The sequence below is a fragment of the Lotus japonicus genome, chromosome 1, assembly GCF_012489685.1.
Source record: "Lotus japonicus ecotype B-129 chromosome 1, LjGifu_v1.2".
In the NCBI taxonomy this organism is placed as follows: domain Eukaryota; kingdom Viridiplantae; phylum Streptophyta; class Magnoliopsida; order Fabales; family Fabaceae; genus Lotus; species Lotus japonicus.
In genome coordinates, this window is record NC_080041.1 from 35,654,186 (window position 1) to 35,726,274 (window position 72,089).

General features: G+C 38.5%; 5 protein-coding genes and 1 long non-coding RNA gene across 7 annotated transcripts; 3 read left to right on the plus strand and 3 right to left on the minus strand.

Annotated features, from left to right (window-relative positions):
- Positions 1–22,685: 22,685 nt before the first annotated feature.
- On the plus strand, positions 22,686–24,332 carry LOC130731820 (uncharacterized). Of its 2 annotated transcripts, XM_057584032.1 has the most exons (2): positions 22,686–23,452; positions 23,615–24,332. In XM_057584032.1, exons 1-2 carry the CDS (start codon positions 22,882–22,884, stop codon positions 24,184–24,186), a joined length of 1,143 nt encoding a protein of 380 aa, XP_057440015.1. In that variant the 5' UTR covers positions 22,686–22,881; the 3' UTR covers positions 24,187–24,332. The 2 variants fall into 2 exon arrangements, with proteins under 2 accessions (XP_057440015.1, XP_057440014.1); XM_057584031.1 differs by having other exon boundaries at positions 22,686–24,332.
- Positions 24,333–29,809: 5,477 nt separating this feature from the next.
- LOC130734080 (uncharacterized) lies at positions 29,810–30,786 on the minus strand. Its single transcript, XM_057586383.1, has 2 exons — positions 30,357–30,786; positions 29,810–30,303 (listed from the first exon to the last, which is right to left on the minus strand). The coding sequence occupies exons 1-2, from the start codon at positions 30,784–30,786 to the stop codon at positions 29,810–29,812; spliced, it is 924 nt and encodes a 307-aa protein (XP_057442366.1).
- A 5,334-nt stretch (positions 30,787–36,120) lies between these two features.
- On the plus strand, positions 36,121–36,480 carry LOC130734086 (uncharacterized). The gene has a single exon (XM_057586390.1). It carries the CDS (start codon positions 36,121–36,123, stop codon positions 36,478–36,480), a length of 360 nt encoding a protein of 119 aa, XP_057442373.1.
- A 1,120-nt stretch (positions 36,481–37,600) lies between these two features.
- On the plus strand, positions 37,601–42,137 carry LOC130734545 (rac-like GTP-binding protein ARAC8). Its single transcript, XM_057587007.1, has 8 exons — positions 37,601–37,909; positions 38,329–38,416; positions 38,558–38,667; positions 38,758–38,821; positions 39,915–39,979; positions 40,059–40,124; positions 40,939–41,036; positions 41,783–42,137. Exons 1-8 carry the CDS (start codon positions 37,805–37,807, stop codon positions 41,820–41,822), a joined length of 636 nt encoding a protein of 211 aa, XP_057442990.1. The 5' UTR covers positions 37,601–37,804; the 3' UTR covers positions 41,823–42,137.
- Positions 42,138–45,892: 3,755 nt separating this feature from the next.
- LOC130734546 (uncharacterized) lies at positions 45,893–53,631 on the minus strand. Its single transcript, XM_057587008.1, has 3 exons — positions 53,234–53,631; positions 50,547–50,918; positions 45,893–50,458 (listed from the first exon to the last, which is right to left on the minus strand). The coding sequence occupies exons 1-3, from the start codon at positions 53,327–53,329 to the stop codon at positions 46,100–46,102; spliced, it is 4,827 nt and encodes a 1,608-aa protein (XP_057442991.1). The 5' UTR covers positions 53,330–53,631; the 3' UTR covers positions 45,893–46,099.
- Positions 53,632–63,761: 10,130 nt separating this feature from the next.
- LOC130731821 (uncharacterized) lies at positions 63,762–65,294 on the minus strand. Its single transcript, XR_009016835.1, has 3 exons — positions 64,773–65,294; positions 64,117–64,342; positions 63,762–64,021 (listed from the first exon to the last, which is right to left on the minus strand). It is a non-coding gene; the product is annotated as an uncharacterized LOC130731821 (long non-coding RNA).
- Between the last annotated feature and the right edge of the window lie 6,795 nt (positions 65,295–72,089).

Genomic DNA, 72,089 nt, shown 5'->3' on the forward strand with positions numbered 1-72,089 from the left:
TCGCGACCGCTTATCTCGATTACCAAGTTGGTCAGCTTAGTTATTTGGGCCGTCACCTGAGTCAACAACCTGTCACGCTCTCCGTACGCCTCGAGTGTAGCCAGGCGATAACTCTCAGCCTTCCGGCAGAGCTCTTCAACTTCAGCTGCAGAGACCGAATCCTGGGATAACTGGGCAAAGAGGCATCCCGCGCGTAGGAGACTCGAGATGGCTTCTTCTGCCACGCCATCAAGGTCGGAATTCTCAGCTCCTCTCATGTTATCAAAGAAGGGATCAGACAGCACAAAGTCGACGGGAGTAGGTTGGTGGTTTGGAGGAGGGCTCTCTTCCTTGACAGCGTTCAAATGGCTGACAGCAGGAGAACAGGGGCGAGGAAAAGGCGAGACAACAGGGGCTTGATCCTTGTCGTTACGAACCGTTTCATGGATTGGGGAGGCCCTGGGAGAGCTTACCTCAACTTGTTGGGATGTATGGTCAGAAGGGGATGTTGTTTGAGTAGGATCAGGAGCAGCGTTCTCAGAGACGCCTTGACCAATAGGGGTCTCCTTAAGAAGGGGTGAGGTTTCCACATCCCCGCCCTTGGGGTTCGGTTCGCTCTCGCCCGCCACGCCCTGACGAGGAACAGATGACTTGTCGGTTTTGACCCCCTTGGCCTTCTTCTTTTTCTTCTTTAGCAGAGGGATAGCAGCAATAGTTCCTCCGTCTGTGCCAAGATCGGCTTCTTTGGATTTGTGGGAGTCTTCCACTAAGGAGAGAAGAATGGTGTTGTTGGTAGAGCCCGACGCCGGCTCGTCAGTCTCAGGAGGAATGACGACATCAGGCGTTGGCTCGCTAGACCCAGTAGCTGCAATGCATGGCGTTGCCCCGCCTGCCTCAGGAGAGGGAGGTTTGACTATGGATCCTGGCGCGAGCTCAATCGATGCGGACCCGCGTACCCGTTTCTTTGGGGAGGGGCGGTGGTCCTGATGTCGACATCCACAACAGTGTGTTTCCTCTTACTTCCGCTGGTATTGAAGACGGGAAGAAATTCAAAAGTTTTGGCGGCCAGGGCGCGCTCCAGTTCGGTTTTAGTAAAATTCATTCCTCCCAGGAGTGAACCAAGGCTGTTCTTGCGAGCGGCCTTGAGCAATTGGGAACACTCAAGGACCGGAAGCCCAGCGAAAAAGCTAAGGACGATTTTATCTCCATCACTCAGTGACGCATCTGATGGCGGCGGAACATCGCGGGGGCTCTTGGTCCAGTAGAAGGGAAACATGGCAGTCCCGTCCCGAAGGGTGAAAGCTTCAGGATAAGTGGGATTCATGGTTATACGGAAGTACCGGCGCCCAGGTCCCATCTTGACGTTGCTCTTGTAGGGGTGGAGAGGCTGGCGGCCTGTGCGTGATTTCAGGGAAACCCACCCTGGGGTTTTGGTTTTTAAAGACTTCGGCTCCACGGCGTAGAAGTAAAAGAAGTGGGCAGTTTTTGGTTCAAGGCCAACGACATCACAGAGAATCTCAAAACAACGAACGAAGGCCCAGGCGTTCTGATGTAGTTGGCAGGGGGCCACATTGATTTCCCTCATAACTTGGCGAAGGAAAGGGGAGAAGGGTAGTTTGATTCCCAGGTCTACGAATAGATATTCATAGACATAAAAGAAGTGGGGTCTCTCCACACCATTGTCAACCGCACGGTGCTGCCAGGGTCGGCGAATCGATAGACATCTCCCGGTGACAAGAACGTCTTCTAGAGATTTCTCGTAGCAAAACCCACCAGCCTGGCGGGCCATCTCAGTAACAGACTCATCGGAGGACAATTCAGAGGTTTGGCAAATGGCCTTTTGAATCGGGGTTTTATCCGCGGACTCTGGAAGGGTGGCAAACACCCGGCGCCAGAAGGCGGTGATTTCCCCCTCGCCTAGGGGAAGTCCTTCGGAGGGAGGAAGGCCAACTAGAGGCAGAGGCACAGGAGCTATGCTTCGGGATCGAGAAGATTTTTTAGTACGACGTGGGGAAGTCATTCTTGCCAAAGGAGAATAGTGGAGTGAAGATGGGATAGGGTGCTACGATGTCAATTTTGGCAGGTTATGAGGATTTCAGAAGTGGTGAATGATGAAATAAGGGGATTTAAAAGTTAAAGTGAGTAGCGGTTGGGAAATTGTGTCCCATCGTGGTAAGGTGAAATGATTACACTAGGAGAACGTGACGCGGTTTTTGGGGGAATGGGAAAGGCACAATAAGTGAAAGTTGCAAACGCTGAAGTTCATTTGTTTAACTTCAAATTGACAGGCTTTATTGTGATTTGAAGGGACATGTCGGAGATAGCAGTTAAGATTTTGTAGATTCGTTGGACTTTGTGTTATCCTAATGCGTTACATGTGGCTTACACGCGTCAATTCATCATGGTCCAAGACGATCATTGCTGGAACGGGGCGAGGGATCCAAGCGCTGACGCCACGAGCCAACTTGTGGACTTGTGGGATCGAGGGAATTCGCTAGGAAAATAAAAGAATTAGTCTTAGGCTCTAATTATCAAGCCATGTTGGCAATTGTTTTAAGTCATTAGATTTCGGCTCTAGGTAGCTTACTCATGACCGCCGCTTTGTACTTTTTCTTAAAAGACACACTCAGCTCTCATGCTTCGAGCTCGGTGTCTTGTGGACTTGTGGACTGGGCGAGACCCTGAGGTCCCTCGGCCAGGCGCGCCAGCCCGGGGCGACGTACGAGCCAGGAAATTGGGCCTCCTCCCGGGAGGCCCAACTGGCCCATTAAAGGCAGTCATTAGGAGAATTAGCAAAGGAATAAGAAACAAAATCCTTTAAAGGCACGAGGTCTTCTAAACTGTAACGATTGGTGGAGCCACAAACCCCCAAATCAATCTAGTTCTGTCAGTTAGGGAAAACGGGACAATGTAGCTCTCCTCAGATCTTGAGTGAAGACCAATATTGAAAAAATCTGCGAGCAAAAAGTTGGGGTCACTATAGTCAGAATCAGAAGAGTCGGTATCCCACATTAGGGATCCCAATATTTTGGATAAATATTCATTGTATGTGTACTTGGGTCTGTAAACCTGTTATGGACCTAGATCTGACAAAGACTAGAGATCCTTTTAGAAACCTTAGCAGATCATAAAAGAAAGAGAGAATAAAGGAATAAATATGTTATGTCATAGAATGAGGTAAAAGATGAAGTACAATAAATGACCTCCCTTTTATAGTGAGGGTGGTCTGAAACCCTAGTCTATTTGGTTCATTTGGCCTCTTAATTCTCGGCCCAATTCCCTTTACAAGTATGTAATCCTAAGTCTAGTGTCTGATGGGCGGCCTTTTCCATTCATGGGGGTGGGCGCCCGGTACGAGTAACTCGTTCAACTTTGGGGTCGCCTGGTTACTCTTTATGCCTCGCCTATCACCGTCCTCTTAGGTAGCCTTAGGACCTTAGTCTAGGCGGGTCCTATATGGATAGGGCTCGCCCAGTCCACAAGACATGATGCTTGAAGTATGAAAGTTGAGATGTCTTTATGTTCTTGACTGTCTTCATCGTCCATCGAAAGTGTTCTTTGGTCCAGATCTTTGGACAAGTCTTATATGGACAGGACTCGCTCAGCCCACAAGACATCGTGCTTGAAGTATGAAAGTTGATATTTCTTTATATACTTGAACCGGGTGTTTAAGTTATTTTTCTAGCTTATTTTTATGCATTTTAATATATTATTTATGATATTTTAGTCATTTTAGGGTACTTTAGGATTATTTCATGCATTTTATTATTTTTATGTGTTTTTAGTATTTTTCTATAATTTTGATAATTTTTAATTATATTTTATTAGGATTTTCGAATTAATAAAGGGAAGCTGATTCAGTGCTCATGATACATGGAAATTATGGTGCACCTCTAAGGAATCAATGGCTGTTGTATCGTCCTTGCCACATGGCTCATTCACGCTGGAGGTCCGCTATAAGACCGTGGTACGCAAAACACCAGAATCCACCCCTTAAAGCTTTGTCCAATGGAAACGTGACACGTGGCGCAGTTGATATGCTTTATTTAACCTTATTTGTGGTCACGTGATGGAAAACAGAAGGTGGGTGGCGGCTGCAATATATATATAGGAATTGGGTGAATGAAAGGATGGTACCGGTACGTGAACAGAACAAGAATTGGGAGAAGTGCAGAAACGGTCTGACACAGGATTCAATATTTTAGGTTTTTCTTGTACTTCTTGTAATTTCTTTTTGATGATGTCAGGCTAAACTCTTTGTGTGTTTGGGTGATTGATCTAGTTTTTCTTTAAACTATGTTTTGAACCAAGTTTCAGTTATGATTATGATTTCTATTTTAGTTCTTGAATTTCTCCTCTGTTTTAATTGATACTTTCTATTGCAATAGTTTGTCATACTATTTTCTATGCAATTGGAAAATTGGTAGAATTTAGGGATTTGGGGAGAAGTTGAGCAAGGGTCTTTGCACCTTAGGGATAAGGGTAACAAATTGCTTGTGTTTGCCTGAACTAAATTGAACTTTTATCTCTGATTAATTAGGATTACGTACTAAGGAATTAGCTATCACTAATTAATTGGAAAAGACACTTATGCAAGGAATTGATAAGTGGACAATTAGGCTTAGCACCTTGAAACTTAATTTGATTCATAATTATAACTGATTGGGGAGATACATAGGGAGAAAGTTAATGAAATCAGTATCCATAACGCGCTTTTAAATTGAATACACTTCAACCGTGTTATTTGCTTTCTTTAATTTTATTGCAGTTAAGTTACTTACGAACAACCAATCATATCTTTATTTATTTATTTTTTTTCACGTCCTTTCATTCCGAATTCAGTTATTATAGAGTATAAACGTACACAATCATTGTGATTCGATCTTTTTATTACTTCGGGCAATCTGTACCCTTGCAGTTCGCTATCAGCTCCCATAAGCTGACTCGTCGTAAGAATCCTCGATTACAATCACCTCAACAGTGGTAGTCAGTGTGGAGGTGCTCCTCCCCCGGTGCCCATGAAAAATGGTGGAAGGTTGACGCTCACAATCATACTACGAAGTCGTCCCTCTACTAAGTATTTGTGCTCGTCGTGAATATCCTAGACCACTCTACTGTGTAGGCCGCCCTCCTGGTGGCGTGGTCTCCCACCCAAGACTTCAGGCTCATCTCGATCGATGGACTCATAGCGAATTCGCTCTGTGTGGCGAATCATTGACCACCAATCCTCCATAGTCTGGCAGTTTGCCAACCACCCAAACTCGAACATACAAACAAGGCATGCAAGGGTTAACTTCCCAGAATAATGCATAATACACAAACATACAAATAATGTTGAAGTCGTGATTGGTTATATTTTGATGATTTAATATTTTAAATTAATTACTACTTATCACCATGTTTCCCTCAGTTTCTCATATCTTATTATTCGCTAGTTTGCTAACCTTAATACAACCCAAGATATGGCATTTCATGGAGGAAGTTCAATGATCAATGTGTATTATTTATCTCTTTAAGAAATACATAGTTGCAGGGGCGGACCCACAACCAAGTCAGGGGGTTCTGAAAAAAAAATCTACTTACCCCCTGTAATGTCTTTTTTTTAACCCCCTGAGAAATTTAATTTGCACCCAGACCCCCACTTACTCCTTTCTCCAGTGTATTTCTACTTAGTATTTCCCCCTAAGTATGAGAGCCCCTCTCACTTTCTCTCAATCACTGCCACAGTGATTGGTAAGAACAACAACAATCAGAGTTTTAACACTCAAGGAACACATAACACAACCTTGCCTTATAGAATCAAATCAATGAGCAAGGTTTGTTCACAACGACACAAGGACTAACACAAATAACAATCCTAAAACACTTGATCTTTTCTCTCAAAGCTTCAGTAGTCCTCACGTTTTAGGTCTTCATATTTATATGCTCCAACAGTCACACTAGGGTTTCTAGAGGCGGAAGCAAGTAGTCCAACAGCAGCACATCAAACACTACAACAAAACAGGCCTTTAGCGGCGGTTGTAAGTAGGACCGGCGGCGGTTAAAATCGCCGCTAAATCTGAGTGCCGGCGGTTGGCCAACCGCCGCTAAGTTGAGCGTCGCCAGGGGATATAGCGGCGGTTGGTAGAACCGTCACACAAACCGCCCCAAATTATTTTACGGTGCTTCCAACCGCCGCTAAGGTCTCCACATAAAACGCATCCAATCTAAGGGTTTCGCGGCGGTTGTAACCGCCGCTAATAATGTTGTGAGCTTAACGACAGTTTTAACCGCCGCTGTATCTCCATAAAATTGAAAAAAAAATTAAAATTGCAATCTTTTAGCCTGCTTTCTAATTTTGCTTACATAATAAATTGATCCATACAGAAAAAAAAATGTGTACCACAAGAAATCCATTCAAACAAACCTAAATACTTGCAGAAGTATTGTGTAGTAGAACACTAAGTATAAAATAAATCAAACCCACATATGACATCCAGCACATACACATTATTCAAAGTTTACAGACACAATTTAACAGTGCTATGAAACTTGAAGAGAAATGACTAGTTCCAGTTTTCAGACCTTCTATCAGTCATGTTGTTATCCTCAACTTTTCATGAACAAATAAAAGGAGCATACTAGTGCTATAGAACAAATAATAAATGAAGTCTTACCATCTATTCTGACACTTTCCTATGTATATAACATATTAACAAGGTATAGGTCATAGCATTTATAGACTCTTTTGTCAGGAACAACATCACAGATTCAAAGAGAAAGAACTCAAATTCAAACATATAAAAAAGAAAGACAGCACATTTAACCACTTCTCAAAATATGAATGAAGTGTTCTTCACTCTTGTTGACAATCAAGAAGTAAATCATCTAACACAACATCTCAAACATAGTGAAATGAACATGTCCCTAAAACAGAAAAGGAAGTGAGAAATTGAGGCAAAAACAAAAAACAAAAGAGCATATAGCATAGCACCATACCCATAATCCATTTTCATGTGATGGACATTGAAGAAAAACACAATACATGGCATGAAAGTAGACTCAACTAGTCCACTAAGATTTCCCTCATTAGACAAGGTATAAACCCAAAACACCTCACATATATAAACAGAACACAACAAAGGCTAGACCGCTAGAGTAACAAAGTTTAGAAAATATAACCCATTACCATAGATAAAGAGAAGCTCAAACCACAATTAGTCTATTTATGAAATTAAATATAGTAAATTCTGCAGTGGTCCTACCCAACACAACAAAAGCACATCAGCAGGGACATACACATACAAGACTTAGATCCAATGAAACTACCATTAGTATATTTTCATTTTCCCATTAAATCAAACACCTAGCATTCACCATATCAACCACAAGAAAATACTCACCAAAAGTACTTGAAACCAGTAAAAGAATTAAAATAATATCAGAAACATAAAGCAGAAATCAGAAGAAATAACCAAAGACAAGGAACAAGAAGTAAATTCAGAAAATTTCAAACCCATAACTGATCAACCAATTCCAGAGAAAAAATACTCCATTCTAAGGTCTGCAATTGAGCTAGATAGCCACAAACCTTACACTAGAAACCCACAGCGGCTCCAAAAGATACTCCAGAAGCTGCTAACAAGGACCCAAAGCTGAAAGAGAGTGAACACTTATCAAAAACCCTAACCAAAGTACCAGATGGTATCCTTCTAATTGCAGGATAGAGAAACCAAAACATTGGACTTGCATTAGGAAATTCAACAAAGAACCATAACCTTATGGTTTCAAGCTGAGAGATAATGAAAATCTAGTCTTCTAATCGTGTGACATCCTTCTAAATTCATCAGAGAGTAATGAAAATCTAGTCTCATCCACCAGAGAGGAGAGAGTTGGGGATAGATTCAATAGAAGAGTTGGGAAACAAAGTTTTCATAGAACAGATGTGAAACCAACCATAGAGATGATGCGAGACAGAGCGTGGCGATGTGCGTCGACAAACGAAAGGCAGATGAACCCGAGGGAGGAGGATCGAGTTCGAATTGGTTGTAGGTTCTGCCGTGGCTACTGATGGGTCGACGATGAGGACAGGGACTCGAACCACAGCGGCCATGGTGGCATGGGTCGGTGAAAGAGAGCGCGATGGGGTGAGAGAGGACGGCGTGGTGAGCGACACAGAGAGTGAGGTATGAGGGTTTTGGTGAAAGAATGGAATAGAGGGAACTGCAATTCTCTTCGTGCGTGTTTGGGGATTTTGGATTAAAAAACAGATATCGGCGGTTTGAACCGCCGCAAACCTAAGAAAACACATACCGGCGGTTTCAACCGCCGTTAACTAAAAACTTTTACCGGCGGACAAGGCCAACCGTCGTGAACTATCATGTTTTAAATAGGAGCGACGACGGTTGATGCAACCGCCGCTAAAAAGTGGCCGCAAAATCCATTATTTGTTGTAGTGAAAACTCAATCTTCAGGATCTTGATTGTGTTACAAAATAAATCTACCATTAAACACAATAGAGACCAGTCTTCATTCAGGGATTGTCTCAACAAATAAACCAGCCCACAATAAATGAACCACGATACAACTACTTGAACCGCAAGTAACCACAAATCAAATATTCACCAGATTTTCCAGAGCACACATAAGCACTCCAAGTAATGGACTAATATCATGTGCTACACAAAGGCAGATGGCACAACATCTTCTTTGACATCAGGTTGTTTTCTACAAAATGCAAGACAACCACCAGAGTTGTGGATTTAGCCCAAATGAGAGCTTGGATGAACCCAAGTGTTTGTATGGGAGCTGATGTACTATGGTAATTCTGTTACTGGTTTACTCCTCTGGCAAAACTTTGGATCTCTCTTCTTTTGTAGTCAGCACCTCTCATGGCTATGAGTCTTTGTTGGTAGAATTATGGTACTCCTAAGGCTTGCAAAATGGTCCTTATATCATGTGTTGGTTAACTCATCTTATAATGCAGCTAGGAAAATAAAGAATTATGTGTGGCCCTAGCACTTTGAAATGGGGTAGAGTTTTCTTCTTTGTTGTGCCTAGAGTGACGGTAGAAGGATGTCTTAAGGTCTCGCTGTCAGCACTTTCTCTTTGTACTAGTTTGTTGATGTTTATTACACTGGGGGCCTAGCTTCTCTTTTTCTGGTTATGTTGTATTGTGCTACTGGCTTTCAAGGGGGTTTGGGTTGTATTGGACGCTGGCTATTGTTTCTGGGTTTTAATTGTTTCATTGGCTTGGTTGTTTGTATTTATTTTGTAAGGGTTGTTGGCACCCCTAATGCCAACCTCCTTCTTTGATCTTTCTTTCATTATATTTATATACTCATTATTTGCCTTCTAAAAAAAACTAATTATGTATTCAATTATTTAACAAGAACTGGTTCCAATTCAAAATAGTTTTATTTGACATTTGAGTCCAAGTTCATTGAATACAGCTTATGAAAAGTAAAACTCAACAAACCATTTATATGCTGTTGCTAGTGCTGAATAAATATTAAAGCCTTAAGCCTTATTATCTTATCTTGAGACTTTGTGAGTGGGTCTCGTGGATGTGTATGCTTGAAGGCTGAAGTTTCTGCCTATTGAAACAGAGTCTACAACCTCAGCTTTATTTTTGTTCTATCATTGGTTTTGGTTGAGTTGTGGAAAATAGTTCTTGTACAGGTTTATGTGTTTCTATTATGGTCTATTGTAGTGGGATTGATTAATTTAATTTCACTTTTGCTGACCAAAAAAAATGTGCATGTAGTCTTCTTTTAATTATATTTTTATCGATTTGCTCATTTAAAAATTTGAACTCCCTGATCTTGGGGTTCGGGATCCGCCACTGCATAGTTGAGTATATGAAATTTGGATCAAAGTTGTTCACATATAGAACTAAATAGTATACAAGTTGGATATAGTGTAAGTTAATTTTCATCTTGTTTATGCAGATATATTTTTTTTATGTTTCATGGCATTGTCAAAAAATGGAAAACAATGTTATTCTTCAAATGACACTATTTAACTCATTATATTAACTGTTTTCTTTATTATATTTATTCTACATATACTTTTGAAATATAATATCTTTATCAGGTTCATCCAAACTTATATGGGGACTATCAAATACATTTTACTACACAATGGACCGTAAGACTCATAAATAAATGGATTGTATTTATTTTCTTTATTACTTAATGTGATTACGCTTATTTGGATAAATAAAAGCTGGCAGATGGCTATCAAAAAACTTTTATTTATCCATCTGCCATGTATGCCCATGTTTTATGCAATTCCATCAAGGATTTGGCTTAGGACCTTTCATTCTTTCTAGCTTTATCATTGGATTAGAAGATAAATTTTATTATATGTTAAAGTCAAACATGTAACTAAGTTTTAAATTACAAGATTGTATTCAATCGAAAATGATTTCACTTTCATGAAAGTTAAAAGCCTCTAAATGTTATTGTAAGGCCAAGTTTTTAAACTTATGCCAAGTAAATAGAATCCTATTCACGATTAGGGTTGATGTATCGTGAAGGGAAACCTGAACAAGAGTTTACCAAATGAAATAAATTTATGAAGGAGAAAGTTCAGGAAAAGTCAAAGGATTGTATCGAAGTCGATAAAAGTTATAGCACGATCGTTACACGCTTAAACCTAGGTCAGAAACCCTAGTATATAGCTAGTTTTCACTTTTAGGCACGATGGAAGTTAATTCCAAAAATCTTTAGAGAAATGTTAGAACTTCTCTTTTTCCATATATCAAAATCATTTCGAGGCGAAACTCTAGGATCTACGAACGTCCGATTCCAATCATCGGAAGTTTGCCGAAACTGAAACCCTGGTATTTCAAAACCCTAGAATCACCCGACAATGAAGACTTTTTCTATTCAGAGCATTAAATGAAGATTCTACACGCGTACACCCATTTCTCTTGATGTTTCTCATCTTTCTTCAGAAGGAAGTTTTCTATTCCGACAATCGATGCAAAAAGCAACTTATCGGGTAAAATAGTTTTATACCGACTATGCTTTAGTTGCTAAAAATACAAGGAGACCTCATTTTAGTTTTGGAATTCTTTCGCCAAAACATATCTTAGAATTCACGGAGAATAACGCCGGAAAAATCAGATTCGCGAAACTTTCATTTTACCGCGCTTTGCCAACCTCTATATATAGCAAGAAAGGTGAGAAAAATTGCAAAAACTCCTCCATTTTCTCTCCAAGGCCGCGAGCTCCATAGAAGGAAGAGGAAGAAGAGCTTTTCTTCAATTCTTGCTTGATCGTCGATCAATCAGTTGATACTTCAAGGTTTCGAGGTATAGTCGCTAATCCTTACCTCTGATCGCTTTTTCCATAGCTTTTCTGTAGACTTTTCTGAGCTGATAGTTTTGAGGTTTTTGCAAAACTATCCTGAATATTTCATTTTTGATTCTAAACATCTTCCCTACATGCCCAAGATCACTTCTGCCGGATTAGATTTTCCGTTATGTCGCCGAAATTCCACCGGAATCAATTTTAGCCTTAAATACCCATTTTTGGAGTAAAGCTTCAACCTTTAGGCTGAAAACTATCGCCTTAGCTTAGTGCTAGTAGGATTAGTTGTCATAAACGGCGTTGGTGACGTCCCTGTCAAATTTGGTTGCTAAAAATCATGACCAAAATACCCCTGCGACAGTTTTTTATCCGATAATTTTTCCGAGTTCAGAATACCCTTAGTTACGGCTAATGATAGCATAGGAACCAAGTTTGATCGAAGAAAAATCGAATCCCACAATTGTGAAAAGTGGCCGAGCCCTATAGGGGAGGAGGAGGAAAATTCCTTTTTCGAAAACTTGTCCTTTCGCGCTAGATTATCGTACCTCGGAGTATGTAATACTTCGAGTAACCCTAGTGTCTACTGTTTGCTGAGTTTCCGATAGATTCTGATTGATTTCTGTGGTTTTGTTCTAAAGGTGCATTTGAAGAGTTTCCCGAGGAACAAGGCTTTGCTTGTGAGGAAGCGTTAGAAGATCATTCTGGAGAACCTACAGGTGAGGGCTTCTCACTGAATCTCTAGATAATGCTTAGGGTCGATGCTTTCGACATTGTTTACTGTTTATGCAATTGTTTGTGTTTGATTGGAAAAACGTTTTCTGAGGCTTCGGCTGACAATGTAGATGATGCATCTACTGAATTTTTTTGATGATTGACTTACATGCTACGTGCTATGTGGGTTATTTAGGATGTGTGGTGCATGCCTTATATGCTAAGTGCTATGTGGTTATTGCTTAATATGTTGATATATGACATGTTAATTGATTGTGCTGAGTAATTATGCTTTTGCAATGAAATCTGAGTTTCTGAATAGTGAGGATAGCGGGCAGGTCATGCCGATTTTATTTTGAGAGTTTTGAGAAAGTTTGATAGGACGAATGAGATTCGGGCCTTGTTATGGTTTTTCATGGATCGAGACATTCTCTGGTGTCATTTGGGGATTAAGAGATCCCGAGAACTGATAGGATTTGCGATAAGACTAAAAGAATACTATTTTGTAAAGAAAACTCATAAGACATTAAACAACCTCCAAATATTCAAATAAGGATAATAAACTCGAAAGGAAGCTTCGGATGCAAACCTTAGTTTTGGAAAATGAGAAGTGTCGTCGGATCCAAGTGTTGAGGAGATTGGTAAGTTCTGAGTATGTTGATACTCCTTCGCTCGTTGAGCAGTTTGTTTAGCCATCCAAGGGATGAGCCGAGAAGCTTCACTGAGGCGTGAGACCTTGTGAATGCATGATACTCCACTGAGGCGTGAGACCTTGTGGAAAGCATGGATCTTCACTGAGGCGTGAGACCTCGTGAACAGCATGAAACTTCACTGAGGCGTGAGACCTTGTGAATGCGGGATACTCTTGTGCTGTTGGAGCAGCTGTGTTGTTGGGCTATCCTGGGGATAAGTCCGGGAAACCGTTAGTTTCCGAGAGTGTGATACTCTGTGCTCGTTGAGCAGTTGTGACCATCGGATTGAGATGAGTCGGATGATTTGGAGATCATCGTGGGTTATGTGTTGTTGTGAAGAAGTGTCTTTTGTCGCAGAATCGACTTTACCTTAGGGTAAGCTTTTAGAGACTTTAATTTACCTAGAACACGTTGCGACGTGTCGAGTGAGATTCAGAGACGTTGTTTGACTAATCATCCTGCATTCATGCAACATTAATGAGGTATTAACACAGGACGTACTCTGGATCTCGTCGGTTTCCAAAATGGTCATAAGACCCGGAATGCCGTGTAAGAGCGTTTGTAGACGACTCTTGTAGCAGACCGAAATGGCAGACCTACGGGTTACGGCTGATCTGGCTACCTTTGTGTGGTGTAAGAGGCACGCGGGCAGAAATGGTCCCACCGTTGCTGGTGCTAGGATTGATCCGTTTGATGCCCATCCGTTCCGGATTGCATGTTGGTTGACTGGGTTAACCTGCATATCATTTCATGCAACATGCATACTGACTTAGTTGCTGAGTGTGATTGCTACTTGTTAATTCTATTTGGAACATGTTAAGTGTTATTATTGTCGTTTATGTTATTGTGGAATATGCAACCCTAGGATGTTATCCCTAGCTATAAGCCTAAGTGGCTATTCTCTTACCTATATCTATTGGTGCTATTATTTACGTAATTCTTTGGAGTTGACCCTCGCGTCTTCTGTGTGTGTTTTGGCGGACAAACGCCCATTGTCAGATGTCTTTGGCGGGCTAGTTCATGATGGTTCACCCTTCGGGAGGAACTAGGGGAGAAGCTGGAACAGGAGCGCGTCGCGGTAGCGAGAGGAGGACGGAGGATGTACATAGACTAGGTCGTTCTGGATTTCGAATTCGGACGACGATCATGCTAGCATGTAGGTCTTAGTGCTAGTGTGAGCTCCTAGAGATGGGATTAGTGTAGGTGTAGAGTTTAGCTCTGAACATCATTTGCTTCCTTTGGGACAGGGTAGTTTCCCACCTATAGCTTTTTGTGTGGTTTCTTTACGGGAATCACAGAGAGTTGGTTGGACTTAGGAGGTCTTGTTTCAGGCCGATGGGCCAGCTTATTCTCAGTTTTGAGGGATGGTGCTGCGGGCACTTACCTTTAGATTTGGTTTGTACATATTGCCTACGGGCGCTACTCTTCTATTACCCGTCACTGGAGGTTTACTCGTGACGTGGCTAGCTACTTACAGCGGGGGCTGTTATATATATTGTATATTAGTTCTGTTGATTTCGCTTTTGGGTTTTATTTAATTCAGTCTTGTCTTAGTTATTATCAAAAAAAAAATATTCACGTTTTTTCCGCATTAAGTTTACTTTTGGTTACTAAAGTGACGCCACCGAAATCGGGGTGTTACAATTGTAAACAAAACATATTTAAGATTGTTATTATACAATTACTTAGCCAAGAGGATACTTTAGAAAATTTCAATCAAGAGGTAATGTTCTACGTTATTATGTTGTGTACCATTTTACCTGGTTAGACTAGGGGGCATGCCCTTCAGTTAAGGTATCCCGAGTTCAACCCAAACTTCATCGAGACACACAATTCTAATTTCTTCTAAGCTATAGACGTAAGTGGTTATGTACACCCACTTGGTCAAGCTAGAGGACATGCAGGGACGGATGCATGTTGGAGTGCATGAGGGCATATGCCCTCACTTGGCTTTTGAAAAAATCATTAAAAAAAAATTTGAGTAGAAAAAGTATGTGGTTTTTTATGGTTTATTTGGTAAATAATGCCCTCACTTATGTCTCACATTGTTAAATGCCCTCACTTGAGTAGTAAAAGTCTGGTTTTTGATTACCTCTTTGGTGAAAAATGCTTTCACTTGTGTCCGCTTTGGCAAAAAAATCCATAACTTTTAATAGTATATATTAAATTTTTTTTACGAATTTAGTCAAACCCAGATTCATATTTTCCTACAGATTAATCAAGGGTTGCACATCACCTTACCAATTGGAAACGGTCAAGGAGGACAACATGAGACAATAAAGAAGAAATGAATCTCAAAAGCATAAGAGTCAGGAGCTGCATAGAGCAAAGATTCATGGGACAAAATGGAAAAATAGTACCTGCCGGTCATAAACATGTTATGCGACAGCTTGGATGCTTAAAAGAAGAAAATGACAACAACATAACAAGACAAAGCAACGGAGAAATTGGCCGATTTGAGGAAGCCCAATTGATAAGATAAAAAGGAGCCTAGAGGAAATGAGAAGACATATTCACATGTAAACTGCAAAGGGCCATAGTAACCGTGGTTAAGGGCTCGTTTGGCACGTCGTATTAGGCATGATAGTATAAACTTATACAATACATTATGAGTTTATCCATTGTTTGGTGATGACATTGTATTGTATAAGTTTATCCATCAAAATCCCCTTAAACGTCAAAATGACGTATTATTTAATCCATCATGTGAGTGATGGATAAGGCATGATAAGGTTGTGACGTATAAGTCACCATCACCACCACTCTCTATTGCTGCCAACTTACACCACCATTGGCACCACCACCGCCACCACCCGATCACCGCCACCACCGCCCTACCGTCACCCCTGGTGTTGCCACCACCACCACCACCGCCACCCTACCGCCACCACCACCATAACCCTATTGCCACCACCACCATAATCGCCGTCACCACTCTATTGCCACCTCCGACACCACAACCACCACCCTATCGCCACCACCACCACCATTGCCTCCACCCTCCACCGTCGCCGCCACCGCCTTACCACCACCACCACACCCTATCGTCGCCAACACCAAAACCACCATCGCTACCACCACCGCCACTACCCGATCACCACCACCGCCACCGCCGGTGTTGCCGCCACCACCACCACCACTGCCGCCGCCCTACCGCCACCACCGACACCACAACCACCACCCTATCGCCACCACCACCATAATCGTCGTCACCACCCTATTGCCACCACCGCCACCACAACCACCACCCTATCGCCACCACCACCACCATTGCCTCCACCCTCCACTGTAGCCGCCACCGCCTTACCGCCACCGCCTTACCACCACCACCACCACCCTATCATCGCCACCACCACAACCACCATCGCCGCCACCACCACCACCAACCTATCTCCACTGTCACCACCACCGCCACCAACACCAACCTACCACCATTGCCACCACCACCACCAACCTACCACTACTTCCATCACCACCGCCACCACTGTTATAATCACCTCCATATTTGATTTTTATTATATATCATTATTCAATACTTCATTAAACATAAAATTGCATTAATTTAAACGATATGGTAAATTATACAGAGTATGTCCAAACGCTGGATAGTATAAGAAAGTTATCAGGGCTTATACTATCAGGCCTAATACTATCTGGTCTTATACTATCAGGCCTTATACTATACGTCGCACCAAACGGGCCCTAAGAGTTCTCCTTCACTGAGCCAATCAACGTGCATCGTAACATTTTCCATAACATAATGTTTTATAAATAGGATCTGAATAGCGCTGTATAATTTTTTGTTTTATTATATGTTGTACTTTTTTTCGAAAGCAAAAGTTCGATTGCATTCAATAGGAGCTGAGAAACAAATTCTCTCGACAAAGAATTTAGTACAATGCAAACAATAAGCGCAAAGAACACAAAGCAATTATACGCAACAACGAGATCAAAAAATGCAAAACGCAAAACCGAACCAAAATCCCATACAAAATCCAAACAAGCTCCAAAACGCAAAATCAAACAAAATCCCAACAAAAGACCTAAACTTATAGCCTTAAGTTTAGGCGCAACAACAACAACTCCATGGCCAACTCCAATAATAACGACCACTAAAGGACCACACGCATGCTCTACCTCGAATGACCAGTCTCCCCTACAACGAGATCAGACCAAGAAATGTTGCTATGACAACTTAGAAACCTATGGCCGGAGCGCCACTCAAAGACCCCAAACCATGCATCTTCTTGTGCAGCAGAGTCAAATGAACCTTGGAATTCCACCATCGCCGCTTCCATCTTTGAACTAACCACTAACACCAACAGTACCATCCTCATCCTCTTTTTCCATCATGTGTACCTTCAATCAAATTGAAACAAGAAACCCAAATTAAAAACACAATAAAACAAAAACCGAAATCAAGAGAGAGAGGTGTAGGATTAATCATGTGTATTTCAGTGGGCTATATGGATGTTGTGCGAGGAAGAGGGATGACAACGACGACGACAAGTATGAGGGATACTCCACAAATTTATGTGTGGGAAGTTTGCCAGCAGAAAGAGACGACGAAGGAGATCCACCATGTCCAGGCAAACCACCACGCCCAGGAGAAGCGATCTCCAAAGTGGAAATAAGAACAGAGGATGAACCTGGGAAGTAGACGAGCGCGTGGCGACGGAAAGGAACGAACTTGGCTCATCGCGCCAAGACGAACAACTGGCGGAAGGAGCAGCAATCACCGTGAGTAGAGGCGTTGGGCAGTGGAGGTGGCGACTGGGTTGAAGGATGACAACGCTATAGTTGAAGGATCGCGAACAAGACCAAAGAAGTGAAAGAGAGTAAAGCGACGGCGACTGGAGGGGGCGCGCAATGAAGCAGTAGAGGCGGCGTAAGTTGCACGACAGCAGATGAAGTTGAGCGATGGAGGTGGAAACAAGAGTTAAATCCATATGTCATTGGAAGTGAATGAAGGATATACTACAAAAGATCACTAATTACCAGAATAATGTTACTCACACACCTCTCTTTTGAGGTGTGGGAGGTGGAATGATGAGAGAGATAGGAAGAAAAGAAAAAGTAAGGGAGAGAAAGTATGAGATGTGATAGATGGTAAGAGGAGAGAGATAGAAATAAAAAAATGTGGAAATGAAGTGTTTTAAAAATGAGGTGTGTATATATCATTACTCCTAATTACCAACAACATAACGATCAAAAGCCATTGGTATATATTCTACTTTTAATAATATTCTTTAATGAGTTTAATTTCTGTGCACCGACGGTGTAAAGTTTTTTTACACCGTCAACCAATCAGATTTTAAAGATGTGAAAAAATTTCAAGGATGTGAAAAAATCTCTCATTTTATTTAATTTCATTAATTGACGTGACACATCCTTAAAATCTGATTAGTTGACGGTGTAAGGTGCATCAAACTTTTTCTCTTCTTTATTTATCAATTTGTTAGTTTTTAGAGATAATATCAGTCTGATTGATTTTACTAGTTATTGAGTTGCTTAAAAAAAGCTACACGTTAAAAAAATGATTGATAAATTACTTAAAATACGAGTAATGACTAATGAGTATGTATGTAAATACTAAGAGTAATATACTCAAGGAATATAAGTACTTTTATTAGAATTGCTGTCATACAGGTCTTGAATGAACGATGAATATAGTTTGCAGCGGTTTGGACCACCTAGCACACTTATCATGGCCTTACGCCACACATGGCTAATAAATGCACCAACTTCACACCGAATCCTTAATTTTTTTTGTACACCAAATCCTTTATTAACCGTGAAGAAAATAAAATAATTTTATATAATTCAATTGGTATGGTTTATTTCAATTTTTAACTGTTTTATTACATTGTATAATTTCTTTGATTTAAGTATTACTTTTTCAGATAACGAGGAATGCATCCTCCCTTAGTAACGTGGTTTGGGTGGAGGATGGTCCTCCGGATTTGTGGCCCTTTCTGAACACGGATGTTTTGGTGTGTATGTCAGTTTGATTTAATTAATAAAAGTTCATTTCAAAAAAAAAATCTTACAATAATACTGTAAACATTTTAGTGCATATTTGAATATATGGTAATACTAAAACTATGATAAAGAGAAGCAATTTTTCTTAATTTTTATGATTGTCCATCATAATTTTAGATTTACCGGTATTTTTTTAGCGTGTATCCAATAAACACACACTTTTTTTTTAACACACGCTATAACTTTTTGCAAGAAAAATTATTAGTTGATTGAATAAAAGTTTAATAGCATCATTAGCTGTCATTGATAATTTGAAGGACTTGAAAGTTAAAAATATATAAATAAAATAAAGGTAAAAAGGAAAACACTGTTCAAGGCCATAGTTAATAAATGCACACAAGTTGTGTGATGTACGATTTTGCTATAAAAATCACTATAAGAGTATGTTTGTAGATTTTTAAAAGCTTAGAAACTTCCAATTTGACTATAAATTTATATGGAATGCATCAAAAGAAAGTGAATTTGAGGACAATTTTGTAGCAGGTGTGATTCTGCTCGTGTGGAAAGAAGGGGTTCAAATTGTTTTTGGTTTTGCTGCATAATGTTGTTTCAGCTGCAACATGGTTTCTGCTACTGGTTTCTTGGTTTTTCTTATTTAGACAGGTTTGGTTTATGAATTTGGTGGATTTGATTAAAAGGCACACTAAATGAATGTGGTACTATTTTTCTTTCACTAGGGTTTTTCCCATTGATTTTTTCCTAGTAAAGTTTTAATGATGTTCATTCTCTATGTGTGTCCTTTCTAAAGGATGATGTTTTGCGATTCTTTTGCTGCACTTGATGTATTTGATGGCATCCCGGCCCTTATTCTTTTGAAGGTTGTATTCAAGTTTCCTTTCATTAATCAATAACGATGATTTTTGTTGTTAAAAAAAAAAGAAAATAAGGTAGTGTTTGATAGATATATTAGCATGAGATAGAATTAGTTTATCTTATGTTTGTTATACTAAGATAAAATGAAATGAGGTATGAGGTCATATGAACAGTACAATTTGGTTCGTGTAAAATGTGGAACTAAGAGCAACTCCAACGCTGGTTTCTTAACCCAGCTGGAGTTGCTAAGATCCGTTTCTTATTTTGTGGCTGCATTGGAGTTTGCTTACTTGGCACTTTTGGTTTCTTAGCAACAGTGCAGAGTTCCTTCCACAAGGAACTCTGCTTTTTGGTTTCTTAGATTAAAAAAATGATATTTTCTCTCACTTTGCATCAACGGATTTCAGAGGGAAAGAAACAGAATGAACATCAACACACAGCTAATGAAATGTTCAGAGGGAAAGAAACAGAATGTGGAATCAACACACACAGCATGAACATATACCACAATTCCATAAATTTTATTCAACAAAATAAGAAAATAATTACAAAGCTAATGAAATGTTGTGAAGATGAATTTTTTACATAGAAAAAATAAAAACCAAAAAACACAGCAGCTGAAAGGGTCGGTGGAGCTCCGATCCGGTTGTTTTTTGCTCCAATCTGGAAGGGAAATGAGAGAAGTTCAATAGAAGAGTACAGGAACTGACGAAAATCAACAAAATCAACATAAACTTGCCTCAAATCGGCTTGCATGTGTGAAAAGAAAGCTCTTTTGAGAGATATCAGGCCTTGAGCGCATGGAAGAGGGGCGGTGGAGGCTGATTCGTGGGTGGATCGTGGCGTGGTAGGAGACAGTGAGTGGGTGACCGAGAAAGGAGGAAGGAGACAGTGAGTGGGTGAGCGAGAAAGGAGGAAGGAGGCGGCTAGGTGGAGAGGGAGAGAGCTTGAGGAAGAGAGCGTGGAAGGGAGGCTGCTAGGGTTAGGAGGAAGGGGATGGGTGAGGAGGCTGCTGGGTTAGGAGGAAGAGAGCGTGGAAGGGAGTGGAAGGGGGAGGCTGCTGGGTTAGGAGGAAGAGAGCGTGGAAGGGATTGGAAGGGAGGCTGCTAGGGTTAGAATGAAGGGGATGGGAGAAAAGAAAATGTATTTATAGTGGGTGACCGGCTGAGCCGGTCATCCCACCGTTGTAGACCGGCTGGAGCCGGTTTTATGCCCGTTTGAGCTTTTTTTTTTTGAATTTTTTTGAATTGACCGGTTTGACCGGTTTTCTTACCGTTTTTCAATTCTCAGCATCTTTACCTTATATATAGTCTCAGCAATAACAAGAACAACAACAAGTATTGTATTCATTGGCCCAAACCAGTATTTAACCTTCAATTCCCAGCTTCTTTACTCTCACAATTTCTCTCTTGTCCAAAAATTCTCAAATTTCTCAAAATGTCTAATCCTTATGAGCAATATTATCCACTGCTCGACAATGAAACACCTCATACCAGTGAAGGTTTGCAACCTTCGCCTATGTTTCCGCCACAAAACCAACCTCCGCAGATGATTCACCCGCAAAGCCAACCTATGATGGTGTTCCAACAACAAAACCAACATTCGCAGATGATTCGCCCGCAAAGCCAACCTATGCCGATGTTCCAACAACAAAACCCACATCCGCAAATGTATCAACCACAAAGCCAACATCCGCAGATGTGTCACCCTCAAAACGAACCTCCTCACACCGGTGGTAATGTTCAAAATCCTTCGTATCAAATGTTTCCACAATCGTTCTACCATCAAAACCAACCTCAGGGTCAAATGGGACCATATCCACCACAAATGCCTTATCCAAACAATCCACAATATTGCATGTATCCACCACAATACCAAGCACCTCCTACCGGTAGCAGCAGTAGTTCAAAAGTCTCAAGTACACAATGTGAGGCTATGCCCGATGAGCCTGAATTTTCTACTCAACGGGGTCTAGATGATATTGATCTTGAAGAATCCGGAAAGAAACGCACCAAATGGAGTGGTAAAGATAATATACTTCTTCTTCAATCATGGCTCAACGTTTCTACCGATCGGGTCGTGGGAAATGAGCAAAAGTCAGATTTGTTCTGGAATAAGATTCGAGCCCAATATGAGGAGTACCGCGACGATGCCTCTCCTTCGAGGACATGGTTATCCCTGAAATCTCATTTTAATAAATTGAATGCTGATCTTCAAAAATTTGTCGGTTGCCACACTAAAGTCGTCAATCATTGGAAAAGTGGACACTCAGATAAGGACATCATGGCTACGGCGCATCAATTATATCATGTAGATACGGGTAAAGATTTCAAACATGAGAATGAATGGCGGTTGGTGAAGGATGAACCAAAGTGGAAGGGAACATTTATGACAACCAGTTCAACGAGGCAGAAGAAGTCAGGAGATGGGGTGTATGCAACATCGTCTGACCGGAGTGCATCAATTGAGGGCGACGAATATGAGGCCACACAACCAGCAACCCGCCCGTTGGGAAAAAAGAACCAGAAAAGGAAGGCCAAAGTAGGAGACACAGCTTCAAGTGATCTCGATTATGTTCCTAACTCCTAGATGATAGCCATCGGGAAAGCTAAACTGGGATTCCTTGCGAGTTTTGAGAAGCTCAAGACTGAAGAACTGGAGGTGAAAAAGGAAAAAAACAAACTTCAAAAGGCGCGGTTATTGAAGGAATACAAAGATATCCTTATGGAGGACACATCACAAATGAACGAGGTGCAGTTAGCAACGCATCAGCGCCTAGTTGAATTCGCCATGAAAGAACTAGGAATGTCTTAATTCTTGTTGTTGTCTTTCTTAGCGTGTGCCAATGTTGTGATTTTAGCATTTCTACTTATTGATTCTGCATTAGTGTTGTAATTTTAGCATTTCTACTTATGTGTATTGCATCAGTGTTGTAATTTTAGCATTTCTACTTATGTGTATTGCATCAGTGTTGTAATTTTAGCATTTCTACTTATGTATTCTGCATTAATGTTGTACTTTCAGTATTCGAATTTTTCTTAATGTGTACTGCGTTTCTACTTATGTGTTCTATATAGTCGTTGGGGAATATAGTCGTTCGAGAATATAGCCGTTGGGGAATATAGCCGTTGGAGAATATAGTCGTTGGGGAATATAGCCGTTGGGGAATATAGCCGTTGTAGAATATAGCCGTTGGGGAATATAGCCGTTGGAGAATATAGCCGTTGTTGTTTCTCTTATTTATACATGTCATATTTCATTCATCTCAACATTCAAGAGTTGTTTTGTCCTCTCATATTGTCTTCCTCCTATCCAATTACACTGATAGTTTCTCATTGTGTCATAGAATGGATCCAAACAATATGGCCGACTTGGACATTTACGACGTTGTCATTGACGAACTTATCAATGACACGACTATAGAAGATATGATGCAGGAGGAGATGGAGTTTTATCAACGACGTGCCAACACCGTTAGGCCCAAGCGAACAAGAAAGGTGATAGAGAGAGATCGTGAAGCTGGGAACGAGCGCTTGTGGAATGACTACTTCTCCGAAAATCCTGTGTACACGGAAGAGCTTTTCCGACGAAGGTTTCGAATGCGAAAGCATGTGTTCCTCAGAATTGTAGGGGCCCTTGGGTCTCATGACCCGTACTTTTTAATGTCTGTCGATGCAGTTGGAAGACAAGGCCTGTCACCATTACAAAAGTGCACCGCCGCTATTCGTATGTTGGCGTACGGATCACCTGCTGACAGTGTTGACGAGTACGTTCGAATTGGTGAAAGTACTGCAATTGAGTGCTTAAAGAATTTTGTGGAAGGTGTGTGTGCAGTATTTGGTGAAACATACTTGAGGCGCCCGAACCAGGAAGACATTACCCGCTTACTTCAATGGGGCGAGTCTCGTGGATTTCCAGGTATGTTGGGTTCTATTGATTGTATGCATTGGGAATGGAAGAATTGTCCAGTTGCGTGGAAAGGTCAATTCAGCCGAGGTGATCATGGAAAGCCCACAATCATGCTTGAAGCAGTGGCATCACAAGACTTGTGGATTTGGCATGCATTTTTTGGCATTGCAGGTTCTAACAATGACATTAATGTGCTAAATCAATCTCCGGTTTTCAATGAGGTTTTGAGTGGAAATGCTCCCATGGTGAACTTTAGCGTGAATGGAACAATGTATAACATGGGATACTATCTAGCAGACGGTATATATCCCCCGTGGGCTACATTTGTGAAGACCATCCCAATGCCGCAAGGAGAAAAAAGGCAAAAATTTGCGAAAAGACAAGAAGGAGCAAGAAAGGACGTTGAACGTGCATTCGGCGTTCTCCAATCTCGGTTTGCAATAGTTCGTGGTCCATCACGCTTTTGGCATCCGAATGAGATGAAGTCAATAATGTATGCTTGCATCATATTGCACAACATGTGTGTTGAAGATGAGCGCAACACGTACCGAGGTAATTTTGTTTATGATCAGGTCAATAATGACATATTGGATGCTGAAGTAGTAAGTGGTCCTATTCCCGCTTTTAGAAATATCTTGGAAAGAAGAGCACATCAAATTGATAGGTCAATTCATCACCAGCTTCAAGCAGACTTGGTGGAGCATATTTGGCAGCTTCCCGAAAACGAGAATAATGAAAATTAACCTTCAAGTGTTATTATGTATTTCATTTCAAATGTATTGTTGCTTATTTTTCATTGTCATGTATTTTCTTTCGTCTTTATTTCTATCATTCAATAAAATTGTTTTTGCTAGAAATAACACAATGTACTTTTTTATTTTTGTTTCAAGTTAACATGCTGATATTTAAATTTAATTGTTTTAAATATTAAGTAAAATTAAATTTAAATTAAATTCGTATTAATTTTAATTAAATTATTTTTAAGTTGAAGTATTGATTTAGTATTAAATTTTAAATCTAAATTGAGTGAAAATAAATATTATTAATTTATGTTGTATGGTGGGACACGGGTGGGACCCTTCAAATAGTAATTTAAGAAACCATGGGTTGGAGCAAAATCTGCTTCAGTTTCTTAGGAGTTTCTTAAGTCTGATGTGGCAGACAGGGCCCACAGGAATAGTGCTGAATAGTGCTGAATAGTGTGTTAAGAAACCAGATAAGAAATTGTGGGTTGGAGTTGCTCTAAGGACAACAAATAGGACGCTCTATTAAAAACTTTACGCTCACACAAATAGTTTTAGTTTTCATTTAAAAATCTTAGCAATACAATAATAATAAAAACTTAAAAATAAATTATACAAAGAAATATCTTTATGAATTAAAATGATTTTTAAAATTGTTATTCATTTAACTGTATTAAAAAAATTGTTTTTTATTGTTATAATTCTGCATACTATCATAAAACGATAATATTTTATTTTATGTAAAGTTAGTGTCATATTTTATTATAAATTAAAAAATAAAATAAAATACTAGCGAACATTTACCTTTTTTTTTTAAGTGCGAACTGTTTTTTTGGTACAGCGACTAAAAGAAACAAAACTAAGGCCTCACAAAGGAGACACCCGCTGCATCCGCAAGGAGAAGCAAACCCAAGGCTGCCACTGGCTGCTCAACCAACACCAAGGCTTCATTCTGACTCGCGCCATGCTTAGCTAGAAAATCTGCGCATGCATTCCCTTCACGCAAAGTATGACGGAGCTTCACCATCCAAGTCCTAGATATGAGATCCTTAATATCCCAAATCAAAGACGCATAAAGATGTCTGGAAGGAGGCACAGACAAAATAAGGTTCACAGCATCTAAAGAGTCAGATTGACACTCAACAACTCGATACCCTCGCTCCCACTCAAGAGTTAAGCCCTGATGGATTCCCAGTAATTCAAGATGAAGAATACACGCATCATCTCGATAGCCAAAGAAACCACCCATCCACTGCCCCTCAGTACTGCGGAAACAACCACCTAATCCACCACGACTAGGCACATCCCGGACGCTGCCATCCACATTAAGAACGACACTACCCGGAAGCGTTGGCAACCACTGAACCAATCTAGGCGATCCCTGGTGACCTGTCTCCAGCCCTGTAAACGCGCTTACCAACTCCATGGCCAAGCTAGAGATGTTCGAATCAAGGACCCGACAAGGAAGCCACTGCATTTCCATACACCAGGTGTTGCGTCTCCTCCAAATCCACCAAAGAGTAGCCACCGCCGTAGGATCCGAGTTCTGCAACAAGGTACGAAGCCACACCTTGGAATCCATAACCGAGAACACGTTCCCCACCGTATCAAAGCCCAAACGCCTCCAAACGTCTTGAACCCGAGAGCAGTCTCTAAGACAGTGCAGCACTGTCTCATCCCCGGTATTACACAGCCGACACACCGCATCAGGCGACATTCCCCGCCGGAATCTGCACTCATTCGTAGGTAAAGCATTATGACACGCTAACCAGATGACGATAATACACTTAAGCGGAGCTTTGAGACGCCAAATCCAACCCCAACTCGACCCTGAATCCAAGGAGCCATGCCCTAGAATACCTTTGCTCTCTAGAAGCCAGTTATAGCCCGAGCTGGTAGAGTAATTCCCCGAGATGTGGCCCTTCCACCGCACCCCATCACACACACGCGCGGTGAGCCTAGCCGGAAACTGACGGATTAAGCTCCCTACGTGACCCGGAACCTGAGTCCACAACCACTCTAGCCTCCAAACCCCATTATCCCAGATATCCCTGATTCGAAGCTCGATATCATGAATATCCACAAACGGGACTAATTGACACAGCGGAACAGGGGAACGCCAGGGACGGTACCAAAGCGATGACTGGCCATCCCCAACTTGGAACTCAAAACCCGAGTGGAATATATCACGCGTCTTCAAGAAAGCACGCCACACCGGGGACCCTGGTTTAGCCTCGGAAGATAAGAAACACCCTCCTGGAAAATACTTTGCTTTCATCAGACTCACCCACGGTTTCTCACAATCAGACACCAACTGCCACACCTGCTTCCCCAAGAGCGCAACATTGTGATCCCTCGCCTTCCTGAGACCAAGACCCCCACACTTCTTTGGCTGAGCAATTCGATCCCAACCCACCAAGTTTATCCCACGACCATGCCTATCCTTCCACACAAAATTCTTCACCACAGCATCCAATCTATCACAAATACCTTGCGGCACCCACACTTGGCTCATGCAATAGGCCGGCATAGCGGACACTACCGATTGCGCAAGGGTTAAGCGCCCCGCTCTATTCAGAAGCTTACTCTTCCAGCTAGCAAGTCTGCCATTTATCCTATCAAAAATATACTCAAAGTCCCTAGCGGTAACCCGACGTTGGAAGATGGGGAAGCCAAGGTACCGACCAATATCCGACGTAAACTGGATACCGGCAATGGCAGCTATACGGTTCTTCTTCTGCAAGCTCATGCCATTACAACCCAGAATTTTGGACTTAGCCTCATTCACCTTCATTCCAGAAGCACGACAAAAGGTGTCTAAGAGGGTCTTCAAGAATCTCACTTGATTATTCCTAGCTTTCACGAAGAGGAGAACGTCATCCGCAAAAAATAAATGGGATAATCCTGGACCATTCCGCACAGTACAGATAGGATCCCATCTCCCCTGAAGGACTGCGGAAGATATTGCCGAGCTCAGCCTCTCCATACAAAGGACAAACAGGTAGGGAGACAACGGGTCACCTTGCCTCAGACCCCTCTTGGCGGCGAAAGTCTCACTACGCTCCCCATTCCAGAGAATAGACAATTGAGAAGCTGACACACACCTCATAATCAAATTAATACAAGCCTCAGGGAAACCAAAAGCCACCAAAGTCGCCTCAAGAAACCGCCAGTCAACCCGGTCATAAGCCTTCTCAAGATCAAGTTTAAAAACCAAATTACCCCCTTTTTTCCTAGCTTTCCGCTGATGATAGACAATCTCCTGAAGGGCAATCGCATTATCACTAGTGCTCCTCCCTGGGATAAAGCTACTCTGCATGGGGCTAATGATATCATTAAGAATGGGTCGGATCCTGTTCACCAGAATTTTAGTAATCAACTTGTAGAGGACATTGCACAAGCTGATGGGCCTAAAATCCTTATACGAAGCCGGACAGTCACACTTAGGGATAAGAACCACAAGAGTCTCCCCTAGCGCCGGATCCACCTGCTGCGTTTCAAACACCTTTTTGATGTACAAGAAGACATCGTCCCCGACGACATCCCAATAAGACTTATAGAAAGCAGCATGAAACCCATCGGGACCAGGAGCTTTATAGGAGCCCATTTGCTGCAGCGCCGCAAAGACCTCATCCTTAGAAACCTCCTGAACAAGAAGAGGGACATGCTCAGACGGAATGACTGGCAAATCCGGTGTGGGAAGACAAGTAGCGTCCACATCTACAGTACCTGCAAAAAGAGATTTAAAAAAGTCAATAGCTCCTTGTTGGAGCCTATCAGCATCATCACACCGCGACCCATATGGAAGGATGAGACTTGTGATACGGTTCCTCTTCCTTCTGATAACAGTTTGAGCATGGAAGAAAGCTGTGTTTCTATCACCATATTTGACCCACTTCTCCCGGGATTTTTGGAACCAAAGCATCTCTTCCTGGGCTAGAATGTCACTATGCTCCTTCTTTAACCCCTCAAGCTGGAGAAAAAGAGCAACAGAGTCTACGGTCTCAAGCTTAGTTTGAACAGTAGCAATGCAATTCTCCACATGCTTTTTCCTCCGATAAATATTCCCAAACGTTTTCCGATTGAAGTCCACAGAATCTTCTCGGACCTCATGGAGAGCAGTAGGAACACACGGCCTTCCCTTAGCCCAGGCATCAACCACTACTTTTTTGTACTGAGGGTGCATCATCCAAGCCGCTTCAAATCTGAAAGGACGCTGGCCACGACTCTCCACTTTCTTCCCACAACGAAGAATAATAGGGCTGTGATCCGAGTGAAGCCTAGGCAGGACTTCCAACCCCCCCTCAGGAAAGGTAGTCCGCCACAGCAAGGACGCCAAAGCCCTATCAAGACGCTTGTGAATGGGCAACCTTCCCGCACACCGTCTGAACCAAGAGAACTGAAGACCCGACGCACCTATGTCCACTAAATCGCAGCTGTTAATGTTGTCCAAGAACATCCGAGCCCGAGAAGACGAGAATACCCCACCTCTTTGCTCAGAAGCACCAGTTGTGTCATTAAAATCCCCAAGAAGAGCCCACGACTCCTGGATACTCCCCGCGATAGCACGAAGGTGATCCCACAATAACCGCCGCTGGAGAGGAATAGGACTAGCGTAAACCCCCGAACAAACCCAGCTAGAGTGACCAGAAGCAATCTTAAGGGAAATAACCTGTGGATGGGAGCTAAGGATAGAAATAGAGTCTTTCACGTCAGAGCGAGCAAGAGCCCAAATCCCCCCTGCTTGACCATTAGCTTCCTCTATCCCAATCGGGCAGTAACCCAACTTGAGCCAAAAGGATTGCAGCCGGTGAAACTGTACATGCGTTTCCAAAATGAAACAAACCTCCGGATTATGTTTCTTCAACATCTCCTTCATATATCTCTTGGATACTGCATTAGCAGCCCCGCAAACATTCCAAGAAAAAACAGCAAAATCTGGTTGTACTAACATTAAAAAAGTCGATAGAGAGGGGAACCAGAGAGACGCACAACAGCTAACCCGTTGACCCATCCAGACCAGCACTCCTAGTAGTGCCCTTGTCCAGCACCACGTCCATAGATGAGGACGTCCCCGGCTGACCACCAACACCCTGAACGCCAGGTGGTCTAGCCTCCCTTGCACTTGCCATGCTCTCGGCTTTAAACACGACATCGGAGTCCCCCTTTGTCATGAGGGGAGCTTGCTCAGCAATCTGAGGCTTGACACCATGCAACCTCAAATATTCCCTCACCTTAGCCGCAGTATCTTTCTCAGGAAGATCCACGTTACTTGTTTTTCCCATATGAAAATTTGCAACTGGTTCCACAAAGTTGGAGTTTTGAGTCTTTGCTTTCCCATTGGCTTCCATGGTGGGCCCTTCCTTCCTTTTTTTAATCCACATCTTCTCTCCAAAATTCTTTTCCAAGTGGTGGACCCCACTAAGATTTGAATTTTCACCCACTTTCACGTGCATCTCCTCTTTCTTCTTCATAATTGGTGTGGGCCCCGACGGCTTTGTCTTTTTTAAAGCCTTGTCTCCTCCAAGTGATGCACCAGCTTTGGGATCCATTAATTCCTTCTTCAAACCTTTTTCCTCAATCATTAATTTCCCATGATTTTTAGGATTCCGTTTTTTCTTGGTCACCACCAACCAATCACCAAGAATTTCGTGATCTCCCTCCTTGGTAACGGCATCACACTGATTGCGGAGCCCACATTTAAATTGCCTTGAATTTTCCCTGCGGACTCTTCGCCCATGTTCCCCACGGAATCTTCTCCCATGATCACGTCCGTTTTAGAAACCTCCGCGGCAGCACGTTCTCTCTCCTCCATCCCCGTAACCGTCACCCCGTTGGCCACAGGATTCTGAATCTGACCTACTTGCGTAGTAGCCACCACCGGCTGTGGCGGCATGAAGGCCAATGGTGCCGCCTTACACTCCCTGGCTCGGTGGCCATAGCACCCACAGCTCGTGCAGATAACATGTAATCCCTCATACTCGATCCTATGCCAATGACCTTCGATACAAACTTTGCCAATAACTGGAAGGGTGAGGTCAAGCTCCACACAGATTCGAGCAAACTTTCCTCTCTCTGCCCGAAGAGTATTAGAATCAACTCTAACAGGCCTCCCAACTGCAGAAGCCACACCAAGGAGGTAACTCTCATCATAGAAAACAACGTTCAACCAGGGATACGAATCCACGCTAGCGTCTTCGTAACCCTAGCCAAAGGGGAGAGAAACTCTTTGCTCCATGTAGCTACTGCCAGATAGTGATCAAAGATCATCCATGGACCTCCCTCCATAACCTTGGCTCTGTCAGCAGCAATGTCAAATTTGACCATATAGAACCCATTATCGATATCCAGTAAATCAAAATCTCCAACCAGCCTCCATACCGACGCAAGCCGGGCTTTCATGGTCCTAAAACCCAAGCGTTTTCCTAGAAGGGAAATCACCAAGGCCTCTCGCCACGGTGAGCACATCTCCTGAATAACGGCAGGGTCTGTAACAACCTTTGGCAGCATTCTATTTCCATTCTCGTGCTCTATTCTCATCTTCCCCTGGTCAATGAGGCTGACCACTTCTTTCACCGGCGGAGCCGTCTTCCCACCCATCAACTTGTCACGGAAAGAGATCTGAGCACCCCCCTCAGGGCCGCCTCCCCAAGGGGACAAGGGGATGGGTGCCGCCGTGAGTGCTCTCCATCACCCTCAGAAAAAACCTCCATCTTTTTATAGAACAAAGTATTATGTGCGAACTGTTATGTTCAATTCACTCTTCAATTCACTCTTTTATACTCAATCAAAAACTAAATAAGAAGAGTATCTATGTAATTAAACTTATGGTCATAAAGTTGTTTTTTTTTTTTTTGTTTTTTTAGTTATAAGTGGAAGATCGTTTTTTTTTAATTACAAAACACATTATACAAATATATCACTGTTTTGTTCAATTCTATTATATTCTTAGTTTTTCAAGGTATCCCCACAACTTGTAGCTATAAACTAATCTCTCAAGACTTAGCTTAGAGATCATCTTAAGTGAGTATTGCTCTCCCAACCGATGTTTTCCTATACGCACTGCACGGGGATTGAAGCCTTTTCAATTCTATCATACTTTGTTACAATATGTTATGTTCCGTTACCAAATATGTGTGGCTAGTAGGAATCAGTTCTCCTTGCTTTTCACCAAGAATTTAATTTCTCACCAGGTCAAATTTTGGAGTTGTCTTAATAACTCTAATTTTTTTTTTTTGTTAAATCACTCTAGTTCTATGTAGACCAATAATATTTAAGTAAGTGAACTGAAAATCTCTCTTATCATTAGTCCACCTTTTTTATAGGCAAATGTTAGTTGTTAGTAAATTAATCCTACTTAGAGTTCGAACCCTGAACTCTTCACCCCAACCAACCCTTATGTCCCTAACTCTTACCACTTGAGCTATCCTTCGGGGACATCATTAGTCCACCTATAACTAGGGTGATTTAACCCAAACTTTCCTAGGGTTCTTTAGACAAGCAGGTCAAATTTTTGTTTAATTTAGTCATATGTTTGAAAAACTTGATACTAAATAGGATAAGATTTTTTTCCTAACGAGTGTAAATCGGTTCGGAAACTTGTGACAGTCCACTAGATCGACACCTTATTGGTAATAATAGGATGAAATTGAAATAATATAAATTAAATAAAATGATTAAGATTAAGTAATTATATAGTGACAATAGAAAAATAATTCTTTCAACCACTAGAACCAAAGCGGATGGTGGGTTGGGCATGGAAGACATGGCGGATCACAACACGACTCTTTTAGGCAAAGCGGTGTGGCAGCTCCTGCGGAATTCCAATAAGCTTTGGGTCAAAGTGCTTAGGCACAAATATCTCCAGGGTCACTCCATCCTTAGTGCTCCTTGGCGGCCTAACGCTTCAGCGGTGTGGAAAGGTATTTTGCTTGCGCGTGACCAGCTTCGTGGAGGATTCAGATTCAGGTTTGGAAGTAGAGATTCATTTGTTTGGTATAGTGATTGGTCAGGTCGTGGCAAGGTGGCAGAGCAATTTTCGTTTATTCATATAACAGATACAAATATGTGCTTGAGGGATTTAGTTGTGCATAACCAGTGGGACTTTGGTAGAGCTTACAGGGTGATACTAGGGGAAATAGCGAACTGGTTTGAGCTTGTTAGTCCTCGGATTGTGCTTATTGGTGTCGACGGATGGACTTGGGAGGATAGCGACTCAGGAAAATACACGGTTGCAGGATGCTTATGCATGGCTCCGTGATCAACACCGGCCTTCTACACCATGCAAGAACTGGGAATTGGTGTGGAAGCTCCATGTACCAGAAAAAGTCAGGATGTTTGTGTGGCTCTGAATGCATAAAGCTTTTCCTGTGAACTCTAACAGGTTTAAATGTCACATGTCGGTGTCAAAAGCTTGCTCGCGTTGCTCTACTCCGCAGGAAGATGGCATTCATGCTTTGAGAGACTGCCATGTCTCTCTCGCGTTATGGAATAAGATGGGAATTTTGACCTGGTCGGGGTTTGGATCAATGGGCGTGGCGGATTGGATTGCTCGCCAAGCCAGAAGCAGCCATGTTCTTTGTAAGACCCAAGATTTTAGAATTAAATAGATAAATAATTTCCAGCTCACGCATAGGATTATGTGTAAGCGTGAGAGGAACTTGACTCGTATTTAATGTTTGGATTAGCGTTATGAAGAAGAAGGTTCAGGAAATGGTTAAGAATAGTTATATAGTTGTTATAGGCTATAGCACGAGTTTCATTCATTTCCGCCTTAGGGCGAAAACGTTTAGTAAACGACTAATTTGCACTTAAAGACACGATGAAAACTAATTCCAAAAATCTTCAGAGAAATGTTAGAACTTCTCTTAATCCTTCCATGACAAATGTTTCGATACGAAACCCTGGAATGTACGAACGTCCGATTCTAGTTCTCGGAGGTTTGCCGAAACTAAAACCCTGATAGCTCAAGAAACCTAGAATAAACAGTTGATGAAGACTTTTTCTATTCAGAGCTTCAAACTACGATTCCACACGCGTACACCTATTTCTTTCGAGCTTTCCAATCTTTCTTCAGAAAGAAGTTTTCTCATCCGACATCGACTGCAAAAAGTAGTTTTTCGGGTAAAATAGATTTACACCGACTTTGGATCGTTTGTCTTAATTCCAAGAAACCTATTTTGAGTTCTGGAATTCTGTCGCCAGAACCTATCTTAGAATTCACAGAGGATGGCACAGGAGAAATCAGAATCGCGAAATTTTCATTTTTCCGCATTTTCCATTTTCTATAAATAGCATGAAAAATGAAAAAAAAAAAACAAAAATCTCACCAACACACACACCCAAACCCGCGGCCAAGGAGGAAGGAGGAGGAGAAGATTTTTTCGTCGATTCTTGCCTGATCGTCCCACAGTTCGTTGCTACGCGTAGGCCTCGAGGTACTTATGTTTTTCCTTACCTCTGATCGTAAATTCTGTCGCTTTTCTCTTTGTTTTTCTGTGCTCAAAGTTTTGAGCTTTTTGTAAAACTGTCCAAATAACTTGATTTCTCTGTCTAAACTTATTCCCTGCGTGCCCCTGAGCATGTCTAGCGGATTACATTTCGCCGAATCTCGTCGAATCGCCGCCGAACTTCAATTCTGCTCATAATACCCATTTTTGGCTAAAGTTCCGTCCTTTGGGCTTAAAACTCTCGACTGAGCTTAGTGTTAGTAGGATTAGTCGTCATAATCGTCGTTGGTGTCGACCCCATCTAATTTGTTTTTCGAAATTCTGATTTTGAGTTTCCGAGCTAAAAATATTGACCAAAATACCCCTGCGACAGTTTTCGACCCGATAATTTTTCTGAGAGTTTCCCTAGCCTAGATATCGCCTAAGAATACCTAGGAGTTGATTTAGATCGAAGAAAAAGTTCGGAAACCCTATTTTTGAGAGTGGCCGAAACCTATTTGTTAGGGTACCGTGTCCAAAAATAATTTTTGGGTCTCTATGACCTGAGCTATAGCGTAGCTCTTTCCGTTGTCGAAATTTTGGCTCCGGTTTCGTGTCATTCCGAGTTCTGTAGCTCGAGTTATGCTCGTTTTAGTGAACGAAGTCTCCGTTGTCCATTCGAGCCTAAATAGGAACTCTGAAGCTTTAAAAGCGTTCTTTACGATTTGGATTAGTATTATTAGATTGTGTTGCTCCTAGTGAATCTTGTGTTGATGATTGTGTTTCCTTGTTCTAGGTTCACAACTTCCATGCACAACTTCTACACCTGAAGGTAAGGGTAACTCAGTTTTAGCGCGTCTTTGAGTCTTGCATGCTTTTATCGCACTGCATGCGTTTGAGATGAAGTTGTTTAAACTTGATTGACAATTGATTGAAATGTTAGTATTATGCTTGCAATGTTGTATGCTTGCTTATATTGACTGTTTTTTATGCTTGTGCCAAATGTTTTCTAAAGGCTTCGGCTGAGTAAACTTATTGAGACGTGTGTCTCCGTTTTCTGAGAGGCTTCGGTCGTTTACTGGTTTCTGTCATTACTGCTTTCTAGTGGATATAACCTGATTATTGCTGATACTTGACGTGGTTATTGGATTTGGGAGTTGTTGATTGATTTTGGCATATAGGGCTGAAACTTAAGTGGCAGTGTAGTGGTTTTCTTTCCACATGACTGTCCCATCTTTCATGGGCTTTATTAAGTGGCAGTGGAGTGGATATTTTCACAGGACTGTCCCGTCTTTCATGGGCGTTATTAAGTGGCATTGAGGGGAGTCCGTTCTCCGTCTGTCCCGTCTTTCATGGGCGCTATTTGGTGATAGTTCAGGGGAGTCCGTTCCTCGCTCTGTCCCGTCTTGCGAGACACTATTGATCGATCCATTTTGGTAGCAGCATATAGTTGCATCGTAGGGCAATAATATTTGCTTCTGTTATTTTGGTTGATAGCTGATCTGATGTTATATTGTTGAGGTTGCCGATATCTGATTTGATGTGATATTGTATATATATGATTTGATTATATGTTGTTGATTCTGTTTATATCTGATGTAATCCCATGTTGCTAATTTCTATTGACATTTATCTTGGATTATATTATTAATTTATCTATTTGTGGTATGAATTAAGTTGTTAGTTTATTTATCATGACATGCAATTAATTTTGATTAGCATGCTTTCTCTTTTATATGTGGTAGTTGTATGGAGTTAACCCTTTCTGTTTGTTATTTGTTGTTTGGGCGCTTAACGCTATTAGGCGATGAAGAGCCTTCTGGCGATGCTTAGCCATGCTGAGATGGAGGAGGGATAGTAACCGGCGGAGCAAGGATGGAAGAAGCTGTATAGTTTCCTCTTAGTAGTTTATGCTTCGAGCCCTTTTCGTTATCTGAAAACTCTGTTACTAAAACCCTGTTTTCGTCACTGTTTAAGTGTGCGTACTTATTTTGGAGTCTTGCTTATGATATTGTAAGACACTATTATTATATGTCGGGAACGAGTTGTTTAATTAAGACTATGTTATGTATTAAACTGTGGTTAGTTGTTTTGAAAAGGAAAAAAATTATCGTGTTTTCTTAGGATTACGAAATAGTCCTTAGACTTGTTGGGTTACTAATGTGACTCCTCAGTTGAGAAATTGGGGCGTTACATTCTTCGTTTCTTCATCGGGCTCTGGGGCGTCTGGGTGTGGCGCTGCAATGCGATTCTGGACACGTCTTGGCCCTTGGATGTTGCGGGGCGTAAGGTTTGACAGGAACACGATGTTATTCTCCGGGCTCAACGTCCTAATGGAATTGAGGGAGATCGTGAAAGGTTGAGCGTGGTTTGGCAGAAACCTTCAGCATATTTTATTAAGCTTAATGTTGACGGCAACCACCGGAAGGATAGCAATTCCATGGGTGGTGGTGGTGTGCTCTAGAATAATTCTGGCGAGTGGATCAGTGGGTTTATGTCTCATGCTATGAATGGGAGTCCCTTTTGTGCAGAAGCACTTGCGCTGCGGGATGGGCTTCGGTTGGCGTGGGAGAGAGGTTTCCGTAAAATCATTTGTGAATCAGACAGCTTAGAGGTGGTTAAGGTTGTGCAGCATGGTGGCAGGTTTGACACCCACGTTCATGGGCAGATTCTGAGCGAAATTGGTGAGCTTTTGAACAGGAAATGGCGTGTGGAGCTTGGGTGGGTGGCTCGTGAGGGAAATATGGTCGCAGATTGGCTTGCAAAACAGGGCTCTCTTCTATCTTTATGTGGGTTCAATGTGGTTGACGTTACTCCTCCCGGATTAGGGCTCCTTCTTTTGAAGGATTCCCTTGGTGTTGCTTAGTTTCTTTTGTTTTATTTTGTTAAATTTCTGATGTATAAAAAAGAAAGTAGTTCTTGTAATTAATAAAATGCCATATATATATATATATATGAAAAGTTTTCTTAATAGATATAGTATTTTTTATTTCCCTTTAATTCATAGCATGAATAAGAAAACAATGATATTATATTACTTTGAGATTTTATCATATAGAATAAGCTTTAAGGAGTATATGAGGAATGTTGAATAAAAAGTATTAACTAAAAAATAAAATATGATTAAACTTTTATTTTGTACTTTTGAGTAATATATACTTTTGACCAAGTGGTTGAGATTTGATTGTTAATTTTTGTAAATGGAAAAATGAAAAATCCATAAAAATAAGCAATTAAGGTAATACATATTATTTTTTATTTTATTTTCTTATACAACAATATAGTTTCTATCTCTATTTTTCATTAATGGAGAGTATGGATTTGATTATGTTGTATTTGTAGAAAAAATAAACAAGATTATGTCTTGAAATCTTCTACGATTAATTCCAAATTTAGTTTTGAAGAGAATAAACTTTTTTTTTTGATACATCGGAAGATTAACAAGTAAATAAAACGAACTAACTAAACCCAATAATGTCCTTCAACAGAAGGACTTCAAGCTCCGGGGAGGGGGTAGCCAACGCACTGTAGCCAGCAACGGGGAGAAGAGACCCTCTCTTCGCCAGACAATCTGCTACCATGTTCACGTCTCGACAGCACCAAAAAAGCTCCACTCGCCAGTTCCTTGTCATCAAAGCATGGATTTCACGCAGCACCCACCCATGGGCATGAAAGCTTGCACGGCTAGGGTCAGCTATCGCATCAATCAATTCTTTGCAGTCAGGAGTCAGAATAGATTATAAAAGAAATAAACTAATCCGAATATGCTACAAATTTATAAATCAAGAAAAAATACATTTGCAAGGAATCAAGAAGATTATGTGCTGCAAAATGAAATCTTCTCCAATTAATTGTAAAGCTAAATTTAGGAGTCAGAAATGGATAGAAATATATTATATAAAAAAAAGCAGATCAAAACTTACCATAAAAGTATATATCAAAAAATCTGCAATGAATAATATGATTAAAATAAAGAAGGAAGAAGAAAAAGTAATTGACTGATACAGCAAGGAGTGAATGAGTGAGAAGGGAATCATGTGAAGTGCCGCCACTCGCTGCTCTCTCTTTCTATCTCTCTTTGTGTTTGTGTTCTATCAAAATCAAAACAACCTTCTTCTTCAACCTTAAACTTCTAAGGTTTTGGTTTTTTCTCTGTAAATTATTCTGAGAAGAAGCACCTTCAATCATCAATGGCTTCAACAGCCTCAAGGTTCATCAAGTGTGTCACTGTTGGGGATGGAGCTGTAGGGAAAACTTGCATGCTCATTTGCTACACTAGCAACAAATTCCCCACGGTATGGATTCTTTGTTGCATTTATTTTGTCTTTGAAGTGTTAAATTTGAAGTCTTTTGGATTTTTGCTATCAATTTGTTTTTATTTCTATTGCTTTTTTGTAATGGGTCTATATGATTATTGATTATGCATAATTGTATATGGATTCTGAATTCTCAATTTTGTTGGGATCATCTATCTTAATTTGAGTAAAAGCAAGCAACTTGTTTATTTCATGTATGTGTGTTTGTTGGGGTTTGGAGGAAGGAGGGAATTCTGTAACCTAGTAGTTGTTTTCTTATTGGAAGTGTGTGAACTGTGAAGTGCAGAATCAACCCATTTTCCTAGTCTTGGTTTCACAGTTTGTTGTTGCTTCTGTTGAGTTTTTCAATGTTTGCGTTTTGTGCTCTGATTTCACTTTCTCTTTATTTTGGTTGACAGGACTATATCCCCACAGTGTTTGATAATTTCAGTGCAAATGTGGTCATGGAAGGCATTACTGTCAATTTAGGCCTCTGGGATACAGCTGGTATATTTACTAAGACTTGTAGTTTGTAGTACCTTTTTTTGAGGTTGAAGAAAAAAGGGGAGATTAGTTCATGAATTTAATTTCTGGTGTCAATTGGCAAAGGTTGTTATTTTCTATTTGTTTTCGATGTCTTTTTCTTAGGGCAAGAGGATTACAACAGGCTGAGGCCTTTGAGCTACAGAGGGGCAGATGTCTTTGTCTTGGCTTTTTCTTTAGTTAGCCGTGCGAGTTATGAGAATGTGTTGAAAAAGGTATGCTGTTAATGCTTGTGTCTCTGAATTAGCACTTTGGCATGTCCTGCAGATTTCTCTTTTGTTGCCTAATTTGTATACACTCTTCAGTGGATCCCTGAGCTCCAGCATTTTGCCCCCGGCGTCCCGGTGGTACTAGTTGGAACCAAACTGGGTAAGTCATCAATCTCTTGTATTAATACTTGCCCCCGGTGTTATTTTTCCAAATTCTTAAATTTGATAACTCAATTTCTTAATAAAGTCTAGTCCTCATACCAGAACCATTGCAACTGGCCTGTATTCTTATATTAGAATCTTAAACTGGTACTCTGTTATATTGAAACATATGCTCATTCTGCATAGATTTATTGATCTCTCACAATCATTCTTTGAAAATATGCGCAAAGCTTTGAACGATCTATACATACTTTTCTAAGCTTTAAAAACTCATTAATCTCATAAATTTTGTAAAGGGTTTCATCCATGATACATGGGCGTACAATCTTGGGGCAAGCATATCTCCAAACTTGTCCACACATGTCTATCATAGATTCATAGAGAAGATGTGTTCTGTTATACATCTACTTCTTCACATGGTGGTGAACCATTAAGAAAATTGTATACGGATTTAGATGCAAATTGCTATGCAGAAAAACATTCTACTACAACAATGTTTATGTACTATTGATGCCTTCTACTTCTATTAGAGTAAACAAAGCTATTCACATGTATCTTGGATATACTTATCCCATTTTATTAATTGATTGCTTGTAAGATCATTGTTCACACAAAGGAAGTCAAATGAAAAAATAAAGTAGGAAGTTTGGATTATGAGGAGGAAGCCTCATAGAAATATTACAAAATGATTTCACAGATCCTAAATTCCAGTAAGGCATCTCAATGCATAACATTGACCATCAACTGTAATAGTACCACTCAGTTGAATGGAAGAAATGATACTTTGAGAGTTGAGAGAGAGACAAACTATGGGAATAATAAGCAACATAGTGACGATTGAATATATCAACACGGATCTGGTTCACCATTTAATTTGTTCTTGATTCATTTCTTAATTCAAAGAACTTAGTGTTTTGTTAAACAAATTTCTCTAATCTCTTCTGTTCCATATGGAAGACACATGAGCATCAACAGTTATTTTTTTCTTTTTTTAAGAAAAACACTTCGGGGTTCGATCTTTATTATGGTGGAAATTTGATGTACCTTGCTAGACCTCTTCATGTAATACTGTGTTTATGGTGAGAATGCAGATCTCCGCGAAGACAAGCACTATTTGGCTGATCATCCTGGCCTGGTGCCCGTGACTTCTGAGCAAGTAAATAGCCTCATTTATTACCTGTTTAGAGTTCAACATGCTGTGTTTTCTAAAACTGTTGGCTTTTGCTCATAACTAGGGTGAAGAACTCCGCAAACAAATTGGAGCGACCTATTATATTGAGTGCAGCTCAAAAACTCAGCAGGTATGTTCCCCATTTGATTCTTCAGTTCTTCAATGTTTCAACTTCCAATTCAACCTGTATATGGAAAAATACCACCAATTGTCATCTAAAGAAACTTTCTACTGCAAAGCATTAAATGTGTTTTATTTGTGACCCCACCCCCCTCGAAATAAGTTTTTTTTTATACATCGGAAAAGGCGAAATAAGTGGTTGGAAAAGAAACTGAAGATTTGATGATTTTGTGTATAATGTATATGAAAATTGGGAGAGGGACAAAATTTGCTTAATTTTAAAAGTAGAGGGATTTTAATAGCTCGAAAAAACTAAGGGGACCAAAATCACACATGGTCCAAACTAAGGACTAAGGAGACCAAATTTCTAATTAAGCCTAATATATAATTGTTCCTCTTTTTGCCAAAAACAATATTCTAGTCAGTACAATATTCTTAGGTGACATACAGACAATTGATTCAATTTTAAAGAGAGCCTAGGATGACACTTAACTTGATGATGTTACTTCTTTGGAACGTAATCCAAAGGAAAAAAAAACAACTGAGTTTATCTGTGCTGATGAATGCAATGCTTTTAATATTAAATAAAATATGGTTGGTGCATGGAAGATTTGTAATAATTTATATCAATCATGTAGTATTTCTGACCAAAAGTGGTGATTTCCTTGTGTTGTTACACCACATGATGTTTGCTGTTGCATGATCTATTGATGTTTCTCAGTTTTGGTTTCCAAGACAGTCTGCATTGTTCATGCACATAAATGCTAGATGTTGTTTGATCAGAAATTCGGCCAGAAATTAATTTTTCTCCAAAACACTTGCAGAATGTCAAAGGAATATTTGATGCTGCCATCAGGATGGTCATCAAGCCTCCACAAAAGCAACAGGAGAAAAGGAAAAAACCACGGCGAGGCTGTTTCCTGTCAGTACACTTTTTCCCTTTATCCCTAACCGTTGGATTTAAATCCCCGGTCTACTTTGTTGGTCTCCATACCTATCTCACCAATTAAAAATTGACACATCATTTGAAAATGTGTGTTGGTCAAGATAACAAAAGGTGTGGGAAGGTTTAAATGATGTGTCAACTTTTAATTGGTGGGGCAGGGACCGAGACAACAAATAAGGACGGAAGATCTTGATCCCCAACGGCTTTGTAGTTTTTGCTACAATTTTATGTTATAATTTCCATGCACACCCCCATATGTTTCGATGTCAGAAATTTATATTTTTGTTATCAACTTCCCATTGACAGTCTCAGAGTCACTCTCTCTCTCTCTCCCCTGATAACATGATGAGTTATCAAATATTTTATTAGTTCTTGGCTGTACTTGCACAAAAGTTTAATGATAATCAGCCACAAATAAAATATTTGATAACTAAGTAGGTTCGGATACCAATTCTTTTATAAAAGAATAATGGATATGGTGGCAACTCCCATTAATTAAATCACTACCTTTGTAAAAGGGATATACTCTATTAAGTGGGAGTTTAGTGTCAGCTGTCTGGCACTTGCAATAAAAAATATCCACATTAGATTGCTAAAATGAAAAGTTGTATACAAGATGGTGTTTTGCTTTCAGTGCTTAGTTACCACGGGATCCATGATTAGATAGTAGATGCAGATTATGATTAGTTTCTAACAATATATCTATTTTGGTGAAAATGCAGAAATGTCCTCTGTGGAAGGAACATTGTTCGACATAACTGAAGCACTATCTCTATCTCATCCAAAGGTTTTACCTGCTACCGGGGAAGCTGTTACCATCCTGCAGAAATTTTTAATTCTCAACATAAAATCACTTGGCTGGAGTTTGCAGTATAGCTACTACATACATTTGGTTGTTTTTTTATTAGTTTTATGTCTTGAGGGATGGTGAAACATTTACACCTGATGTTTTGTAAAGAAAATGCACTCAATTTGTTGGCTAGCTATCATTTTGTTTGGAAGTGATCAAGTTACAATGTACATGCAGCATAAATGAGGTTTATGATCCTTGTGAAAAGTTAGCTTATTTTAAGTTCAGGTTTATTTTTAACAATCTTTTCAACTGAATTTTTTGTAGTAAGTTGTTCTCGAGGACGGGCCATATTGTTGAGAATATTTATATGTAATTATCAAGAACATACATCTATATATCATATAGAAGTATTATTGCACGCCATATGGAAGTATTTTTTTAGATTTTTAAACATATTAATATAATAGTCTAAATGTAGGTTGAAATAGAAATTGATGTTACTTATTTGAAGATTAAGTGTTTCCAGAGTGCAAGGATTTTTCTTTAGAAGGTGCTTAATAATGGAATACTAAGCGTTTTTCCTGTCGCATCTCTAGTTCTCACCTTTGTCCTATGTGCTCCTCGTCTAGGGAGTCTTCTCTCCATATGCTTCGGGACTGCAGTTTTATCAAGGACATTTGGAGGTCCCTCTTGCTTCCTCACCGGTTTCGGGAATTCTTTGTAGGGAACTTGAGGGATTGGATTTAGCTAAACTTGAAGAGTCTCTTTCTCTACGCAACCTTCTTTGTGGCCACGTTTTTTTTACTGAGATGTTGTATCAGCTGTGGAGGATAAGGAATGAGTTTATTTTTGAGGATGCTATGAGAATCGGGTTATCCAAGCTGCAAAGCTTAACATGAATGCACCCCTTTGTACAGGTGATCTCTTCTAACATCCAAGGTTGCCAAAGACCTGAGAGTATGTGGTTTAATTCAATGTTGATAGGTCGGTTTTGACTAATCTTGAAGCTGGTTATGATGGGTTTCCGAGAGATAGTAGAGGGAGTTGGATTCTTGGTTTTTGTAGGAAGCTTTGGTACTACTAATCCTCTCTTGGCTGAGTTATGGGGCATTCATTCTGCCCATTACTTGTGATTAAATTAGTTATCAACATAGACATTGACACAAAGCTACCTTATGTGTGGTAAATGCCTTTGTATAGTCCACAGAAAGTGGCTCCTCTTACATATCTTCTCCGTTGACTACCTTACTAGATGATGACTTCTCTTCCGGCTTGTCGACCTCATACGACTTAACTGTGGACTCATGGTAAGAGCTTCTACAATAGCCAAACCAATCTGTAAAGAAACATACAATTTCTGTATTTTGCAACAGAACGCACTTTAAAGTGCGTATGCACTTTAAAATGCGTAAGTAATGCACATGAAAGTTTGGTAAATGGCAAAAACAGAACTATTCAGAACGCGACAGCAATACCTTGGACGGAGAGGGCGTTGGTAAACAACGTACACGACGACGACAGCTATGGGACGGACAGCAGCGGCAGCCCCAAAAGAGAAGGAGGAGGAGATGGAGAATGAGTTTGAAAAGAGAATGACAATAAGGGGTGGTGTTAGGAATTATGATTTCTTCACACCTCATTTTGAGGTGGAAGGAGGTGGAGGAGGAGAGAGATAGGAAGAAAAGAAAAAGTATGAGAGAGAAAGTATGAGATGTGATAGATGATAAGAGGAGAGAGGTAGAAATAAAAATAGGTGGAAATGAAGTGTTTAAAAGATGAGGTGTGTATATATCATTACTCGTGGTGTTAGTGAAGGAAGAAGAAAGAGGAGAGAGAATATGAGGATAAAGGGTGGTGGGTGGTTAAGAGAAGTTATTTTCTATTAAGAGTATTTTAGACATTTCGCTTTTAAATGGGTGGTATAGCTAGATGTGGGGTGGTGGCAATAACAACTACCTTATATAATAAGTAAGGTAATGAATTTTTTTTTGAAATGAAGTACATAATGAATATTGGTTCCTTTATTAGGTTTATTCACAGAATCACAGTTGTGTTAATTTGTTTGTTTTCCTTGATTTAAAAAAAATCAACAAATTCGAACAATGCCAATCCAACTAAAGGGTCTCTTTGTGTCTGCTTAAAAATAAATGATTTTTTTAAAGCTTAAAAATAAATGATTTTAAATAACCTAGTTGTACTTGATTTGCTCCGGTTGAAAGTACAGTAAACCTATTGACCAAACAAGAATCAACTAATTAAATTGTCTTAGTTGAATTATCTGGTTCTCCGATGTGATCATCAATTAAAGAGCATCTAGGTAAAGTTCAAGTAAATCTCCTTCTGCCTCACATTCAAAAGATTTAGAAAAAAAACTATCCTCGGATTACAATCAATAATGCATAACGTTCCAGCGTGTCAACGAGCACGTGAAGAGAAAACTTTTTACAGAATATGATTCACTGCCTAATGTTCCAGTGTGTCAAAGAGCACGCAAGGAGAAAACTTATTTACTCTTTACAAAATATGATTCGTAAACATCTGCATAGTCACACTCACATACATCTTGAGTCAGAAAGAAAAAGAGAGGTAAATAATGAATGTGACAAAAAAAAAAGGTATAGAGAAAAATAAGTGTTTCTGCCCTATTTGAGTGTTTAAGATCATTCTATTTCCACTCTTTAATTTTCCTCCTTCCACTTTTCCATGTATACACCCCGAATGAAAATTGTACCTTAATTTCTTGTATATAAACAACATTAAAGAAACAAAATTGTTATACACAGACTGACTGAAACGTGATTTGGAAATTTTGATAGCCACAGAATTAGACACAAGGATTCTGAAAATAAACTCTGTTTGGCAAACCAGTCATTATTTCTTCAGTGGCTAATAGAATCATCAACTTGCTGGCATTGTTTTCAAGGACCAGACCTGTTTTTGATGGTTTCAACGGCTTAACATTTGGAAGAAACTAAGGTATTAAACCTTCAAGAAATTATAACCTACAACCTAGCACGACTCCTATTCATGTCTGAGAGATCCATCACCAAAATCAACATGCCAAAGACAAAAGTGACATTGTAAATAACTGAATTCCAGTAATAATGAACACGCTAATAAAGATCACAATTCTTACACTGTTGCAAGACACATGATATGATAGTGGATAATTACACGACAGAAACCGGCATACATAACATACCAAATACAACACAAAATCTAAGCTGCCAAAAAAGCTGGTCATTCAGTTACTGTATACTCATTGTATACATGTGCAATTAAAAGGAAAAAGAAAAGGAAAAAAAAAGGCCATTAAATTAGCATCTTGACACAGAAAAGGGATTTTGCTTCAAAGCAATTCAGCAACCCAACTTGCATTATTAGAAGGGCAGAGAGACCGAGGTTTTTGGTCCACTGCTTATACATGACTCAGGCCCTATGTACATATTTTGGTGCCTCAGAATGCAAGCCTTCCAAAGGTAATATCTGCAAATGGAAACTAGCTTTGCAGCCATCTAGACCAAGTTTTACAAGTAGATAATTATTTTCCCCAGAAAGATTCCTTTACATACATTTGACAATCCAAGGGATTGGGGGTAGAAGTCTAATAGGAGTAAGTAATAACCTAGTCAGGCACTCAATTACCGCCCAAGTCTCCCAACAGCATATAAATGAGATGACTAACTCTGGAGGTTGACCATTGTCCATCCTCAAATCAATAAAGACAATACATTTATTACATGAACTGATGAACAGATATTTTAAGTGGCGTTACTGCATTTAATGTGAGTTACTGCATTTAATGTGAATCGCCAAAGAAAGAGAAATAAGAAAGAAAATAATTTCCTTGATCCAGCTTAATGTAATGGACTAACGGCCTCTGCGCCATTTGTTTCTACTTAATGCAATTATTTCAGTTTCAAAAAAAGAAAGAAAATTGCAGTGTAAAAAACCAGGAAGAGAAACGAAAAAGGATATACACAATAAGCTGCCGTAAAGCAGGATATTTCAATGAAAATGGAACAGAAGACCCACTGAGAAATCACAACAGCACTTATTCTTTTATCGTTTAAATATATTTCTTAATGAACAAAGCATCCCCCTCTACTGAAAAAAAAATCAGCACAATACAGTTCATATTTTCAAATGTCCTCTCCCTCAAATGACCACAATGTTACACATTTTAATATACAAAACTAATCACTTACAAGCATTTGTGGCCATCTGATTGTATGATTATCGATTGCTATTGACATGAGGATCGCTTGTAGCCATCCCACCCGCCATCAGACTCCTTCCTCTTACAAACACTACCAGCCAGCTGGATCCCTGCATGCTCCTCAGCTAGGGCATGTGAACTGGCAACAGGAAGTTGCCTTGATGGAAGAGGCAAAATCTCATCTCTCCCTTCCAAGTCTGAACCTCCAGGTCCAGCATTAAGATCTAAACCCTGCCTTGGCCATTTCCTACTGGTCTCAGCACTACTACTATTGCTACCATCTGGAAAGCCAACAACATAAGGCCTAGGGAAATGGGATGAAACTGTGCTTGCATGCCCCATTAACTGTGAACTTACTGCAGGGAAGCAAAGCCGATTGCTTGATGTTGGATATACATAAGCAGTTGATCCAGCAGAAATTGATGCTGATGGAAGAGGAAAACTGGAATTAAAAGGAAAGACAGGATATTCAAAAGGAGCAGATGGATATGATACTGCAGGAGATGAAAACACTGGACCCCTATAAACATCAGGTCCAAATTGATTGCTACCACTGGCAGGATTCAAAAATCTGTGTGATCCATTGGGGGCAACAATTGCGAAGGGCTGATCCCCTCTATCAGGCATAATTGAAGATATTGTGACAGCAGAGTAGGTGTTGCCATTGGAAGGAAGCCATGAGGAAAAGTTCCCTGGCTCTGCAGTACTCACACTAAGTTCAGAAACAGGTGGTTGAGATGGAAAACTGCTCCGGGCAAGCTGAGATAACAATGATGGTTCAGCGGTGACTTCATCAAGTGAAGGTCCATTGTTCAAATCAAAGTCCCTGTGGACACTCATTTCTCGGTTTGGAGGACCCACCAATGATGGTTTCACCGGCATAAGTGATGCACGCATATCTATTTTATGACCACTGCTCGTGGAGCAATAGCCCACATCAGAAGCTTCATCCACTTGGTTCAAGTCAAGATCCATCCCTCCAGTGTAGCGAACAGTTGATACCATTTTATTGCACACTGGATCAGGGCCATTGGCTGCAAGAGAAACAGCATCTGTATGATGAGCACAGTTTTGAGAAGAAACATCATCAGGTGTTCTTTCATCAGGCACATTCAAATCAATGTCCAACGGTGGTCGTCTCTGCCTTCCATCTGCCACATCAGATATTGCAGTGGTTAGTGCACCAAGAGGCATTTCCGTTACTTTCCTGGGCTCGGCTGGTCGGAACGCACTAGTGGCAGCTGATCCCTTCCAACCAAGTTCCCCTTTACTTCTCAATAAATCTTCAGGTGGCAGGAAAGGTCCCTTTGCAGCAGCAGTCACAGTGACTGAGGCAGGAATACCACAAGACACAGATGAAGCAGGAAAAGGCACAGGACTGATCAATCGAACAGAAGGTGCACAACCAGAAGAGGTGATGCTGTTGAACTCACCACAGTTTCCATCATCAGCATTTAATCCTTCGTTTAAATCAAACTCAACCTTTGCATCTGCATCTGACAAAGCAGCAACAGACATGGAAGAAGCATCTGCAGTGGTAGAGGTGCACTCCTCAGCCTCTTCTGCCTCCATGGCAGTCAGTTTTGATCCTTTAGAATCCAGATGCTTATCCATTTCTTGCGAGCAAAAGCTAGGTGAAGCTTTGTGAAGCATCTGTCCCACATCTTGGTCATGAACCTGTTTTATTTCTGAATTCTGCTCCACATGTTCAGCATCAAAACCAGGCGGACTAGTACATAAACCTCTATTCTCAGACTTCATCAAAGTATCACTTTCACCCCCAACTCTTTGCTTTTTGGACTGACTAGCATGGTTCTCAGAAGCCATATCATCAGTTTTTTCATATTCCTGTACATTGTGGTCATCAGGAACCTTATCAACACCACAAGAATGAATTGCATTCTCTTTTGTTCCTCTTGCTGAATCAGATTGCTCAAGAATAGCAGGAGGCTTCTGAGCTGTCTGTTTGCCACCACTTGATCCCTCAGCAGTACATTTATTGCTATTTACATCCACAGAGGGACATGACAATTTTTCAATTGTTTCCACCTTAACTCCAACACCACCACTGACCTTAATACCAAGAACTTCACTAGTAATTTCTCCCTGGACAGAATCCTCCTGCATCTTCTCGCTACTGTCACCATCTCTAGCTTCTTGCACAGTGCTTTCAGGAAGACCACCCAATTTAGTAGAAATAGGATTTTCATATAATTTTCCTTTGATTTCTAAATTAGATTCAGTAACCTGTTGACAATCCATACTACATGCATTAAGCAGCCCTCTTGAAGCTTTCCCTTCAGATGCACGAAAATCAGCATTACCATCATACATCCTTGAATCACCTGATATAGAACCCTGATTCCGTTGCTCAGTACCGAGACCAGTATTGGATTGGCATTCATCCTGGACAAGATTTTCTTCAGAGGACTTGACTACACCATTGGCTGTGCATGACAGTTCAGCAGTAGCAGTGTTTCTTTCTGGAGATCCAGCTGCCGTTAACAACTCAGATTTCGAGATCTCTCCAGCAGCCACACTAGCAAGAAGATTCATACCAATATCATCAGCTTCAGAGTACTTAACACCTTCAATTAAAGCATTTATGGAGCTGTAAGAAGCATCCTGCAAATTCCTATCTTTGTTTTCATTTCCAGACGATGATGAAGCAGTTTTTGATACTTCTAATGTTTTCTTACAATCATCACCAGTCCTACAGCGCTCTACATCAGTAACTGCAGTAGGCGACCCATCACCCTCGTCAGAGCCAGTCAATACATCTTTGAAGTCATTACTCTGCCAAGATTCAGTATGAATATCTGAGCCAATATTGGCTTGATGAAAGTCATTCTTTTCCTTCGAGCTGTGATCAAACTGATCTTGCTTCTCAGAAAGGACAGGAGAAGAGGCTCGACTATTCATGATTGCAGGATCCTCAAAAGAACCGACATTGGCCCTTTGTGCAGGACCTCTACCATGGTTTGAAATTTTAACAATGAGCTTGGGAGTATTCCCCTCAATAGAGGTTTCATCAAGTGTTTTTACCATTAATCGAGATTGAGATATTTTCTCTGATGTAGAACTTTTGTGCAAGGAGGAATTCCTACATGATCCAGTTTCCCTTTTCCCTCCAGATGGAGCTGAACCTGAGAGTCCATTAGTAGACTTCCGATGCCGTGAAGAGCCACCTGATAACTTATTTGCACTCATTGCAGTAGAGCTTCTGGCATCTTCCTTTCCTGAAAGACCCGCAGTTTTAGCATGGTCACCAGAACAAGATTGACTGTTGTGAGATGGACTAGAACTACTACTTTTCTCATCCCTTGCATTTGTCATAGGATGATCAGAACCACCACTCATAGAACCAACACGGGGCTGTCCATCTTTTAAATTCGTAGTTGCAGATGCAGGCGAGAGTACTGATTTTGCAAGATCTGGAAATGCAGATGTTGATGCAGTTCTAGTAGTATTCTCTCCCAAGGCAATCTTCACAGAGGCAGTTTTCGACACAGAATGCTGTGTAACTGAACTCTTCATGGCAACATCAGATGATGCACCTGAATTTCTATTCCCACCTTGACCAACATCAGGAAGACGTGGTTTGGCAGGCCAGGAGACAGTGGGACGATACTTCGCATCATTACTTTTCATTTCAGCTTCAACGCGTTTCTTCCATGTGTCAACTAAACCTCTTGCTTTCTTCTGAATTTCAGTGTTTTTATGAGTTCGCAAATGATTCACAGATTTACCGATGTTGCACATCTTCAGAGCCTGAAGATTCACTGGAAGCTTATAAAGTGCTCGAAGTAATACCAAGAGAAACTCCTCAACAGATTTATCACCTTCTCTAGACCCAATACCATCACCAATCTTCCCTTTATGGACCTCTTGGAGCCATTCATCAAATACAGGCAAACCCCTCAGCTGCACAAACTGACTAAGACAATTAACTTTATCTGTTGCTGCAATAACAGCTGCAAGCAGTGACCGGCAAGCTAAATCTATCTGCTTCTCAATTTTATCAGGAACCATCAGCTGCACTAACTTTTCAACTCCTTCACTATCAACAAGCCCTCCATTTTCTGTAATTTTGGATATCTCGGTCTTCAAAATATTATCAGGCCTAAAATTACCAGAATCTCCATCCTCAACTTTTCCTGAACGTTCTCGCTTGACAGGCTCGGAGCCTTGATCTACCCTCTCCCTTTTCCTCCCCTTAACATGAGAAGAAAAGGAAGCACTGTTCTGGACACCATCTGAAACAGATTTTAACTGTGATGTTGATGTTGGACTACTCATTGGCTTAGGAGATCGACCATCCGACTGCACTGTTGCATGCATTTCTACACAAGTCCTGTTTAATAGCTCATGTACTTCTTGGCAATCCTGGTAATTCAGGGACAAAGTAAGGGGAAAATATTAAACACCATAAATTTCTTATTACAGAGTGCAATATAAGACATCAGAAACTTACATTAATATGACCTTGATCATTTAACCACCATAAACACTTGTTCGCAACGTCATAAACCCTCCTACACACAAATGATGAAATCCCCGATGGAAGTTCAGCACCTTTTGGAAGAAATGCAACTTTACAAGGATGAAGCAGCAATTCAGCATTTATCTCATCCCTATGAAAGGAGTAGAAAATTTCGTTTGGAGCCGCCTCCAATGGAACACCCTTGCTAAGCTCTACTTCAATGGGTCGATAAAGCCAATTAACACCTAGTTTCAATTTATTTGCTTTGCCGAGTGCCAGGCAATGAATAATTCCAATAAAAGGTGGACAACCTTGAGATGATTTGAAGAGAGCACATTCACCAATACTAATTTTGCGACCGTCCTACGATTCAAAACGAAAGAAAATCCTCAGTGATTCATTAATGTTCAATGAACATAACAGTCTGTGGATTGCATTTTGAATAATAAATGTTAAGCATTCCCATTGATTCATTGAACAACTATTCAACAACTGATCCCTTCAAAGAATATTCTTAAGTACACATTCTTATTTGACAGTAGAAGAAAAACAGTTTATTAAAGAAGAAACAAGAAAATCACAATATAGTGAAAACTATATTTAGACTTACATAAATTTGTAGAGGGGAGGTTCATATAAGTTCTGTCAATAGTTAGAAAGAAATCAATATTTTTAATGAATATTTCCACAGTCAAATATTTGGAGCACCAAAAGTTAGGGTGAAATAGAGAGCCCTACAACTAATCATTTCACATGGATTTAAATACCATTTACAATCTAATCATTCCATACGTAAAAGCAGCTTATTTGAATAGAGTATTATACAATCAAACTTGGCTCATCTGACGTGAGGAATTCACTTTAGAGATAAAAGAGCTGAATTATAACCATAAAATCAATGGTTGAGATTGTGATCAAATGCATGCTCATGCATAACAAATTATGAAATCCTTAAAAACTATGCCCTTGACTTTTCAATGTACAAATTATATTGTAGTACCATACTTTCCCATAAAAAATGCAACTGATGGACCTCACCATGGGTCTTCAATTTAGGTCTGCCACCGATGGAGTCCATTATGCAAGCCCCCAACAGAATGAACACATGGCAGTATGAGATTGGTAAAGTAAACATCAATATCATGTATATAAAGTGAATGGAGGGGGAGTTGGAGGAAGGCAATCATTCGGGTAGGTTTCGGGTGGCTATGCCATATGGCAGAGAAGGTTACCCGCTTGTTATGTTTTGTTTCATTTCTGTACTTTCCTGCTATTTTCTACTATAATCAGAGCTTGTTCTCTGAGCTTAATAATTCCAATAGTAAAATTCAGTTCCTATCAGCAACTCACTTTGGATAAAACTAAAAACCAATAGTTATTCCCTTCATTTTAAAATAATTGTGATCTAAGGTTTTGCAGGATGATTAAGAAAGTCGCAAAGAGCCAGTTTATATCAACTTTTCAACAAGCACTAATAGGAAAAGAAAAGTTAAAATCATCTTGACATAGCTATAAGTCTTCCAAATAATAGCTTCTTACGGAAGTTGAAATTAACTTCTGTACTAAAAAAATTTAGAAACCCCCTTAAGCACATATATACTTATAAGGACAATTTTGTAAGTTAGAAACCAAATATATTTCGGGTTATTTCAAATCAGGCCTAAATATCTTAGAAACCAAATAATAATATACATAGGGTTATTTCAAATCAGGCCTAAATATCCTTAATTTTAGTGGATTATAACTACATTTAGCAATATCACCTTTCACTTTGTCAATTCTCTCTTTCATTCTACACAGCAGAACTACGTGACCTTGCTAAAATTAGTATTTGATTGTTTGTTTGGGTAGACAGCTTAATTGAGCACTTATGACTGTTTTGAGAAGCTTATTGAAATAAGCTCAAAATAGGTTATAAGTAGGTATAAGTGTTTATGCATTAACTAATATGAGCAGTTTATGAAAATAAACTCAAAATAGCTCATATGTCATAAGTATATCACTAGTTGTTTAAATAAGCTCTCTCGAACCGTCGAACACTTGCATAAACGCTTATGCTATAGGAATATAGAATAAGCTCGAATAAACTCTTCTTCAATAAGCATAGAACTAGGTGATTTAATACTCCCATAGAGAAAATAACTAAGGAAACTAAAAAATCTACCCGCATTCAGAAAGAAATGGTGAAAAAGGAAAGAAAAACCTTATATGTTGCCTCTAACGCTTATTGTTAGCTAATTGGCTGTGTGCCCCCCAACTCAGATCAACCAGAATACTAGAACTCAATTCTATTAAAGAAATGGCGAGAAACATCAATTTAACCGTACAAGTATTTTTTTTACCCATAGGCTATACCGTGGAATTAACCCTCAGGTAAGAGATGGTAATTTTTGGCCAAAACACCAGATTAACGACTCCATGATTCAACAAATAATCCTAATTATTCTAAAATAAATAGAAAATCAAAATTGTGAAAGCAATTAAATTCGCCAAAAAAAATAAAAAGAAAATCATCTGGATTAGCAATTCCCAACTTAATAATTCTATTTCAAATCCTTACTCATCAGAAATCTACAATTCATTTGTACATAAGCTCAATCAAGCAATTTTCTAACAATAAATCCTACAATTAGCAAAAAAAAAATTAAAATTTTCGAATTCAATTTTAACCCTGATACCTTGTAGAACGCTTTAGTTGACGCCGACGCCGCCGAAGAAGAAGAAGAACCACCGGTGTTTACAATTGAGTCGCCGCGTGTGGAGGCTTTCCACATGTGCCGAGCAGCATCAAAACTCCTCAATTCGCACGAAGCCTTCCAAATCCACGATTGAAACCCTAGGTCCACACAAAACCCTAAACTCGCAAACCTTAACCGATCACGGAGACTCTGGTATCGAAATTCGATTTGAAGCTTCTCTCTCTGCCCCGCGATGATAATCAGATCCAGATCCGGCGAAAGCGAAGAAGAAAACGACCGCGGCGGCGACGGCGGCGGCGGAAGAGGGAAAGTGCGAACGAGAATCTAGAGAGAGAGAGAGAGGAGAGAGAGTGGGCAGCAAAGGGAAAGGTTGTAGTGAAGTAGAACTTGGGTACTTATTTTGGAGTAGAGTAAGACGGGCAGGTCGGGCAGTCCGGGCAGAGAGAGAGAGAATGATAACGTCACAGGGAGGTGAGGCAACGTGTGGAGAATAAGACTGGAGATTGATGCGTCACTGCGTTGGGAAATGGGAAGTGTGAGTCATCACTGTTTTGACTGGTCTTGTTTCTGACAAGTGCCAGTTTCTTTTGTCTGTTGTTTGTTTCTAACTTTTTTTTTTCTCATTATTATTTTTATAATTATATTATCATGTCATGTTCGTGTCTTTGCTGTTTTTATAAATTGTTTTCCGTAAATGGATATATATGTCACGTGGACCATGGTCATTTGGTGGTGCTCAAGCCCAATGCATTACCTTGTCAAGGGTAGAGTTGTAATTTCGGCAGATACAGTTCACATGAAAGAATGTGATGTGCTGATGGCAGATTAAGGTTGTCTTCGAATGTTCCTTCACGTGTTACTGTAAGTAATAAAAGTTTCATGTGTGTGTGGGCAGAGATTTTTTTCTCCATTTGAATGTAAAGATGAAAATAAGATTAAGGAATATATATGAGGAGAAAATGATGTTATTTTTATTTTTAAGTTGTTTGTATTGGGCAAAAGAGTTCAGAAATTATGGAAAAGCGATAAATAAAATATATGGTGGGTGTTTCTATATAAGAAAATAAGAATAAATTATGATTATTAAATTTAATCATGAATTGTCAACATCAAAATATTAAGTATATAATATGACATGATATTTTTAAGTGGTCACGAGTATTTAGTGTTGGCCTAAACCGACGTTGTTGTATCAACTTTAGAGTCGGTCTATACAATCGACGCTAATGAGGTATAGTTAGCGTTGGTTTTTTTTCTACAGCGACTTGCATTGATTTTGAGTTGGCATGGTTGACGCTAATATTTAGAGTCAGTCTTTCAATCAACTCAAATAGTTAGTTTTAAGTCTTTTAATATTCGCCTTGACGTCAACACTAGATGGATTTTAAATCAAATTTTGCATCGGGTTTTAATCGCTTAGCGTTAGTTTTTTGCCGATGCTAATTCACATTTTTTTGTAGTGCAAGAAAAATCATTGTTGATATGGTACTGGGTGCATGGGATGAGAGCAATGACTCCTTTAGTGTGGCTAGGCTCAACTGTATACCCAAATGGTTTTTGTTTATGCTTCTTTAGTTAATAGGATAGGATTATGTGTCATTTTATTTTTATAAATATGGTTAAGTATTTTATTCTTTTAATTAGAACTAATTATTCACAATGTAAATCCTACTGCATTTAACTTCTCTTATATCTTCTTCTTCTTCCTCTCTTTTTTATATTGGTTTTTTTTTTACTGTGTAGTTTTAAAAGAAATGTGAAAGTAACATTTTCTGGAAATAAGAAGTAGACTCATTAGCAGTGGCGGACCTACCACAGGGCTTGGTAGGTCCAATGCCCTGGCTCAAAGTAAAAAAAATACAAATTTCTTTGGACTAGGTAGGATTTTTGGCCTAAAAAAAATTTAGAGAAAAGACAAATTTATAAGGAAATGTAAAGTTTAGGGACTGAATCATAAAATTTGCCTAGGCTTCCTAAAATTTCTAGTTCCGCCACTGCTCATTAGCCCAAGAATTGCAAACTATGCTCACATGTTAGGATTTGATGATCCAGAAATGCTTGAGTTTAAGGCGCTGTTTTTTTTTTGTTGGTCAATATGACGCTGTCTATTTCCATTCGGGAGGGTGGCAGCGTTAGTTCTCACACAGCCCACTCAGTTACTAGTCCACAATCAGATCCTTACCTTGCATTTGCAGCTAGGCTTTGAATGGTTTAGCTGGGCCACTGCATGATTCGGCCAATCAGGAAGCAATGCTGGATTAGATCGATAATTGAAGAGTTTGGAACTACAAACATAAGTGCAAAACAATTGTCTGACTACATTCATACAATGGGGATTTTGGCAGATAAATATAAAAATGGGCTCAATTAAAAAATAATAAGCCCAATAGAATAAAAAAAGGGATCAGTCTATAAGGCCACTAGACCCAAGAGGAAAATGGAGTACAAGCCCACACATAATATTTTAGGTTTCACTTGAGTATAATCTCCGAATGACAAAAAATAAAGAGTGCAAACTCGGGCAGAGCAAAGTCATAGGACTTCTTGCAAGCAAAAGCAACAAAACAAATCAATCAAATCAGTTAGACATGAGATGAGTATTAAAAATATATATCTACAGAAAAATACATAAAAATGAATAAGTTGAGGGGTTGGCTAAACAATCAATGGTGGTTACTTACCCCACACGAGTTGAATATAATTATTATTTATATATAAAATATAAAAATTATTCCACTTATCTTAAATGCGATTGAGCCACCTAGGACCATGATCTATTCAACCCAAACTTTTCCATGAGTCATTTTGACAACTAATACTTTTGAAGGAGAATGTTGGAGTACAACTATACAAATGCAAATAGATAAAATTTCATATTAGATGGAAAAGCAATGGTTGAGCAATATATAAGTGAAATGATTGATGAAAGATTCTTTACCACTCTACTTTCAAATATTTCAAAATTCAATTGTAGAATAGAAAATGATTTTGTCGTATCCACAAGGAGATGTATTACTTACGTAGTTCAATAGTTAACAAACTTAAATGATGGTTTCACAAAGATATTGATTGTTTGTTTGAACATGAAAATAAATGAAAAACAAGTAGACTAATGAAGAAACAACATGTATGGGAATTTGTTGGGATTAGATTTCATTGTTTGACCTTTTTCCATTCTAGTGATTCGAATACAAACCAAGCCTAAGAATAAGATTCATCTACACCAGTTCAACCATAATTCATCAATGTCTCGCATGAGTGGATAACAATAACTCTATAATCCTAAACATTGATGTCTCACACGATGATTAAGAAATATAGTTATCATGAAGTTTATGTGTTTAAGTGACTAACAAACCTAACTCTATGTCTAGCAATTAGGATTATTAGGTGATTAACTCTAGTTCGGACTCAAAATGTTGTAGCTTCCGCTCACAAGTCGAATCATGCAAAATGCCATAGGTGATCATCTAAGATATAACATGAAGATCAAGAGAAAACCACTAAATCATAGACAAAGAGCATGACTTTTATTGAAGAGAATCACATAGAATACATAAGTATCAAAATAACTACATCTAACCCCCAGCAAAGAGAGATCATGGATAACTGTAAGATCATGAAGAAGAAGAAAGAGGAATTGAAGACTCTGTGATGTCTCACGTCGAATCCGACAACCAAGCCCCCTCTTCAGCCTTCTAAGCTTTCTCCTTTGTTTTTCTCTCTAATAGTGGTCTTTTTTCACCTCTAAATGTGTTGGATTATGAAGAGGATTTGAAAAGTGTCATTTAAGGGGTGTTAGCCGCCCTACTCTAACTTAGCATCAAGTACATTACTAAGCCAAAGTGCATTTCTTCAAAAGTGGGTTTCCTCCTCTGGCTTAGCATTAACACTCGTGCTAAGCCAAAGGGGCCTCCAAAACCAGTCAACACGCACTGCCCCATTCAAGCTTAGCATCAAGCACTAAGCTAAGCCAGAACCTTCTTTTTATCAATCAACACACATTGTGCCATTTTGGTTTAGCATCAAGTGCAATACTAAGCCAAGACCTTCTTGTTCTAAATTATTTACTTTTAATCTTTTGCTTCTTTTCTACATCAACAAACTTAAAATTAAACACATATTATAGTATGTACCAAAAAAAAACACATATTATAGTTAAAATTCAATATATTACAACTAAAACTATATATTTACAAATTATAACCAAGGTAAGTAAATTTGATGGCAAATCTACATGATTAATTAACAAAGTATGTGCCTAAATTGTTCATTAAAACTAGTTTAAATTGACACTTATCAATGACTCACTCACCCATTACCTTATACTTTTGTGGCGAAACTATGTGAATGTTGCCAAATCAGTTATGACTTTAACCCAATATGAAAGTAATCTCATGTTCATCTTGTTGCAAACCCAATAGTGACTCAAAAATCAAACAATCTCTTCTTCTTTGGAGTGTATAGACTGGTTTTATATTTTCCACACTACAGCTAGCATTATTATCACTATCTGCTTCCCTGTAGTCAAATTTGTGCTCTCTAGATAAACAGATCCAAAGCTGCTTTGAAATTGAAAAAGTGAAGAATTCATACAAGCTTTAAACTTATTGGGTATATTATTTCCCATTATACATCTTGAATCATATATTATTTAACCAGCATAAGGGTAAAATACCAGCTAGTTTGCTTATAAAAAAAATTAATTTACCAGCATCAATTGATCAATAAGCAGTTTTTTTGAAATGATCAATAAGCAGTTTATCAAGACCCCAATTATATTAAACTAGTATGTTTACCCGTGCCGGTGCACGGGGGCATATTTCCAAAGATATAATAATTTTTTTAATATATAGAATAATTTTTTTGTATAAATTAAAAGTAAATATAAATATTATTTTTTATTTGATTAATTTGATTATGATATAATAATATAATAAATTATATGAATTTTGTATTTTTTTTTTCGTTTTTTTCTATCTCCAAATAATTATACACAATTTATAACATATAAAAGATGTGATGTTTTTTGGTACATCGGATTGATAAATTGCATCATCCAGGAATTGATATATGGACCTCTCCCACTCAACGCATGAAATTATAATAAAATTTGCTCTTATGTTATTTTTAATCAAAAATATTTTAATGTAAACGTTTTCCCCTTCGGATTCTATATTCACAATCAAATTGTAATGCTTATGTATAACTACTCCTTAAAATATTTAACAACTCTAGAAAAAGTTAAAATATTATATTAAAACATTTTCTATTAGTTTCAACTTGAATGTACTTTCATGCTAAATGTTCCTCATCGTATCAGTTTTTTACTATATAACCTAAACATCAACAAATATAGACTATACATTTTCAATCCCCGTGTGATAAATTGTTTTCTCTCTCTCTCTCTCTCTCTCTCTCTCTCTCTCTCTCTCTCTCTCTCTCTCTCTCTCTCTCTCTCTCTCTCTCTCTCTCTCTCACAAAACATTTTCTATTAGTTTCAACTTAAAAGTATTTCATGCAAATAGTTTCTCCCCATATGAGCTTTTTAGTGTATGTAACGTAAACTTAAATGAATATAAGCTATATATATGTTCATTTATTATAATTCCCTCACCATTTCATATTTTAATATATATATATATATATATATATATATATATTTACTTTTAAACTTATGAAAATAATTCTAAAATTATATTGAAATTTATTGTTTGTTATTTTCAACTTGAAAATATTGTAATATAAATGTTCTTCCCCGTGTAATCTATATTTTCACAATCAAACTAAAATGGTTCCGTATATCTTCTCTTAAAATTATTTAAAAGTCTGTGAAAAGTACTAAAATTATATTTAAAAAAATTCTATTAGTTTCAACTTAATTTTAACATCAAAATTATTTTAAGTGTACTGATAAAATGATATTGAAACATTTTCAATTAGTTTAACTTAAAAGAATTTTAGTAATTTTTATGGAAGAGAATACTAAATTATATTAAAATTTATCTTTAATTTTTTTTAACTGTCAAATATTTTAATATAAATATTCTTCTTCGTGAGATCCCTATTTTCACAATAAAATTGTAAAAAATGCATTTTACATTCGTTTAAAAAGAAATATGTTCCAACGATGAAAAGACAAAAATAAAACCTGTTTACTAAAATTTATTTACACTTTTTGTTAACTATAGTGGAAAATCAAAAAATTAAAATCTTGACAAATATACCAAAGCATATAAATTCTATATTTTTTATATATCTTTATAAATACTTTTTATTCCATATAGCTATAATGTTTAAATTTTAAGGACTTCAAAATTAACTTTTTAATTAGTTTCAGAAAAAAAATATTGGTACATCGAAAACATAAATTGCACCCTTTGGGGATTGATCCCAGGACCTCCTAAACCCAACCCACATGTCCCCTAGCTCTTACCACTTTAGCTATCATTCGAGGTAAAAAAAAAACTTTTTTATGTCTCCAACAACAATATAGCTGACATAAATGGTTAAATTTATAATTCAAAAACTAAACAAAAATGATAATAATCTTCCGATGTACCAAAAAAAATTATAATAAAATTAATTTTTTTATTTTGGATTCTGGAATATTTTAAAGTTATGAAAAAAAAGATTTTAATCCGCCATGGAAGTTTTCTAGTTTTACCTTCTAATTTATGATACTTTTAATTTATTCATAAATAATAGACTATATTTCCAATCCCACGTAAAAAAAATCTAAGTTTTGAAGTTATGAAAAAAAATCTTTTAGGCCCCCGACCCCGTGGAAGGTTTATAGTTTTACCTTCTTATTTATGATATTTTTAATTAATTTATTCATAAACAAATAGATTATATTTGTTAATTTATTCCGATCCGGGGTGAAAAAAAATCTAAGTTTTAAAGTTATGAAAATTATATTAAAACATTTTCTATTGGTTTCAACTTGATAGTATTTTCATGTCAAATCCTCCTCATGTAGGATTGTATATAATTAATAAATATATACTAAATATGTTAATTTTTCTCTAATTCCCTGTGGGAGCCCTATATGGCTATATTCACAATCAAATTTTAATGCTTATGTATATCTACTCTTAAATTATTTATAAAGTATGGGAAACATACTAAAATTAAATAAAAACATATACTCTATTACTTCCAACTTGAAAGTATAGACTATATTTGTTAATTTATTCTAACTCCAGTGTGACTAATGTTTAAATCAAAACTTCATATTTTTTTATATATTTACTTCTAAACTTATGAAAAAAAATGAAAAATTACATTAACTTTCATTTTTTTGTTTTTTTACTTGGAAATATATTAATGTAAATGTTCTTTCCCGTGGAATTCCTATTTTCAATGATTTTATAAATCTACTCTTAAGATTATTTAAAAGTCTGGAAAAAGTACTAAAATTATATTAAAACATGTTGTATTAGTTTCAACTTGAAAGTATTTTCATGCAAAATGTTTCTTATGTAGGAGCTTTTTACTATATAATTAAGAAATATAAACTAAATATGTTTATTTTCTCTAATTCCACATGGGAGCCATATATTCACAATCAATATATTTATATTTACTCCTAAAGCAATTTAAAAAATCAGTTTTTTTTTCAATTAATTTTAACATGAAAGTATATTAATGTAAAATATTCATCCGTGAAAACCTTTTATCATCTAATCCAAGAATAAATAAGGAACAAATAAAAACCTTTGTACTGTTAGGAATGGCCCAGGCTTATCCCACCTGTTCTTTGCTGATGATGTGCTTCTTTTCATTAAGGCAAAGGATAGTCAGGTGAGACTCTTGAAGAAATTACTGGATAATTTTTGTAAAGCTTCTGGCCTGAAGGTGAATGAGGCAAAGTCAAAAATCCTTGCGTATTCAGGTATTAGTAATCAAAAGAAAGCTAGTATTGCTAATATTGCAGGTATTCTTTTTACTGAGGACATTGGAAGATACCTGGGATTCCCTATATTCCAGAAGCGGACTACAAAGGAGGACTTTAATTTTATCTTTGATCGTATCAATTCTCGTCTGGCGAATTGGAAATGCAAGCTCCTCAATAAAGCTGGGAGGCTCACTCTTGCTCAGTCAGTTATATCTTCAATGCCAGCTTACTGCATGAGTCAGGTTTGGGTGCCTCAAGGTGTGTGTGACAAGTTAGACTCTATCATTAAAAATTTTATTTGGAAAAATAGAGATGGCAAGGGATTAAATCTGGTCGGCTGGGATCGAGTTGTTGTGCCTAAGCGTTTGGGTGGTTTGGGACTCAGGAAATCTAGGGATCACAACGTTGCTTTGCTGGGTAAACATGTTTGGCAGATTCTGGGTGAGCAGGATAAACCTTGGGTTCATCTCCTCAAAGCTAGTTATTTTCCATCTCAATCCTTCCTTGAGGCGGAGGTGCAGCGGGGCTCACCTGTTTGGAGAGCGTTTCAGAAAACAGTTGCAGTGTTAAGGCCTGGTTTTGAGTTTAAAGTTGGGGATGGCCTATCCTCGTTCTGGTTTTCTTCCTGGTGCACGACACAACCTCTGGGCCAGCAAGTGCAGTACGTTCATTACCATGACACAGAGCTTCAATTAAAAGATGTATGGGATGGTGATAGGTGGAGGCTGGAGCGTTTGTGGACAGTGCTTCCAGAGGACCTTGTTGAAAAAATTAAAGAGTTCCCTGCCCGTATTAATTCTCATGTGCCAGATAGTATTCGCTGGACAGGGCATGTTAGTGGCGAGTATTCGACTTCTACGGGGTACAATTGGCTCATAAATCATAGAATGACCGTGAATGAAGTTGCTCCCAGTGGTCACTTGCATTGGAGTTGGATTTGGAGACTGAAGGTCCCGTTAAAGTGCATCATGCTCATCTGGCTGGCGGTGCATGATGCGCTTCCGACTAACTATTGTCGCTTCAGGCGTGGCATTGCTCCTTCGGCACTTTGTGTTCGCTGCAATAGTGGGGAGGAATCAGTCCTTCATAGTCTTCGTGATTGCCCCATGGCTATGCGGGTTTGGAATATGATGGGTTTTGACACTTCTAGCGTTGTGTTTGGCCTGTTAGATTGCCAGCGGTGGCTTCATGAGGTGTTGTCAGACTCGTGCTCCATGGCTGTAGCGACCCTGTGGTGGATTTGGCGCGCTCGGAATGCTTTCTGTATGGAGAATCTCAGCATGAGTGATCAATTCCTAGGCACTAACATTGCTGTCATGGGGGATGAGGTGGGACGTTGGCTTGCTGGCCTTGATAGTGGCTCGTCTTCATCCCCGCGCTTGGTCAGGTGGCAACCCCGTGATCCTAACTGTCTGATTATCAATGTCGATGGGAGCGTGAGGGGTGAACCGCGAAAAGGTGGGTTTGGAGGCTGCTTCCGTAGTGGAATTGGTCAATGGTATGGGGGGTTCTATGGGCACTGTAATGACCCCAATATCCTGCACCTTGAGCTGTTAGCCATCTTTCATGGTTTATCCTTGGCCTGGAACCGTGGTGTGCGCGCTGTGGAGTGCCAATCTGACTCCCTTGATGCTGTCAAATTGGTCTCCTCTGTTCCTCCTTTAAGACATTCCTATGCATCCCTTATATGGGATATTAAGGATCTTCTTAGTCGCTCTTGGCAGGTGGTGGTGTATCATACGCTGAGGGAAGGAAATGCTTGTGCAGACTTCTTAGCGAAGCATGGAGCGGAGCAGGATATGCCTTTAGTGGTTATAGAGCAACCCTTGGAGGGTTTGAGGTTTTTGGTTTTGGCTGATGCCTTGGGAGTCTCCTCTGTGAGGCCTTAGCTGTCTTTTTCTTTATGGAATGTACCAAAAAAAAAAAAGTTTAATTCAAAATTGGATTCAGATTTCCTTTATAGTAGTTTTCATTTTTTATGGTGAACTTTGTTTAGTAAAGAAAGCTAATTCTTTTGTCAAAAACACTCATTAACGACATACTAATTCAACACATAAAATACAAATAGGTTTAAGTAAGCAATTCAAATTCATAAAACATAATATTTCACATCATCGTCAACTACATTATTGCTTTCACCAAGGATTTTTCTTTTTTTAGAGAACATGCCCAAAGCTCCAAGTCTTCAATTCTTTCAGTTCTTGCATTTCTCCAAATCATTTTCAACATTTGCAAGATATTATTCCCCAATCATGTTTATGTTACTCGATCGTTCAATTTCTCTATTCTTACCTTCTTTCATGCTAGAAAAATTCTCTTCTTTGCACTTCTCAATTTACACAAAAACATAGTATCTTTATTAAGGACTTGTTGTGTCAATAGTAGACATGAGACTATGCTTCAGTACTGCAAAAATGTATGCCACATTCCATTAAAAATGATATTGGGTAATGTAGTGATGAAAAGCCAAGCATAAATGTATACAAAAATTAATTAGAACTGACTGATATAAAAAGTGAAAAAAAAAACATGAGAAAGATAGAAAAGTAACAAATTACTTTGTAACACATAGATTGTAGCAAATGACAAAACATATACTCCTCTAGCTATACCCTCTTGGCATCATAATTGTAACACCTTTATTATAATTATTCAATAATATAGCAGAAAACCAAGATAAGTGGACATTTATTCAGAGCTATACCTCCTTGTGCCTTCTTTCTGACTCTCTTTATGTACATAGTTTAATACATTTAAAACATAGGGTAGTTCGGAAAAAAGTCACGTTTAAACCTCAAACTAAAATGGATTCTCTAATCTACAATATTCATCTAGAAACATGGCTCCATATGATCTCTTGATACAACCTGTTCAAAGATGCCATAGTTCATGGTAAGATAAATCACATTGCAAATAAATGACAAATAAACCCCTTGTTCAAAAGTATATATAAAAGCCATACCAGAAAATAGAGTTTCGCCAAAGAATGTTGGGAAAAATTGTCTGGGCAATAGCCACCACCAATGCCTACATACTCAACCTCCGAAACTTTTTTTTTTGAAAAAAGCTCTTTGGGGGGAAGTCACCATATGTGATAAAATGTGGTCAATGAGTCAATGAGTAGTGTAAACCGTAAAGAGTCATGTTGATGAAGAAGCCACCACATGTGATTAATGACTCATCTGAAACTGCAAAATACAAATGAAAATTATTGACCTGAAAGTAGGAGTAATGTTAGTTATTTCAAGTATATTAAATTCGATCAATTTCAATTACTATTAAGAAATGCAAAAGTTTAAAAGCAATTACGAAAAATGGTAAGAGAAAAAAATTCTTAACAACAATATTAATATGTCCTACAAAGTTAGATGAAGATTGCACCCATGCTGCCTGCAAAATGACAAACAAAATTGGAAAAAAATTGTTACTTAGTGAGCGAACTTAAATTATAATGATTATGGCATCTTATTGAATTGGAATCGATAAAACTCGAGAACCTGCATCAGCAAAAAAAATGCAAACAGGAAGAAAATAAAGCAAAAAACAGCCAAAAAATAAACCAGGAGGCCTTAGTATACATGAAAGAAAAAGAGAAAATTAAGCACAACACCATCTTACAGTATATAGAGCTCCAATGATTCTTTCGCCGCTTGAGGAGAAGATACATATCCCAAGCTTGAGCTTGCATGTCCAACAAAAAAATTCAAAATTAAATATTGGTAGAATGAATAAGTATTATCTAATCTAATATTTAAAAATTATAAGTGAAAAAGATAGCACGTTGCTGCAAATGAAATAATGGAGTTCTTCCATTAGAAGTCAATGTAGTTGGGAGGTCTTGAACTTGTGACTCAAAACGACTGGTCTTTAACTTCTTTGTATGCCTTGGAGCAGGATGATTCTCATCAATTATAGCAGATTGATCCAATATTGGGGCTGTGGAATTATGAATAATAGGCAGTGTATGCTCAACGACCATTGGAGCTGATCTTTTAGCTCTTATAGCAGCCATACGCAAAATACAGCTTTCCTTTGCACTACTGCTGTCCATTTTTTGACTTTGCAGAAAAAGAACTCCAGTATGGAGATTTAGACACTCAATACAAATGAACCTTTTGTATTGGATTGAAGTACCCATTGTACTTCATTTCAATATATTATTCTTTGGTTTATAAAAAAAAAAACTCAATACAAAGAAAGACCTTGGGTGTGCTCTATTTATAGTGTTTGAAGCCTAATAATTATAAAGGTTCCACGGTTCCACCATGTGACATTTATTTATTTATTTATTTTTTTTGCTACATCGGAAAATAAACATTTATTTTTTATTGAGCAGCCATAGTAATAACATTTTTTTTTTTGTAAGTTTAAAAAGTAATTTCGAATTTTGCTATAATTTATGCAGCACCTCATTGAAACATGTTTCCATGTAAAAACAATTATTATCATTTATCTCAGCCGCTGGAAAAAGAAAATATCAATGGACCAATTTGAAATATGTACTCTCATATCAAGAATACATTTAAAATTTAAATTTACCATATTTTAAAACACGTGTAAACAATAAATGGAACAGTAGATAATTCACCAATGAATCTTTAAAGGACGCGCAATAGTCATAATCACGTTTTTTTAACAGAAGGTAGGAAGTTTGTCAATTATTAATCACGTATAAAGAGGTAAATTTTGGAAAGGCCTCTAACAGAATTTAAAGAACACTCAAAGACTAATACCATATTGGCTAGATTAGTGGTGACATTAAATAGATTGTGAACAAATTTTTAAAGGTAGAAAAAAATCCAAAAATAAAGTAAATTGCATGTGCTATTACATGGCTACCCTTCAATAAAAATACAATTAGCAAGAAAGCCACTCCCAAGTTCCCAAAAGTGGTAATAACATTTTCTTTTTGATTTTTTTTAATCTCGCAAAAAAAGCTGAAACCTCCCTCAATGGACGCCAAGTGTCAAAAGTTTCCATCTTTTAGGTTCTCTTTTATATACTATTTAGATTAAACTAGTTGATATTGTGACAATTTCTGCACTTGCAACAATACGTTTTCTAGTCTGTAATTTATGAAACAAAAAGACCGCATAAAGGTAAGTCATAAGGGTGAATGAATCAAAACTCTTATATTTTATAGAATCCCGAAGGAGCCACAGCAAATCCATATACAGATTGTACACGCTCTCCGAGATGACAGTGAGTGTGTGAAATGTTGGGTTTTTTTCCTCCTAAGTGGGCTCAACTTTATGGAAAGAAAAAAAAATAGTTTTTGGGCCAAGCCCAAGTTTCTTTTTATTTACTCCCTCCGGTCCTATTTATAAGTAACAAAAAAAATTCACATAGTTTAAGAAATGTAGTTAAACTAGATAAAATGCATTAAATATGTCTTGAATCAAAATAAACTTCCAAAATTACCCTTTGTTATTAGTGTTGGAAAGTGGGAAAGAGAGAGAATAATTAAAGAGACACATTTTACAAGTTAGAATTAATAAGGGCATCATTGGAAAAAAATAATTAATATAGCTCAAACTTTCATTTGGTTCTTATAAAAAGGACCAAGATTTTTCTTCTCTTTCATGCTTATAAATAGGACCGGAGGGAGTAAAAGGTTTGAAACCCTTGTTTTTGTGTGTGAGAGGTGCAGCAACCTGAATTTGGATTTCACGTATTTGGCCGCAGTTGGAGAAGAATTTTTTTGTCTCTGACAGATTTTTCCGGTACATCGTTTGTTCTCCGTTTCGGATGAATTTTTAGTATGTCCTTCGCGTCTGTGAGCTCTTCATATTAACCCGTGTTATTTGAGATTTTTCTTCTCCGTTGTTTGGGTGATTTACTCTTTTGTTGTGGGGTTCTTTTGTTGTATCTTATTTCCACCTTTATCGGTGCAGTTTTTCCCTTTTGTTTTTGGGTTTGTTTCCACCTTTTTCGGTGAAGCTTTTGATGTCGTGGGACATTATTTTGTAACCATTATTTTTCTTATAGTGGATTACTTTGTGGTTGTTTACTTCTCATATTGAGAAGGTTTTTCCACATTAAAATTCTTTTGCCTCTACTTTATTTTTATTGTCTCTGTGGTTATTTGGATTTGCTTTGAAGGTTGTTCAGTTCTCACAAGTGAATATTTTTCCGCTCCGCCACTCAATTCCCAACATAAAAGAGAGAGGCACCGATAAACAACTATATATCTATCCCCTATTTCAAAAACTGACAGTGTGAGGTCATATAGTGATCTCTTGATCTTGCGAGTGTGGGCAACCCAATGGAATTGATAGCAATCCTCTTGTTCCTCTATTCTCATCATGAACCATCAATAATTGCCATCAATATTTGCATTAATCATTTGCTTTGGATACTAATGGACCACACAACATACTTTGTCAAGCAATATATTAGTCTTTATTATCACCACATGCATGTGATCGATATGATTGATACTTTTAATTTTATGCAAGTTCTCAAGTTTTGAGCCTTGTCCATCAATAAACTCTTTTTGAGTGAACTAACATTATTATGATGTACATATTTGTGATTAGGGGTGGAAGTAGGTCAGACCGCCGACAGGGGCTTATGGCCTAGCATACGTCATGCCAGACCAAATTACTAAATAGATGAGCTCAAGGTTTTTTTAAAAGCCTATTTAGCTAAAAAGGCTAGACTTGGACCACACAAAAAACTTTACAAGCCTAATAGGCCGGCCTATTTAAATAAACATATATTTATTTTATTATTTTCATTAGATTTATTTTATAATATTTTAAATTATATACTTGTTGAACTATTTATATGTTTAAATATGTGACACTATGTAATGATTTAACAATATAAGTCTCTTTAGAAAATGACTACTGACGAAATTCTAGCAACCGTATGACAGATGTTTTACCAGATGTCTAAGACATCTTGTACAACATTACACAAAACACAGCAAACACTTAAGCAAGTTAAAGGACAGAAAAACTAAAAATCATACAAGAGATTGTTAACCCAGTTCGGTGTAATATCACCTACGTCTGGAGGGTTTTCAACCGAGAAAGATAATCCACTATTATAGAGAAATTGTACATGAAAGGTCTCTCCAGTGTCCCAGTTCAACTACATTTTCTACCTATCTCTACCCGTGGCTTATTACTTAGTCCTCCCCTAAGTATGAGAGCTCCTCTCACTTTCTCACTCTCAATCACTGCCACAATTATTAAACTCTAACAAGAGCACAAAGACATATCTCAAGATCACACAACTAACACAACTCTTAGCTTACAACAATGACATATAGCTGCCAAGAGAACACTCAGTATGAACTCGATAAACCCTAATACAAAACACACGGTGAGCACCTAGCAACTAGGTCTTGGGTCTTCATAAGTAGTAGTCTTCCAGGCATTGTCTTCGTTGGGCTTGAAAGAGCACAGAGTCCACACACACGCAATCAGGAAGTTGTTTCAGAAACAAACAAGTAACAAATCTGCACAGAATCTCCAAACCGTGAATTAAGGTGAAGATACAAACTTCCACAAATAGCCCCAAATCAAACCCTTATGAACCGGGTTTGACAACACTAAATATCTCCTTTGACGGCGCACAAAAGCTTCCAACAATAACCTAACTTGATCACAAAGTAATCATCACAAAGCTTCACAAAAACTACCAAGTAACAGAACGTCTCCCAGGGACAAATGTCATAGCACGATGTTACAACATCTTGTCCGACACTTTGGCACACATAAACATTTGCTAAAATGCAGACAACCATAACAAAGGAACAACACTTACTTATAATCATATTATTGTATTTTAAATCATTAGTTTATAAATTTGTTGACATGTTTACAAGTAAAACTTTCAGTCTTCTTGAATGTATTGCAATGAAATATGCTTTTAAATAGGCTATCAGACCATACTAGACTCCCAGATAGACAGGCTTAGGCCTAAAAAAAAGCCTTTGACGGGTTACAGGCCAGGCTCAGGCCTTAAATATTTTAAGCAGGCTCGGCCTATTTAAGTAAAGCCTAGTGAAACCCAGCCTACTTTCACCCCCATTTGTGATTCAAACATAATTGTTTTATGTGAAAAATATATCTTCTTTGTTTTTTATTATATGTCACTTTTTAAAAAAAATATTTTTAAATACTAGTATAAGTAACTTTCTAATATTTAGAAATTATTAAGTATTTTTTCTAAATTTACGTTCACATTTAATATGAAAGAGATAACGAAATATTGAAAAGTTGTTAATTTAGAGAAAAATTCATGAGAAACTAAATAGATAATTGAAGTAGAGTGAGAAATTAATTGAGTTTGTAAGATTTTAATTAAGAGTAATTAATTTAGAAAATTTTAAACTAACTTTCTTAATTCTAAAGAATTAGATAAATGTCACTATTAAGTAAAAAGGAATGAAACCAAGAGTCCCTGTAGGATAACTCAAGTGGTAGGAGCTGTGAGACATATGAGTTGGGCATGGAAGGTCCAGAGATCAATTCCTAGCGGGTGCAATTTAACTTTCCGATGTACCAAAAAAGAAAAAATGAGTATTAACAATTAACAATAATTTAATTTAAGGTAGGGTTAATAATTTCAACTACTTTATCATATATATTGTCCACCAAAAAGATTCTACTTTCCCAGTAGAAATGCAATAATCCACACTTATTTGATTTCGACATGTCTTAATGGAGTAATGATATATACACACCTCATTTTTAAAACACTTTATTTCCACCTCTTTTTGTTTCTATCTCTCTCCTCTTACCATCTATCACATCTCATACTTTCTCTTCCTTACTTTTTCTTTTCTTCCTATCTCTCTCATCATTCCACCTCACACACCTCAAAAGAGAGGTGTGTGAGTAACATTATTCTGTCTTAAAGTGTAAGAGAAAGGTGATATAGACACATACAATATGGCTATGTAAAGGACAACGTTTGGCAGCTCAAGTTCTATTTTCTTACTTACAAAGCTTCAAATCAAATGAAAGTATGGAACAACTTTTTTAATGTAGTAGAGACAAGCTGTCAGGGACCAATCAATATGTCCAACTAAACTTTTCAATATGATATAATTGAAACAATCATGTGAGGTGAGAAATTTAAAATGGAAAAAGGAACACAGCACAGCACACCGGTTCTTGCATATGTCAAATGAAAAATCATTTTGGCGTAACAACATTTATTTTTACAGGAACGGCTAAAAATATTCTCTTCAAGCCAATCCATTGAGTTATTTCTGACCAACTGATATCAATAAAATATAGAACATTGATTACTTGTTTTTGTTATGAATAACTATAATCTGATTCCTTCAGAATAATCTGCAGTTTTGGACTGTTGGGACGAGGATACATGCACCGTCAATGCATGTGAGGAGAATCTTTGTGTCTTTCATCCGTGGCATGATATTTTTTCAATAAAATAAAATGACATATATAGATAAGGCACAATCTTAAAAAAAATTGTAAATTTTTTTAAAAAGATTGTAAAAAGTATAAAGACCCAACAAGATACAATATATATACAACGTAAGTTGAACCAAATCCCAGCACGAAAAATTAATTAAATTGTCTAAAGAACCGAAAAACTCAAAAAGAAACCAATGGATCGCCAAACAAAACAAACATTTGACAAAGAACCATCTAAAGCCGAAAAATACTCAGGATACAAGAAACTCAGCAAACAATCCCAAACCCCGCAACCCAAAACGAAACACCTGCAAACTTGCAAAACCCACCAGCAAATTACAACCCAAAAAACAAAGTGCCCAAAAAGACTGGTCTCACCTATTGACTACCGAATCAGGCACTCCCGAGAAAAATCTTGTAACACCCACTCTGTAGTGCCCAAGATCTGAACAAGGAAGGGAGGATTGGCCAAGCAAGAGAGGAGTGACTAGAAAAGTAGAAAGGAGAGAATAAAAGAGGAAAGCATCAAACGACCCCTCCAAATAGAGCCTTTGCAATAATAATCTAAAACAATTATAAAACATATGCAATATAATAATCATAAACAAAAATTAGAATAATAATATTATATTTATTCATTTATTATTTTATTACAATTATTATTTTGGTCCATTGCATGATCCAACACTTTTATTCTTATTTGCGGCTTACTTTTTTAAGCCTATCAATCATTTTTTCAAGCTTCAAAATTTCTTTCTGAAGAGTAGAGGGAGTTTCTTAAGCTTGTGTCCATGATCCTTGTCAATTATATCTACTGTCCTAGCAACGGTTTCTCCCCAGCAACATTTTCTCGAGTTCCTCTATTAGGATCCTCCATTATTCTCAAATAATTTGATACTCAAACTCAATGTCTTTTAAATATATCTAAACTACTACTAATAGCAAGACAAAAAAAAAATTACTACTAATAAATAAATTCATTTCACAAATAATATGTCAACACAAGTAAAAAACAGGTCGTGGGCTCCCTTGTCTCCCCCAACAAGTGGTATTATAGCTAATGGTTTGTAGGGACCATGGTAACGACTTCTTGTATCGAAAGTCTCCCTAATAGTGTGGTTAGTGTGGAGTGTCCTGTTGGACCATGGTGCGAACGACGGTACAAGGATGAATTGCTTCCACGGTGGGACCATGATAATGTGGTGGTGACTCGCACTTGAGGGGGGAGATTGTTGAGAATTCAAGTTTGAGTTTGAGTCTCACATTGGTTAAGTATGAGTGAGGAGAAGACTTTATAAGAGATGTGACCCATAAACCTAATGTCTTAAGGTTTTGGGTTAAGATGTGGCGTCGATATCTCTTTATGTCTTTTGCTCATCGGCCCATAGGCTCCATTGTCTTTCCCAACAACATTGACCTACCACTGGGCAACCTCTTCGGATCTCCGCCCTCCGGCTAAGACTAATACCAAAACGCATGAAATGTTAGAGAGATATCACTTAATATTTTCCGGGAATGGACTAAATTCAAAAGT

What these genes read in the sequence shown, in the direction of transcription:
- LOC130734086 (XM_057586390.1), top strand. Translation starts at nt 36,121, where the DNA reads ATGAATGGGAGTCCCTTTTGTGCAGAAGCACTTGCGCTGCGGGATGGG.
- LOC130734546 (XM_057587008.1), bottom strand. Translation starts at nt 53,329, where the DNA reads ATGTGGAAAGCCTCCACACGCGGCGACTCAATTGTAAACACCGGTGGT. An exon ending in CAACTAAAGCGTTCTACAAG is followed by an intron (nt 50,919 to 53,233) that starts GTATCAGGGTTA and finishes TTTGAATCGTAG; the next exon opens with GACGGTCGCAAAATTAGTAT. An exon ending in ATGATCAAGGTCATATTAAT is followed by an intron (nt 50,459 to 50,546) that starts GTAAGTTTCTGA and finishes CTGAATTACCAG; the next exon opens with GATTGCCAAGAAGTACATGA.
- LOC130734545 (XM_057587007.1), top strand. Translation starts at nt 37,805, where the DNA reads ATGGCTTCAACAGCCTCAAGGTTCATCAAGTGTGTCACTGTTGGGGAT. An exon ending in AGGCCTCTGGGATACAGCTG is followed by an intron (nt 38,417 to 38,557) that starts GTATATTTACTA and finishes TCTTTTTCTTAG; the next exon opens with GGCAAGAGGATTACAACAGG. An exon ending in CCACGGCGAGGCTGTTTCCT is followed by an intron (nt 41,037 to 41,782) that starts GTCAGTACACTT and finishes GTGAAAATGCAG; the next exon opens with AAATGTCCTCTGTGGAAGGA.
- LOC130731820 (XM_057584031.1), top strand. Translation starts at nt 22,882, where the DNA reads ATGGATCCAAACAATATGGCCGACTTGGACATTTACGACGTTGTCATT.
- LOC130734080 (XM_057586383.1), bottom strand. Translation starts at nt 30,786, where the DNA reads ATGGGTGGGAAGACGGCTCCGCCGGTGAAAGAAGTGGTCAGCCTCATT. An exon ending in AGCGTGGATTCGTATCCCTG is followed by an intron (nt 30,304 to 30,356) that starts GTTGAACGTTGT and finishes TGGCTTCTGCAG; the next exon opens with TTGGGAGGCCTGTTAGAGTT.